Source organism: Nicotiana tabacum, chromosome 15 (genome assembly GCF_000715075.1).
Source record: "Nicotiana tabacum cultivar K326 chromosome 15, ASM71507v2, whole genome shotgun sequence".
Lineage (NCBI taxonomy): Eukaryota > Viridiplantae > Streptophyta > Magnoliopsida > Solanales > Solanaceae > Nicotiana > Nicotiana tabacum.
The window spans coordinates 33,461,624-33,533,712 of record NC_134094.1 but is presented as its reverse complement, the minus strand read 5'-3'; the positions used below and the strand labels follow the sequence as shown (position 1 = coordinate 33,533,712).

The window sequence follows — 72,089 nt, the reverse complement described above, 5'->3', positions numbered from 1 at the left end:
CAGACCTTCGCGAACGCGACCTCCACCTCGCGAACGCGTAGAACAAGGACCCGGGGGGTCCCCAATAGCCTCACTCCTCTTTGATGCTGTACCTCTCACGCGTTCGCGATGCACACACAGACCATACCTTCACGTTCGCGTCCTCCTCTTCGCGGACGCAAAGAACAAAACCTCACACTCAGAAAACACTCTTCGCGAATGCGAGGGCCCACTCGCGAACGCGAACGAGAAAATCAAAAAAATGTAGCAGCGGATATCAGCAATCTCACCAAGGCCAAAAATGATCCGTTAACAATCCAAAACTCACCCGAACCCCTCGGGACCTCAACCAAATATACCAACAAGTCCTAAAACATCATACGGACTTAGTCGAACCCTCAAATTACCTCAAACAACGCTAAAACCATGAATTACACCCCAATTCAAGCCTAATGAACTTTGAAAATTCTAGTTTCTACAAACGACTCCGGAACCTATCAATTCACATCCGATTGACCTCAAATTTTGCACACAAGTCATAAATGTCATAACAAAAGGTATTCAAATTTTCAGAATCGGATTTCGACCCCGATATCAAAAAGTCAACCCCCCGGTCAAACTTTCCAAAAATTCAACTTTCGGCATTTCAAGCCTAATTCCACTACGGACCTCCAAATAATAATTCGGACACGCTCCCAAGCCCAAAATCACCATGCGGAGCTATTGGAATCATCAGAATTAAATTCCGAGATCGTTTACACATAAGTCAATATCCGGTCATTATTTTAACTTAAGGTTTAAACCTTGGAACTAAGTGTTCCAATTCATTTCAAAACCTCACCGGACCCGAACCAATTACCCCGGCAATTCACACAACTGTAAAGTAATATTTGAGCAGTAAATGGGGAAATGGGGTTGTAATACTCAAAACGATCGGTCGGATCATTACATTCTCCCCCACTTAAACATACGTTCGTCCTCAAACGCGCCTAGAGTTGTTTCCAAACCATCAAATCATTGTTACATCTTACCAAACATGTACTCGGGGGTGAATCCACGTCACCCTATTCCATATGAGCTTGACAACACAATACAACTGAAATCATTGATTTAACCTTTTCTCAAAAACCTTGGAATTCGATTCCCAACCTTCAGAATTTTTTTTTCAAGACACGAATCTTACATTTACACGTTGTATGAGTATGAACAAGATACATCGAGCCATAACTATAATCACGGATATAATTTACCCATAATATTAGACAACTCGCCCGCTCGTAGCACCATTCCTAACACAATAACTACTTCAAACCAACCAAGTACTAGCATTAAACCTCATATCGAACAAAACCTCATCCCAACACCTTCGTACGTTGTTAATAATAAAAGAAATACGCGGAAATCTCATGACCCCTTATCAGATCAACAAGTCATGGAGCTCCCTCACCCCAACTATAATCATAATCCTCTCCTAAGCTGACTTTCAATATTATCCTCCCGAATATACCATAATCAAGCCCGATAGTACCCATTCTAGGTCCAATGACTTTATATTATTAAACACAACTATCCCACAGACACGCCACATCAATATAACTCAAGCCACAATGGCACAATCTGTGTACCCAAATGTGGGAGATATCTCAAGGAAGAGAACCGTATTGCAAGTTCAACAAGCACCACCACAACCGCAATGTTACAACTAACTCCTCAAAATTCGTGAAGAGGATAACCGTAGGTGCATATACACAATTCCTCAAATACGCTGCTCATGAAATTTTTATCTTAGAGGAAGGGAAGCAATGAAATTCGATAAATCATCACAGAAGTAAAATTCCCACACACGGCACGGACAACTCACGTGCCAGTAATATGAATCGCCCGGCATGGTCACAGGCCTCCAGTCCCAGCATATCATACATGAGCAATTAAACAAGTACACTTGTATATGATAATGAAATAAGATTCTCATGCTCCTGGACTGGTAGAAATAGCACGCCATAGTGTAATCATGTGCAAAGTCTGCTATCACACTTTAAATCGATAATATTTTTTAACACAAAATTAGTAACTACCCCGTTTATTTAGGGAATCATTTCTTTGCAACCTCATGTATAATCCAGATAGTTCTCAACAAAGGTACGAATACGGGAAACGTTATAACTTTACGCATAACAGTCAACTCTAGGCATATAATAGCCTAAGCATTCTTCCGAGTATGAATACTTGCTCTAATGACCGCACATGGGCTCAAATCTCACATATATGCGTACTCATAGCGCATAGCTATCATAAATAATTAACGCAACTAGTGTCTCCACCGAGTTTTAAATAAAATAGTCACCTCAAATAGGTCGCAACCCCGAAACAATATACTTCTGAGAACTTCCAGTCTCCAAATTCATCGAACACATGAATTACCGTAACTGATCCCAACTCCAGCACTAAAATGACTAACACATCTTCCATTCACGATAATCCCATGAGGAATACTTTCATAATTCTTCCGTGCCACATAGCAATAATTTGAATATCAGCAGTCTATCAACCAGGTGAGTACCGCAATACCAATGAACATTTGTAAGTCAAAACACATTGCAGCATTCTGAAATGCGCAACCTTATCAGGAATTACTGAGCAGTTATAACATTCATCGAAATATTTGAAACTGACCATGATGCCCAATATTCGTTACCTTCTCTTAAAGACTGAATTGTCAACTTGTACATGTAAATCCTAATCCCGCACAACACACCACATCTATTATGCCATCATGTGACAAGCACAAGAATCCCATTATCAACTCTGAATCACCAGCAAATTACATACCTTGTTAGTTAGAAACCTTCCTCTTGCTTCCTTCCAGGAGGAAATCACAATACACAATACGTTTCCCACACCAGTAGATAATATCCGGTTCAATCCATGGTAGAAACCATCAAGAACACTTTGAAATCCATTTTCACATAACCAATCTATTAGAACTAAATTCTTCTAACTCGACCAAACCACGTAGGTCACCAAACCCAAGAATATTGCCACCAAAACATCTGTAGAGTCTCACCACATCGTAATTACCTCTATAAATACCACAACCGATAACACCCACTCTGAAAATACCTTATTTGAGTCTAAGGCCGTTTCATTCACCTTTCTGATACCGAAATATAAAATCCATAATGATATACAAAAATGCCACAAGTCTCGACACCATCCAACTTAAATCTCAGATTTTAGCCATAAACAAATTCGCCAAAAATCCTCAATTGTTACATATTAATCTCGAATCCATTAGAACTTTCTCGAGAGTCACCCCCTTTGTTCAAATCCACATTACACCGCCCAAATAGGCCAAAAGACATGTGCATCATTAGCACAACAACACTCAAAGAAGTAACTATACTTTAATACCACCTATCAAATTCATACTCCGTGCGCACTAAATCATTCACAAATAACAACTCACTCATCCCACGATTTTCATATACTCATAAGCGCAATATAACCCGTATCCAGGAATTTCCTTATTCGAGTCATCCTCGATCTCAACTTCTGCAAGTCATAACTAACCCACCAGTATGCCTCAACCCAAAACTAAACCTTTACATATAACCATAAAATTTAATTATCAATAGCAGGCTCCCCCACTTGGCTCAAATCCATAGATTAAAATATTCCATAACTCATAATACCAATACTCTATTACTGTCACAATGACACAGTCAGTTCAACGAAATTCTTCTCAAACTCATGCAACACCAACCATAGAAATATCCCAAATCATCCGCTAAGCTCGCAATCATTCTCTTGACACTCAAGTCAACTTTCTCAGCCAGATTCAAATTCAAATCTCCACACATACACCATGCTGGCAGAAAAGAAACTCTCTATTCACATATAAGGAACATACCTACGTATATTACTCCGCAGGGGATAACCCACCTGCTTAACCTCAAATTGGTATCTTGTTATACCCTTTCGCAGTCACAATTACTACGCAATCACTTAATCTTTCCAAGTCCAAACTTATTAACAAGACATGAGAATTTAGTTTGTCCCAAAATTTAACAATGTAAAAGATCCTTCAAAACATTCACACTAGAGATTGTACGTCACATAAAACGAAAATCAAGCACCCAATGGCCTTCTTTTACATTTCAAGGAAACACTTCTTGTCACATTCAAATCGTCTTAACATATCCCGCAGTTACATCATACTCATCACAAAGCCATTTCACCACTCATCGAGCCACAAATTCCACTGTGGGGTCATTACCGGACATATGAGTCCAAATGTACAGGTTACAACTGAAGCTACCGAGCTCAAGCTACGGTCTAACCATGGTCTCAAGTCCTCCAGACTGGCCCATCACTAAAACACAAAATACTCACCTCGAACCTTGTTCATAGAATCACAAGCCAACAATGCACCGCTAATATAGAGCGCTCATATGTGCATACGAATACGTGGAAGGAATTCAAAGAGTTATGTCCCAAGCTGAATCAATCCCGCATGATAAGGAAAGAAAGATGGGAAGACTCTACTAGACACTTGCTCATGACTTGTAGAACCTATGAACCTAGAGCTTTGGTACCACCTTGTCACGACCCAAAAGCCAACTAGTCGTGATGGCACCTAACCCAACCCGCTAGGTAAGCCAACTTTCTACTAGCCAATTCCAATAACAATTATTAAAGTAATTTAAGTAAATAATTATCTTAACCGTATACATTCCCCAAGAACTGGTAGTACAAATCATGAGCTTCTAAGAATAGAGTATACAAAGCGAAAATAAAATAAATACATAGTCTGTTTGAATAATACATAAACAAAGCTTTTATAAATCTAAGGCTACCACGAACAAGAGGCAGCTACAACAGGAACGCAGGTACATCTTCAAATCCCACAAACATCGAGCACAACAACAACAACAACAGCCAATATCTACTCGCAATGTGCAGAAGTGTAGTATCAGTAAAACCGACCCCATGTACTGAGTAAGTAACAAACCTAGCCTTAGGTTGAAAGTAGTGACGAGCTTCTACCAAGGTCGGGTCCAAAACCACTAGTCCACAACAGTCTATAACAACATAAAGCAAATAATACCAGAAGTAACTCAGAGATAAAATGCTCAGCCAAATCATGATTTCAAAAATAATAGTTCTTCCTTTCAAGTACATCAGTGAAAAACCCAAATCGTTTACCGAAATTTCCAAAAACAAATATGAATAAGTTTGAAAGCAATAATTTTCCCAAAATCCTTTCAATAATAAATGATATGTTTCATTTTTATTCTAGATAACCTGTGTAAACCGAATGCATCACTATGCCCATCTGTCAACATGTATGAGAAATCATGAATAATGTGATACCGTACAGCATGAGGAAAACACATCTCTATGCATATATGTCATGTGTGCATGTCAATGTAATGTATCTCAGAGATTGTACTCATGTACTCACACTCTCAGAGTACTCAATCTCACTGTGTCGCATTCTCTCTCACTATGCTCAGCACACTCAATCACTTAGCGCTACACAATACCTACTGCGGCGTACAGCTCGATCCCTGTTTAAAGTCGACTGCACTCACTGGGGGTGTGTGCAGACTCATGAGGGGCTCCTACAGCCCAAGCACTATAAGTGTAGACAACTCACGTGCTATAATATCATATCTGGATCCGCACGGATAACTCACGTGCTGCACGGACAACTCACGTGCTATACTAATATCTCGATCTGCACGGCTAACTCACGTGCTGCACGGCCAACTCACGTGCAATAGTATAATATATATAAAGCCAACATGGCCTGCTGCAGCGTGCAGCCTGATCCCAAAAAATATCTTCACAATCAGGCCCTCGGCCTCCCTCAGTCATCAATCTCTCCAGTCTCTCTCTCATGGGATCACAATGTCATGAGAATAGCCCAAAATAATGATATGATGTATCAATAAATAACAACAGAGACTGAGATATGATATGCAATGAAATGAATATGACTGAGTATGAATTTTCAACTTAAAATAAATATTTCACAACAATATGACCTCTGTGGTCCCAATAATTCTGGCACATAGCATCAACATGATTTTTAATATGCTTTTCAACTCAATTTCTTTAACGCATAAAACCGCATGGAAAATGTCAAGTTTATTTAACTACAAAATTCCACATAAATAATTATGCCACAATTTCTATAGTGCACGCCCACACACCCGTCACCTAGCATGTGCGTCACCTCCCAACAATTCACGAAATACATATATTCAGGGTTCATACCCTCAACTCCAAGATTAGAAGAGTTATTTACCTCGAACAAGCCAAATCCAATGTGGAGCAAGCTAAGCAATGCTCCAGAGATTCCACTCTGTGCGTATCAACTTTAAAATGGCTCGAATCTAAACACAATTAATTTGATTCAGCTCACAAAAATTATAGCAATTAATTCCATATCAAAATACTAATATTTTCCAAAATAAATCCGAAATTACGCCCCATAAATCACTCGTGGGGCCCACATCTCAGAATCCGATAAAACTCACAATCCGAACCTCCATTCAACCACGAGTCCAACCATACCAAAATTACTCAAATTCGACCACAACTCGGCCTTCAAATCCTCAATTTAAACTAAGAGGGTTTTCAAACTTTTCCAACTTAATTCACCAATTAAATGATAAAAACAACCATGGATTTGGGTAATTTAACCAATATTGAGTTAAGAACACTTACCTGTTGAAAAACTCCAGAAAATCGCCTCTTCCCGAGCTCAAATCCATCAAAAACTGAAAATGGGACGAACTTAAGCTCTTTGTTCAGACCTCTCTTCTTCGCGAACGTGACAGGTCCCTCGCATTCGCGAAGCACAACTCGACTGCCCACAAATTTAACCCTTCGCGAATACGACCGTGGCTTTGCGAACGCGAAGCTTTGCAAACCATACCATTTGCGAACGCGACCACGGCTTCGCGAATGCAAAGCTTTACCAGCTCAGACCTTCGCGAACGCGAAGCTTTACCAGCTCAGACAATCGCGAACGCGACTTCCACCTCGCGAACGCGTAGAACAAGGACCCGGGTGTCCCCAATAGCCTCACTCCTCTTCGCAAACGCGACACCTCTCACGCTTTCGCGATGCACACACAGACCATACCTTCGCGTTCGAGTTCTCCCCTTTGCGGACGCGAAGAACAAAATCACACACTCAGAAAACACTCTTCGCAAACGCGAGGACCCACTCGCGAACGCGAAAGAGAAAATCAGAAAAATGCAGCAATATATATCAGCAATCTTACCAAGGCCAAAAATGATCCGTTAACCATCCAAAACTCACCCGAGCCCCTCGGCACCTCAGCCAAATATACCAACAAGTCCTAAAATATCATACGGACTTAGTCGAACCCTCAAATCACCTCAAACAACGCTAAAACCATGAATTACACCACAATTCAAGCCTAATGAACTTTGAAATTTTTAGTTTCTACAAACGACTCTGGAACCTATCAATTCACGTCCGATTGACCTCAAATTTTGCACACAAGTCATAAATGACATAACGGAGGTATTCAAATTTTCAGAATCGGATTTCGACTATGATATTAAAAAGTCAACCCCCTCCCCTCCCGGTCAAACTTCTCAAAAATTTAACTTTCTGCATTTCAAGACTAATTCCACTACGGACCTCCAAATAATATTTCGGACACGCTTCTAAGCCTAAAATCACCTTACGGAGTTATTGGAATCATCAGAATTAAATTCCGAGGTCGTTTACACATAAGTCTATATCCGGATATTATTTTAACTTAAGTTTTAAACCTTGGAACTAAGTGTTCCAATTCATTCCAAAACCTCACCGGACCCTAACCAATTACCCCGACAATTCACACAACAACTGTAAAGTACAATTTGAATAGTAAATGGGGAAACAGGGTTGTAATACTTAAAACGACAGTCGGGTTGTTACATAAAGCCACCATGCACATTATCATAACCCCCAAACGTCACTCCAATATGGCCGTTGAAATCTCCTCCAATGAAAAGCTTCTTAGTGTGCGGTATATCATGCACCATCTCATCCAAATCCTCCCAGAAACGTCTTTTGACTTTCTCATCCAAGCCTGCTTGGGGTGCATACGCAGTGATTATGTTCAAAGTATTCAAAAGTAAATCCACCAACAACTAGCTTAATATTCATCAGCATGTCGTTCTGTCTCCTAACCTCCACCACTAATTCTCGGAGGTCCTTATCAACCAAAATACCAACCCCGTTCTTGCCCCCCACGCTCCCAGAATACCATAGTTTAAACCCGTCTACATCCCGCGCCTTAGCTCTTACCCATCTAATCTATTGGACACAAAAAGTCCTAATACCTCACCGAAACCTATCCAATGGGTCAAAACACCGTAATTAATATCAAAATCATGAATTGTCGACCAAGATCAATCTCTTAAGTTCAAAAACTTCCAACTTCAAACCAAGCATCTGATTCAAGCCTAACCAATCCAGAATGAACTCAAAATTTTCAAACAAGTTTCAAATGACAAAATAGATCTATCTCAAGTCCCGGAACAATAATCCGAACCTGATAGCCTCAAAGTCAACCTCCCGTCCAACTTATGGACCTTCCAAACCTTCAAATTACCAGCTTCCGGCAAATAGAGTCAAATCATCCTAGGAACCTCCAAATCCAAAATCGAACATATGCCTAAGTCAAAACCACTATACGAACCTATTGAAACTATTAGATCATGAATCTGAGGCGTCTACAACAAAGTCAAACTATGGTCAACTCTTACAACTTAAGCTTTCAAAACTAGACAAAGTGTCTCAATTCACTCCAAAACCTTTCTGAAACTAATCCCAATCATCTTCGCAAATTAGCAAACATCAAATACCCATACGGGGAACATCAAATAGGGAAACGGGGCTAATAATACACAAAGCGACCGGTCGGGTCGTTACATATAATTATCACTAAGATCGGATACTTAAAAACTTAAAACCTCCAAATCTTTGATTAAAAACTTTCTCATGGTGATTTTATGTCATGCATTCTTACTGTTACAAAGGCATAATACAAGATGGGCCATGCCCACGTATTCGTAACGTTGCTAAGCAGAACATTAAGCCAACTGAAAACCATTCGTGGGGCTCACTCTTAAGCCGCTTCTTATTTCTTCTTGTAGCTTTCACAAAATCCGACAAATTTGAAAGTTGGTTTACCCCCTTTTTGTGCTAGAACTCACATAGCTCCTTACTTCTTGAGGCGCTGAGCTTAACACTTGCCACATCTGAGTTAATCGTCGATATATGACTTATTTCATAACCATTACTATAGTAGCAATGACGTCGTTTTGAACTTTAAACTTGAGAGTTGTCATCACAGGCATAGTCCATGACATGTGCTCATTTACTTACTCTGCGACACATCTTCACAATATGCTCTCAAGCACTCATCATTTTTACCAACTTCTTGATCCAATCGAAGTGTTGGTGCCATTTTTCTTATAGGATTGGGATGTGCTCTTGTTCATATCCACCACTTATCACATGTGGCAGCATTTCAATCTGTGTCCCAATGCATGATTCAGGGAATTAAATCTCAAACAATTCATATACTCGTACGCCAATGTTGGTGTAACTCGCATGTGCTAATGTATATATTATACAAATTAGCATTGTCCTAACATCAATCTAAACGTGTGCATGCAATTTTACACGTGGTCTAGGAAATGCCAACACATCAAGACTTGAATAATCTTTTTTTTGCACGTACCTTGTGTCCTATGGTACCAACATGAGGTTCTCAAGGACTATACCTTAAACCTTGGGGATCTGTTGCGGGGGTTCTACACTTAGGAAATAGGAATAAATATTAATCCATGTTTCTTCCATTTTGACTTCGTTCTATGTGCGCCCGACACCTTCAGCTTTACGTACTTGTTCAACTCTCATGGACTTGAGATGTCATTAGATATATCCTTAGGGATATGTAAAGCCTCGTTAAAATTTTCTAATGATTTAATATTTTAAAGTGCGATAACGGTATTCGGGAATAACGTATTCGGGTATCAAAGAAGACTTATGGGGTGGAACTGCATTATTTTGACATCAAAAGTGTTTCAACGACGTTGTTCCTTCGCGTATATGTGGTATCACATTAAGCAAACAATCTCCAAATTGAGTTTTGATTGAAGTATTAGATCCGTATTGAAATTACGAAACCATAGCAAAAAGAATCATTGAATTCGGACATCGTATGAGAGAGTTATACCCATTTTCGGGCGAAATAGAAAAGATTTCTCATCGCCAGCATCCAGGGTAGCGTGGGGCGCTAGCCCTGGTGCTGGAATTTTTGAGGTTCTGGAAATTGGGCCACAGGTAGCGCCCCACGCTGCCTGTGACGTCCAAAATGCTATATACTCATTCGGGGCTCATTTTACCCCATTTTTCTTCACCGAACTTTGGGGTTTTCCTCCACTCTCTCAAGACCTCCAACTCCCCCCATCTTCAAGGTGAGTAATCCCTAATAATTTGGTATTTCATTTTATCAATTCCACCCTAAAACTAATCCAATCCTCCATAAAATACATAGATCTTCAAGAAATTTCTTCAAGAACTTAAAGGTGGGTTTTGCAAGATTTCTTCCAAAAGGTAATCCTACACCCTTAGACTTACATGTATGGATATAATATGAGAATATGAATATGAATTAAGTATTGGAACTTATGGTATAGTGATTGAAAGCCATAAGTTTTCAATTTAAATACATAACCATTGTAGAGATTGAAAAGTGATTATTTGATGGAATTTTGTTAGTTGAGGGTGGATGGATGGTCTTGTATGTGATGTTTGGAGTTATGGATTATTCAAGAATGATGATGGGATAAATTATTGGTAAATGGTAGTAATTGAATGAACTAATTTAATGAGTAAGAGATGTAGAGATTCATGCCTACTAGGTGTTTGATAAAATGCATAAATGGCCTAAACTATGGAATTTGTTACTAATATTGATTCCATTTGATGTTGTCATTGTAGATTGAAGTTGTTTAGTATAGTAGATCGTTGTAGTATCATTAAGAGAAGGATTGAGGTATGTATGGCTAAACCCCCTTCTTCTTAGAATCGAATTCCACGGTGTTCATTTAATTGAAGTAAGACCTTGATCATTATTGAATTGGTTATTCGTAATATGGTTGTGTCGAAGGATATATGTTCAATATTTATTCTAAATGTTTTTATCATGTCATCTTTCCATTTGAGGATATGTTCAAAATGTGGAATATGTGTTAGAAATGTTATGACTTCATGTCAAGATCGAAATAAAGGTTGTTATGTCAAATTGTATGAAAAGCCTCTGTGTGCCTAAGATTCCCAAATTGTTGTGTTATGTGAACTTACTGTCTTGAATGGGAAGCCTTATTGTTGTTGATAATGATTATGATAATGATATTTAAATGTGAAAAAGGGAACTGAAATTATGAAATACGGCCAAGTGCCAAGAATGATTTTGTAATTGAAATCACTAGTGCCAATGAATTGAAAGTATCTGAAAGAAGTACAATGTGAAATGATTGACAGAAAATGGTTGACGTCTCAAGTGAGATGGCCTAGCCGATCGGGCAGAGATTGGACACCGTATAAGAACACGGTGGTATTGTGGATTAAATTATAAAAATAGTTGATGTCTCAAGTGAGATGGCTTAGCCGATCAGGCCGAGATCGGATTCCGTGTAAGAACACGGTGGTATTGTAGATGAAACTGTGGATTGTGGCACTATGCTGGAAATGATAATTGAGATTGTGAATGAAATTGTAGATTTTGGCACTATGCTGGAAATGATAATTGAGATTGTGGATATGGTTGATGTCTCAAATGAGATGACCTAGCCGATCGGGTCGAGATCGGACTCCGTGTAAGAACATGGTGGTATTATGGATTGTGACACTGTGTTGGAAATGATAATTAAAATTATGGATAGGGTTGATGTCTCAAATGAGATGACATAGCCGGTCGGGTTGAGATTAGACTCCATGTAAGAACATGGTGGTATTGTGGATTGTGGCATATGGCACTAAAGATTACCCAACCTAATAAGATGGAAATTAACGTGAGAAACTATGTGATCCTTACTTGATGTTTTAGTATTATTATTTTTAGCTCTTATTGAACTCATGACTATTTCCTCCATGTATTATTGTCCATTCTATTGAGATGGTGTTTTAGCTTTATATACTAGTACTATTCGACGGTACTAACGTCCCTTTTGCTAGGGGCGCTGTATCTTTAAATGGATGCAGGTGGTTACATAGTAGACAATGTTGATCGCAGTTAGTGGTACATCATCATTTTCTCAGCAGACTCGGTGAGTCCCATTTCATTCCGGGGTCATGTATTGTACCTTTTGTTTATATTGTGGTCACTTTTGAGGTATAGCCGGGGCCTTATTGCCGGCAGTATCATTGTACTCTTCTTATCCATAGAGGCTCCGTAGACATAGTGTGGGTTGTGTATTGGTATTGGGAAAGTAAAAATATGTTATGTTGTGGTTGTATTATTTGTCCATTTGAGACTTTAAAAAAATGATTAAACTATTGGTAATAAATGGGTATTGTAGACATAAATACCTTTTTTTCTAATTAATAAAAATATATATTATCTCCATTCGTGGATGAGTTTGAGTAGAATAAAATCTAACAGGCTTGCTCGGTCGGGTTCACTCGATTGAGCGTCAGTCGCGCATCTCGGTTTTGGGGCATGACAAACTTGGTATCAGAACCTAAGGTTTTAAAGTATCCTAGGATGTCTCAGAGCCGTGTCTAGTAGAGTCCTTATTATCGGTGTGTTGTCGACCACATCTATAATTAGGATGCTACATGGGCATTTAGGAATAATACCCTTCTTTGATATTCTGAATCGTGTGATGAAACTGATTGGGAAATTGTTCTTTCTCTAACTCGTGCGTTGAAGTTCAAGGTAAGTTTAAATGCTCTTTTGGTTTATTCCAAGTAATATTGTCATGTGACATGACAAATGGGTAAAGGCCTGGATATTAAATAGATGGCACATGTATCATGTTGAATGAATGGTATAGCCATATGAGACAAGTATATAGTACCATGAGCATACTTTATATGAGAAGAGTGCTAGAAGTAATTACCCACCTCCAAAGAGGCATTGACGTGATAAATGAGACCTAAGCTTAACTAGTACAAGTGGATAGGGTGGGAACCATGTGTATGATTCTAAGATGTAAATTTATTACATAGGCACGTGATATATGAAAGGCATGGTCTGGAGAGTAATGATAAATGTGTAGGTCTCTCACGAGAGACAAAAAGTTACGAAATGAGAGTCAATTGAACCCACAATGAGAAGACCCTAGCACTATGAATGTTATAAGAAAATCCCAAGAATGTGTGAAGTGATGTTACACTCCAAAAAGGATATTGACACGAGGGATTTGGATCCCAAGCCTATGTGGCTGAATAAGAGTAGAGGACTTATGAGGTTAATACCATGGGGACTTAAATCTCCCTAATAGTCAATCATATACGGGAGGACTAGAGATGTGGGACTTGTGTTCCTCAAATTGCTAAATTCAAAAGTTGTGTCAAAATGTGAAACATTTACCCCAAGTGGGGAGGGAAGGGCCATGGTGAGGCTACTTAAGTTCAATAAAACGAGAGTTGGGTCATGTAACTATGATGTTTGGATATTTAGTTGAAGACATGTGTAGTATGATTCTCTGAGAGGATATGCAGATGATAAACCACTAGTACGAAAATAATGTGGAAGGTTAAGAAATATAAATTCTTCGTACGTGACAATAGACATGACATGGTCAACAATACTAGAAACTAAGAATAAGGTTTGCAAAAAGGTTTTTATATTTGTTAGAAAGTCAGGACAATGGAACCCAAGGAAGAACTACAGGTCAAATGTGAAAGGCTTGCGAGTTCTTAGAATGAGTTAATCACAGATTTGCGATTTAGCTAAAGTTCCAAGGCTTTAAGAAAGACAGAACGAGTGGGAGAGATAAATGTGATGTTATAATAACCCAAGAGTGTATCGGGACTTGATGGAGAGTCTCTTAAGAATCTTACAAGAAAGGAAGTGTTAAGTGATACAGATGAACACACTTTCCCATGGATATCCCAACAAGTATTGAGAGACGAGCAGGATAAATTCCCAACTAAGGGAAAAGACCATGTAATGTATGGAAGAACACATGGCTATTCACTAACTAGGAAGAATAAGGCGAGAAGAATTGGAAGAAAAATCTATAAATTTAGATGACCATGGTTATCTCAAAATAGTTCATATCAGAATGGTGGACTCGCCTAGAGCACAAGTGTTAATAGAAGATATAAAGGATCAACTATAATGCATCCGACTTGAGTGGCACTGAGTATCGACTAAAAGATATAGAGGGAGTTCATGTCTACATATTATATTGGAAAGTGAGACTACTGGTGATGAAGTGGTGGTGTGATAAACTCAACAACCAGGCACAATGATACTACGAGTTCATGGGAGGCAGACAAGTGTTTGGCACAATAAGGCTGTCAACTATGAATTAAGGGCAAAATAGGATGGGAACGAATGCTCCAGTCACAAAGGAAATATAGTACCAACATATTGTCTAGAACAAAGAGGAAATGTTTGAAACAGATTAAGAGAGGATGAACACTTGTTACGAACCAAGCATGTTTAACATGATAACTCTTAGGCTGTAATACCAGGAAACACTAATGGTGACTACAATATGGGGAATAAGGTGGACTAAGTCCTACACTTATAAGGAAAACAAGAAGTCGTGGTTGAAGAATTTGGGAGGATCGCAAGTTTCAGAAAAGGCCTTGTTCGGGCCAATGACTTTTGTTGAAGTGAATATATATGAAGGGTGTTGATATGTGTTTTGGGAAGTGTTAAGCAGTAAAGAGGAATCGTGAGAATGTACACCAGGGAAGTAAAGTGGTTTCTTAAAATCCTATAAGACTTATAATGAGGAAAAAGGATGACTTAGAAAGGTCTGAGCACGATGTTACTTCACATATTGAGGCAATGCCATGCAGGTTGATGTTATCAGGGTGTGCGCACAAGCTAGTAGATGCAATTCATTTGAAACAGATGGTCCCATAAGAAAACTGACCTAGTAATGTCTTTTGTTGAGCAATTTGAAAAAAAAAACAAGTTGCAAGTACTAATAAGATTGTAATTGTATCAAGGAAATTTTTGTAGAACTCAATTCCTATGAGGTTATATGTAAGAGAAATGTGATATAGATGTTCCACTAATGATGAAATATGGAAAGATAATCATTTATGCCTCTAGGCAACTCAAGAATCATGAGAAAAACAATCCAACACATGACTTAGGACTTGCGGCTGTGATTTTTACATTAAAGGTTTGGCGTCGTTAATTGTATGAGGTCCAGGTGGACATATTCACGGACCAAAATATCCTTCGATATATTTGCAAATATAAGAATTGAATCTAAGGTAGAGAAGATGGCTTGAGTTATGAAAGGGTTACGACATCAATATTCTATGTCATCAGGGGAAGCCAATGTTGTGGCGGATACTCTTAGTCGGAAATCTATGGGTAGTTTGGCTCACTTGGAGGCATATCCAAGGCCGTTGGCCAAGGAAGTTCATCGATTGGCTAGTTTGGGAGTTCGTGAAGAAGGGGTAATTGTACAAAATAGGGCTGAATCATCGCCTGTTGTGGAAGTCAAAGAAAAGCAATACAACGATCCATTTTTGGTGTAATTGAAGGAGAGGATTCAAAAACATAAAACTATAGATTTTCTCTTGGCCTGGATGATGGTACACTAAAGTACCAAGGGCGACTATGTTTTCCAAACGTGGATGGTCTCCGTGAAAGAATTATGACTGAAGCTCACACATCTAGGTATTTCGTGCACCCAGGTTCTACGAAAATGTATCATGATCTTAAGAAAGTCTATTGGTAGAATGATATGAAGAGGAAAATAGCAAACTTTGTGGCAAGACGTCCAAATTGTCAGCAAGTGAAGGTCAAACACCAAAGGCCCGATGGTTTGGCACAAAACATAGAAATTCCAATGTGGAAGTGGGAAATGATTAATATGGACTTCATGATAGGATTACCTCGTACTCCTCGTAAGTTTGACTCAATTTGGGTGATTGTGGATCGACTCACGAAATCAGCACACTTCTTACCCGTTAAGGCTACCAATACTGCGGAACAATATGCTCAGTTGTATATCAAAGAAATAGTCAGGCTGCATGGTACTCCGGATTCCATCATTTCTGATCGTGGAGCACAATTCACTGCTAAATTTTGGAAGAAATTTCAGCAAGGTTTAGGTACTCAGATGAATCTTAGTATAACTTTTCACCCGCAGACTGACGGGCGGGCAGAGCGGACTATTCAGATGCTTGGGGATATGTTGCGTGCTTGCGTTCTAGACTTCAAAGGTAGCTGGGATGATCATTTACCACTCATAGAATTTTCCTATAACAATAGTTATAATGCTAGCATTCAGATGGTACCGTTTGAGACTTTATATAGAAGGAGATGTAGATCTCCCATTGGGTGGTTCGAAATTGGGGAAGCAGAGTTGATAGGGCCAGACCTTGTACATCATACTATGGAAAAAGTTAAAATCATTAGGGAGTGGTTGAAGACTGCTCAAAGTTGTCATAAGTCCTATTCAGATGTTCGTCGTAGGGATTTAGAATTCAAAGAAGATGATTGGGTATTCTTGAAGGTTTTTCCTATGAAAGATGTAATGCGATTTGGTAAGAAAAGGGAAACTGAGTCCAAGGTATGTCGAACAGTACAAAATCATTCAGAGGATTGGTGAGGTGGCGTACAAGCTTGAGCAACCATCTGAGATGTCGTTAGTGCACCCGGTATTTCATGTGTCAATGTTAAAAAAAGTTGTTGGAAACCCAACACTCATTGTTCCGGTAGATACTATTAAGGTCAATGAGGAATTGACTTATGAAGAGATTCCAGTTTCTATTATTGATCGGCAAGTCCAAAAGTTGATAAATAAAGAAATTGCCTCCGTGAAAGTGTTATGGCGAAACCAGCAGGTTGAAGAAGCCACATGAGAGGCCGAGGAAGAAATCAAGAAGAAGTACCCTTATTTGTTTGAATAGCTATGTAATCGTTCTATGAAATTGTTCCCTGTGAATTACATATCATTTGTACAGCTTATGCTAAGGGTGTTCCTTTTCTGGTAATATATTTTTCTTATGAAGCCACGGTTGGTGTAGTTTTCATGTTATATTGCGTCATCGGATTATGTTTATGTTGTAGGATTGGTTTTTGAGATTCTCTGACAGGTGGATAGGCTTAGTCACAGGGGAGACTTTGGATAAATTTTTGGAGTAAGTAAAATTGAAAACTATTGGAGTGTGGATGAGGATTTAAGTCACATTGGGTGTCTATGGCGAATTCTAACCCTCATTCGAGGACGAATGATACTTAAGCGGGGGAGAATGTAAGGCTCCGTTAAAATTTTTTAATAATTTAAAATTTTAAAGTGCGACAACGGTATTCGGGAATAACGTATTCGAGTATCAAAGGAGACCTATGGGGTGGAACCGCATTATTTTGACATCAAAAGTGTTTCAATGACGTCACTCATTCAAGTATATGTGGTATCACATTAAGCAAACGATCTCCAAATTACGTTTTGATTGAAGCATTAGATCCGTATTGAAATTACGGAACCATAGCAAAAAGAATCGTTGAATTCGCACATCGTATGAGAGAGTTATGCCCATTTTCGGGCGAAATAGAAAATATTTTCCATCGCCAGCGCTCAGGGTAGCGTGGGGCGCTAGCCCTGGCGCTGGGATTTTTGAGGTTCTGGAAATTGGGCCACAGGTCGCGCCCCACGCTGCCTGTGACGCCCGAAATGCTATATACTCATTCTGAGCTCATTTTATCCCATTTTTCTTGACCGAACTTTGGAGTTTTTCTCCACTCTCTCAAGACCTCCAACTCTCCCATATTTAAGGTGAGTAATCCCTACTAATTTGGTGCTTCATTCCATCAATTTTACCCTAAAACTAACCCAATCCTCCATAAAATATATAGATCTTCAAAAAATTTCTTCAAGAACTCAAAGGAGGGTTTTGCAAGATTTCTTCCAAAAGCTAATCCTATACCCTTAGACTTACATGTATGGATATATTATGAGAATATGAGTATGAATTAAGTATTAAAACTTATGATATGGTGATTGAAAGCCATAAGTTCCCAATTTAAATACATAACCATTGTAGAGATTGAAAGGTGATTATTTGATGGAATTTTATTAGTTGTGGATAGGGTTGATGTCTCAAATGAGATGACATAGCCGGTCGGGTCGAGATCGGACTCCGTGTAAGAACACAGTGATATTGTCGATTGTGGCATATGGCACTAAAGATTACCCAACCTAATAAGATGAAAATTAACTTGAGAAATTATGCGATCCTTACTTGATGTTTTAGTATTTTTTTTTAGCTCTTATTGAACTCATGACTGTTTCCTCCTTGTATTATTGTCCATTCTATTGAGATGGTGTTTTAGCTTTACATACTAGTACTATTCGATGGTACTAACATCCCTTTTGATGGGGGCGCTGCATCTTTAGATGGATGCAGGTGGTTACATAGCAGGCAATGTTGATCGCAGTTAGTGGTACATCATCATTTTCTCAGCAGACTCGGTGAGCCCCATTTTATTCCGGGTCATGTATTGTACCTTTTATTTATATTGTGGTCACTTTTGAGGTATAGTCGGGGCATTGTTGCCGGCAGTATCATTGTACTCTTCTTTATCCATAGAGGCTTCGTAGACATAGTGTGGGTTATGTATTGATGTTGGGAAAGTCAAAATATGTTATGTTGTGGTTGTATTATTTGTCCATTTGAGATTTTTAAAAACAAATGATGAAACTATTGGTAATGAATGGGTATTGTAGACATAAACATCTTTTTGTCTAATTAATGAAAACATGTATTATCTCCATTCGTGGATGAGTTTGGGTAGAATGAAATCTAACATGCTTGCTCGGTCGGGTTCACTCAGTTGAACGCCGGTCGTGCTCCTCGGTTTTGGGGCGTGACAGGTTACTGTACTGTTAAGTTTTTCATTAATAGTTGTGCCTTCTCGTCACTGACTGAAGAGCACGACCGGCGTTCAACTGAGTGAACCCGACCGAGCAAGCATGTTAGATTTCATTCTACTTTACACTTTCTGTTAAAATAGATGCTCCGGTCAAGTCACTCGTGTCTTCAAACCCTTTTGCACATTTGTATTACCGGAGTAACTAATTGGCAATCTTCCGGTAGTGGTTGTTTATATCCTCATCACACACTATGACGTCTTTATCACGGTTACTTAAAATAATTCTCTAGACTTGGTACAAGCTCCTTTGGGGTTGTTTGAAGAAGAACCTATTTGGCGATGAGCTTCATTGTTATCCATTTGCTCTTATCTAGTTGAGAGATTAAAGTTAAATTGTTTTCAAATTTAGTAAGGAGTCATTCTTTTGCAAACGAACTAAAAAAGAAATAGATTCATATAAACTAAAACAGATCGAGTATTTTATTATCATGATACAATATTTATTCATGTGATTCTAATTTTACTATGTTATTTCCAGGGTTAGGGATTATCTTAAGAAGACACTAGTAAGTTTTTCATATTTTTTCATATTCTCTCTTTTAATTTTCGTAATAAAAGTTTTCCCTCTTTTGATTTTCCTATTCTCTGCTAATTGATTTCTTGCAACAGGATAATGTTCGGTAGATAGACTACACAGTCTCTTTTTGGAGTCACCACATCGTTGATTTTGATGTTACTTTACTTTTAGAGTCACAAATGTTAGCAGCCATCTTTTTCATCGTATTTTAGAACTGATAATGATGTTAACGTATATGTATATGGTCGAAATAGATTTCGGTCTTTCTATGTTCGATCGAGTTCAAGTGGTAAGAAATCGGAGTGGGATTTTGGGAGTGAGCTCCGAAGACAGTACAAACGAGCCTCGAGTCCGAAGGCTGCTCGAGGAGTCGGCTCGGTAATCTTATCGAGCCTGTGACCAAATCGATCCGCAAGGCATTGCTTCGAGGTCGAAAATGTACGACGCCCATCCCGAAGGTCAAACTTAAGCCAAGACCGAAGGGCTCGACCCAGTAACGAGTTCGAGCCAGTATCGGGCTCACAGACAAGAGCCGTTACAACCGCACCAAGAGAGAGAATCTTGGCGGGAATCGAAGAAGAGACAAATCATCATGGGTCCTCCACTATATGCTTTATTTTATTATTTTTTATAAATAAAGTAGCGACCCTCTACTATAAAAGATGGAATCTTTGTAAGCTATGGATATACTGAATACACTGGAACAAAAGATATCTCATTGTGCTTGTTTTACTTCATTTTACTCGTTCTTTCTGTTCATTATTCATACTCTCATAGTCAAGAATATTCGTATTGCTATCTCTCTACACGATTTATATCAAAGGGTATCACGTATCCTTAGAACCATACATAAATTTAACGTTATCTAATTTTTCGGGTAAACAGTTTGGCGCCCACCATGGGGCTAAGGATAACAGTGATTGTTTGAAATAAATCTGCAGTACACACCAGTTTACAACTTCAAATCAGCAATGGCTTTACCTATCGACCACGAAGCCGGCCTTCAAGATGAAACCAACAACTTGGCACCCGGGGGCGGAAGGCCACTTGACGATGGCACTGAGGCTCAAATCGAAGTACCCGAAATTCGAGCCGAAGTATCATTGGATGTCAATTCACAAATAGCTCTGAAGGCGAATCAGCGTTCCGAACCGGAAAAAAGCATTCTAGGCGGTACTCGATCCGTAGATTGAGACACCCATAACACGGGGGAAATCGGAGCCAGCTTACGTATGATCTTCGAGATGCTACATGACTAACAAGTAGCGATAGCCCAGTTACAAAGCCAAACTCATATACAAAGCAGGTCGGATCCCAATCCACTTAGAGAAATCACCCCCAGAACGGAGCCCGCCATAGTGAAATCAAACGAGCAAGAATCGGGGACCACTGCCGAAATTACTAAATTGCTCGAGGAACTCACAAAATGAGTCAAAGCCAATGACAAGAGAGTGGAAACATACAATACCAGGGTCGATCAAATCCCGGGAGCTCCACCAATGATAAAAGGGCTTGATTCGAAAAATTTCATACAAAAGCCTTTTCCTTCAAGTGCGGCCCCAAAACCAATCCCCAAAAATTCTGTATGCCCGAAATTCCCATATATAACGGTACGACCGATCCTAACGAACATGTCACCTCTTACACATGTGCCATCAAAGGTAACGATTTGGAGGACGATGAGATCGAATCCGTGTTGTTGAAAAAGTTCGGGGAGACCCTCTCGAAGGGAGCAATGATCTGGTATCACAATTTACCGCCAAATTTCATCGATTCGTTTTTCATGTTAGCAGATTCATTCGTAAAGGCACATGCTGGTGCCATAAAGGTTGCAACAAGGAAATCAGACATCTTCAAAGTAAAGCAAAGGGGTAATGAAATATTGAGGGAATTCGTATCCCGATTTCAAATGGAACGCATGGAATTGCCACCGGTCACAGACGATTGGGCCATACAAGCTTTCACCCAAGGATTGAACGAGCTAAGTTCGACAACATCACGTCGGCTGAAGCAAAATTTGATCGAGTATCCAGCAATAACTTGGGCAGATATACACAACCGATATCAATCGAAAATTAGGGTCAAAGATGACCAGTTGGGAGCTCTGTATGGACCCGTGCATCAGAACAGGACAGCTACTAAAAACCAAAGGGAGATCAACAGAGAACAAAGGTTGAACAGAGACCGATATCAACCGTACGTCGCAGATCGGATAAACAACGGTTCAACACGCAATACAATTTGAAACAATCGAAGGATTGATCGAGGGCAAAATTCTCGGGGACTTATGAGCAAGAGCGGCTTTGATAAATATGCTGATCCTATAGAAGCACCTCGGTTATCAGAGTATAACTTCAGCATTGGTGCATCCTCCATCGTGTCAGCTATCGGACGCATCAAAGACACTAAATGCCTCGACCCATGCAGGTCGATCCTGCCCAAAGGAATCCCAATCAAATGTGTGAATATCATGGCACCCATAGCCACAGAATGGAAGATTGCAAGCAACTAAGAGAGGAAGTAGCCCGCTTATTTAACAAAGGGCACCTTCGGGAATTTCTGAGTGATAGGGCGAAGAACCATTTTTAAAACAAGGATTTCGGCAAGCAAAACGAGCAAGAAGAACCGCAGCACGTCATTCACATGATCATCGGCGGGGCCGATACCCCTCAGCGACCAATGCTTAAACACACTAAAACAATAATTGTGATGGAAAAGCGATCTCGGATTCAAGATTACGTACCCATAGGGACTTTGTCCTTCGATAAGGAAGATGCAGAAGTAGTCATCCAACCTCATAACGATGCACTGGTAATATCCGTACTTATGAATAAAACTAAAATTAAGCGTGCGTTAATCGATCCAGGTAGCTCGGCCAACATCATCAGATTGAAGGGCGTAGAACAGCTCGGCCTACAGGACCAGATCGTACCCGCAACTCTGGTTCTAAACGGACTCAATATGGAATGTGAAACCACTAAAGGCGAGATAATCCTACGAATAAACATGGCCGGAACCATCCAGGAAACAAAGTTTCACGTGATCGAAGACGATATGAGATACAACGCCCTTTTCGGAAGGCCGTGGATCCACAACATGAGAGCTGTACCTTCGACCCTACACCAGGTCCTCAAATTCCCAACATCGAGAGGTGTCAAAACAGTGTACGGAGAACAACCGACCGCAAAAGAAACGTTCGCCGTCGAGGAAGTGAAATCAATATCCTCGCCTTCGCCAATAAAGTTATCGGGATCAGAAGGAGAACGGGACACCAAATAGCAATCACAGATGTCGGCTTCGACCCAGCCAGATAACCAGAAGATCGAAGAAGATGATGATCAAAGGGTCCCTCGATCTTTCATGATTCCCGATGATTCCGACGCCACTAAATCAACAATTGAGGAACTAGAGCAAGTCACACTAATCGAGCACTGGCCCGAGCGAAAGGTATACTTGGGAACGGCGTTGAGCCCCGAACTCAGGAAGAAACTTGTTCAATTTCTAATCGATAACATTGATTATTTTGCCTGGTCCTATTTAGATATAACAGGGATCCCACCGGACATAACAACGCATCGGCTAAGCTTGGACCCTAGGTTCAGACCAATGAAGCAAAATAAAAGACCCCAGTCCAAGAAAAAGCACGCATTCATAAAGGACGAGGTAACCAAACATCTCAAGATAGGGTCCATTCGGGAGGTGAAATATCCCGAATGGTTAGCCAATGTAGTTGTAGTGCCTAAAAAAGGGAACAAACTTAGAATGTGTGTGGACTATAAGGATTTGAACAAAGCATGCCCCAAAGATTCCTTTCCGCTGCCCAACATCGATCGCATGATCGATGCCACGGCCGGCCACGAGATCCTCACTTTTCTCGATGCCTATTCCGGGTATAATCAAATCCAGATGAACCCGGAGGATTAGGAAAAGACTTCATTTGTCACCAAATATGGAACATATTGTTATAATTTGATGCCCTTCGGGCTAAAAAATGCGGGGGCTACTTACCAACGCCTAGTAAATAAAATGTTCGAAGAACAAATAGGTAAATCAATAGAAGTTTATATTGATGACATGCTAGTTAAGTCCCTACGCGCAGAGGATCATTTGACCCATTTGCAGGAAACGTTCGAGATTTTGAGGAAATACAACATGAAGCTCAACCCCGAAAAATGTGCTTTCGGAGTCGGTTCAGACAAATTCCTCGGCTTCATGGTGTCAAATCGGGGAATCGAGATTAACCCCGATAAAATCAAGGCCATCAAAGACATCACCATCATAGACAGCGTGAAAGCTGTACAAAGGCTAACGGGACGGATTGCAGCCTTAGGCCGATTCATTTCGAGATCATCAGATCGAAGTCACAAATTTTTCTCTCTGCTCAAAAAGAAGAACGATTTCGCTTGGACCCCGGAATGCCAACAAGCATTAGAGGAACTAAAACAATATCTATCGAGCCCACCACTACTTCACACTCCAAAAACAGACGAAAAACTTTGCTTGTACTTGGCAGTATCAGAAATTGCCGTAAGCGGTGTCCTAGTTCGAGAAGAGCAAGGTACGTAATTTCCCGTTTATTATATAAGTCGGACCTTAGGAGAAGCGGAAACTAGATATTCGCACCTAGAAAAATTGGCACTTGCACTGATAAGCGCCTCTAGAAAGTTAAGACCGTACTTTCAATATCACCCCATATGCGTATTAACCACGTACCCGCTTCGTAATATTTTGCACAAGCCCGAACTATCAGGCCGATTAGCCAAATGGGTCGTCGAACTCAGTGGGTACAATATCGAATATCAACCCCGTACGGCCATCAAGTCTCAAATTTTAGCAGACTTCGTGGCCGATTTCACGCCAACCCTCGTACCCGAAGTCGAAAAAGAACTCCTGTTGAAATTGGGTACATCATCAGGGGTATGGATCCTTTTTATGGATGGGGCTTCGAACGTGAAGGGGTCCGGGCTAGGCATAGTTTTTAAACCACCCACGGGTAACACTATTAGGAAATATATTAAAACTACCAGGTTGACTAACAACGAGGCCGAGTATGAAGCCATGATTGTAGGTCTCGAGCTAGCTAAAAACTTGGGAGCAGAAGTCATTGAAGCCAAATGTGACTCTTTGCTGGTGGTGAGTCAAGTAAACAAAACCTTCGAAGTTCGAGAAGGTAGAATGCAAAGATATTTAGACAAACTACTTGTCACTTTGCACTATTTCAAACAATGGACTTTATGTCATGTTCCACGAGAACAAAACAATGAAGTCGATGCACTTGCGAATTTGGGATCGTCGGTCGAGGAAGGTGACTTGAGCTCGAGGACTGTCGTCCAACTCTCGAGATAGATAATCGAAGGAGGTCACGCCGATATAAATTCTACAAGCTGAACCTGGGATTGGAGAAATAAGTATATTGAATACTTAAAGAGCGAAAAGATCCCATCGGACCCTAAATACTCTAGGGCCCTACGGACTAAAGCTGCTCGATTCACGTTGGCTTCGAATGGAACGCTATATCGAAGGACATTCGATAGACCGCTGGCAGTATGCTTATGTCCGGGAGGTACCGATATCCTACGGGAAGTGCACGAGGGCACTTATGGGAATCACTCCGGTGCCGATACATTAGTTCGAAAAATAATCAGAGCAGGTTATTATTGGACCGATATGGGCAAAGATGCGAAGGGATTTGTTCGTAAATGTGACAAATGTCAAAGGTTTGCGCCAATGATCCATCAACCCGGAAAGCAACTTCACTCAGTCATATCCCCATGGTCGTTCATGAAATAGGGAATGGATATCGTCGGCCCTTTGCCATCGACCCCAGGTAAAGCTAAATTCATTTTATTTATGACTGACTATTTTTCTAAATAGGTTGAAGCGCAGGCGTTCGAGAAAATAAGAGAGAAAGAAGTTATAGACTTTATTTGGGATCATATCGTATGTCAATTCGGGATACCCGCCGAAATAGTATGTGACAATAGGAAACAATTCGTTGGCAGCAAAGTAATAAAATTCTTAGAAGATCACAAAATAAGAAGGATACTATCAACACCATACCACCCCAGTGGGAACGGACAGGACGAATCAACGAACAAAACTAACATTCAAAACCTAAAGAAGAGGTTGAACGACGCTAAAGGAAAATGGAGAGAAATCCTGCCCGAAGTCCTTTGGGCATATCGGACAACGTCAAAATCCAGTACGGGGGCGACCCCATTCTCCTTAGTATATGGGTCCGAAGCATTAATACCAGTCGAAGTCGGTGAACCCAGTACCAGATTTTGATTTACGATGGAAGAATCAAATAACGAGGCTATGAATACCAGCCTCAAATTATCGGACAAAATCGATATCCCTATGGGGCGGCATGCCCTGAAAATCTGCTGGAAATACATCTGGGAATTCTCTCACTACTGGAATCGACTCAACGATAAATAAGCCTCACACCCCTTCTCAACCATCCGTTGAGCCTTAATAAATGACACAACTCTGCTAGGAACATAATCCAAAGTACCCTTCTACTCCAACCGTGGTAAACCTGCATAGCCAATGTCACCGTCTTGGTGTGACAATCCAGAATAGCATGATAGGGTGACAACCAGTCCATGCCCAAGATAACATCAAAGTCTACCATACGAAATAACAATAGACCAACTCTAGTCTCAAAACCACCAATAACAACTAAACACTCTCGATACACATGGTCCACAACAATATAATCTCCCACAAGTGTGGATACATAAATAGGAGAACTCAATGAATCACGGGATATATCCAAATACGGAGTAAAGTAAGATGACACATATGAATAAGTGGATCCCAGATCAAATAAGACTTATGCATATCTACGACAAACCAGAACCATACCTGTGATGACAACGTCTGAAGTGACTAACTCCGCCCTACCCAGAAAAGCATAGAATCTGGCCTAGCCTCCCCTTCTAGGGCAACCTCTACCCGCCCGTCCCCCACCCAAAGTTGGTTGTGCGGGTGGAGCAGCAACCACTGCCTGCGAAGTGTATGGACGTGACTGAATCCATGGAGCCTGAGTAGTCTGTGAAGGTGCACCCCTCCTGAGTCTGGGGTAGTCTCTCACCATATGATGGGTATCACCATACTCAAAGCAAGCTCTCAGTAGGCATGGATGCTAAGCCTGGTCGGTTGGACTGGCCGCTGAAGGCATCCCATGCAGGAGGTGCACTAGAAAGTGACTGAGCAAAGTGTGCAACCTGAGACCTCGGAATAACCGGAGCACCACTAGAAGCTGGAAGTGCTGAGTGAACTAGACAGCTCACATAGCCTCTACCATGACGAGTCGTAGCTGCAGCGTGGCAACCACTAAATTCACCAGTAACTCGAGGCCTTTTGGCCTCCTTATTCTTTCTCTCTCTCTCACAGCCTGTATACCCTCCAACCTCTGTGCAATCTCTACCACCTGTTGATATAGGGTATATGTGTCCAACTCTCGAGCCATGCTGGACCTAATACCATAGTTGAGCCATTCAATGAATCGGCGGACTCGCTCCCTAACTGTAGAAACCAAAGTTGGTGCATGTCTGGATAAGTCACCAAATCTAACAGCATACTCTGACACTGACATAGTACCCTAGCACAGTTGCTCAAACTCCATGCGCCATGCATCTCGAAGGGTCTAGGGAACCAAGAACATCTCTTAAAACTGAGTCCATGTAAGTGAAGTTGCATCGGCTGGGTTAGCCTCCTCGTAAACCCACCACCAGTGATATACTTCTCCTAACATCTGGAATGTAGTGAAAGTAACTCCGCTCGTCTCCATAATACCAATGGTGCGGAGAATACGGTGGCACTTCTCTAGAAAATCCCATGCATCCTCTAAAGCTAAGCCACTAAAAGTAGGAGGATAATACTTCTTGAACCTCTCAAGTCTAAGATGTTCCTCCTTAGATGCCAGTGCCCTAACCTCGAGCTGAACCGGGATAACAGGTTGTACAAGCATAACCTCTAGGACCTGATCAACATGGACCTGCTGCTCTGTAGTACGGGCCGCGGGAGTCTGAGCTCCTCCCCCAGCCTGAGATGTGGCTGGTGCAAGTGGAATCAACCCCGCCTAAGCTAAGGTACCGAACATGCTTAAGAATTGGCGAGGGTCTCCTAAAGTGCAGGGGTGGCAACATGTGCCTCGAGTTCCTATCCCCCAATTGGAGCTACTGGTGGCTCTTCTATCGCAGCTCGGGCAGGTGCTCTAGCTGCACCACGTGCCCTTCCTCAGCCTTTGCCCCGGCCCCTCGCAAATCTATCAAGGGGAACGAGTGTCTGATCATCGGATCCAGCAGTGCGTGTCCTCACCATCGTGAGAGAATAGAAAGTTAAAGATTTTAGATTTCGAGAACGACCAATTCGCACGATAAGGAATCAAAGAAGTAGAGTTTTTCCAACAGTTCTGTAGCCTCTCGAAGATAAGTACAGACGTCTCCGTACCAATCTACAAGCCTCTACTAAACTTGCTTATGACTTGTAACACCTACAAACCTAGAGCTCTGATACCAACTTGTCACGACCCCAATTTTCCCTCTTTAGGATGTCATGAGGGCACTAGTCTCTAAGACTAGGTAAGCCTAATATCAATAATACATTAATAGAAATAAATCAACAGAAATACTAAAGCAAGACTGATAAGCTCAAATAAACTTCCAAATATGATCACAACCATAACTCTCCCAAAACCGGTGGAACTGAGTCATAAGCTCTATAAAATAAACTAGAATGTCTACTACAATACTGTCTGAATGAGAAACACAACAAAGAAGAAAGATAAGGAAAGGTGACTCCGAGGCCTGCGGATAAGGGTGTTCAAAACCGAATCGAAACCTTAAACTGAACCGCAAAAGTGGCTTAATGGTTTATTGGTATCGGGTTATCGGATTACCGGGTGGTGAACGGATTGAAATTTTATTAGTAACGAGTTATCGGTTTGGGGGCAGATTATTCAATTTTCTTATCGGATAAACCGTTAACCCGTTAAGAATTTTTATATTATATATTTTTATCCATATGTATATAAAATATCCCTTCCGCTTATCCACTATTAGAATTTAGAAATCCTAAAATTAAAATTCCTAATTTCTAATAACTATTCCATCGTTCTTTTAGGATGTCCAGACAAATACTATCATTACTGTTGATGTTTGGGTGGAATACTTTGGTTTTGGAGGCAACCTACAAAATGCACAAGCCAAAATAAAGTAATGTAGAAAATCCAATACTGGAGCCACGTGCCTTGAGACAACTAAAAAATGACAAAATACGCAAGTAAACTAGCTTTTTGCTGGTATTTACTTGTAACACGAAGGACCAAAATAGGCCTCTATAATACAGATTCAAATAGGCTGATAAACCACCGGATAACCACCCAATAATAGCTAAACTGATACCAATCCGCCTTATATCTTATCGGGTGTCTAGTGGATTAATAAATTTAAAAGCCGATAACCGATAAGCCGAACAATTAAGAGTAAATAACCGCTCGATCCACCCGATAAGCAGCTCTACTTGCGGATGCCGAGTAGGAATATCTTGAAGTCTCTAGATAACAGCTGCAATTAAACACTAACGTCCAGCACGAGCAGACGTACCTGGATCTGCACAAAAATAATATGCAGAAGCGTAGTATGAGTACACCACAATGGTACCCAGTAAGTATCAAGTCTAACCTCAGTAGAGTAGTGACAAGGCCATGTCAAGACACCTACAATAACAACAACAACAACAACAACAACAACAACAACAACAACAACAACAAACCCAGTATGTTCCTAACAGGTGGGGTCTGGGGAGAGTAGTTTGTACGCAGACTTTACCCCTACCTAATGCAGGTAGAGAGGTTGTTTCCAATAGACCCTTAGCTCAGTAAGGGTAAGAAGAAAAAGAGGAAAGCAAGGAAGGAAGAAAGAAGGAAGAGAAAAGAAAAATTGAGAGATAAAGGATAAGTAGTACCAAATAATAGCAATAGGAAATACAATATCTGAGGCGAACAAAACCACATAACATAATAAAAATCTAAGAATATGAAGGGACATGCGTGATACTAAGACTATCGATGAACAACTAAAAACTACCCACTAACCTTCTACCTTAATCATCGACCTCCACACCCTCCTATCAAGGGTCATGTCCTCAGTGAGCTGAAGCAGCGCCATGTCCTGTCTAATCACCTCTCCCCAGTACTTCTTAGGCCTACCTCGACCTCTTCTCAAACTCTCCATGGCCAACTTCTCGCACCTCTTAACAGGAGCATCAATGCTTCTCCTCTTAACATGTCCGAACCATCCCATCCTCGACTCCCGCATCTTGTCCTCCACGGAGGTTACTTCCACTCTGTCCCGGATAGCTTCATTCTTAATCTTATCTCTCCTGGTACACCCACACATCCATCTCAACATCCTCATCTCTGCTACTTTCATCTTCTGCACGTGGGAGTTCTTGACTGGCCAACACTCAGCCCCATACAGCATAGCCGGTCGAACCACCACTCTATCAAACTTATCCTTAAGTCTTGGCGGCATATTCTTATCACATAAAACACCGGAAGAGAGCCTCCACTTCATCCATCCCGCTCCGATGCAATGTGCGACATCTTCTTCAATCTCCCCATTACCTTGGATAGTAGGCCCGAGATACTTAAAACTCGCTCTCTTGGCAATAACTTGAGCATCAAGCGTTACCTCTACGTCTGCTTCATGGGTCTCGTCACTGAATTTGCACTCCAAGTATTCTGTTTTGGTTATACTCAGTTTGAAACCGTTAGACTCCAAGGTCTGTCTCCAAACCTCCAACCTCGCATTAACTCTGCTTCGTGTCTCGTCAATCAACACTATATCATTGGCAAATAGTATGCACCAAGACACCTCCCCTTGGATGTGTCGCGATAGTACATCCATCGCCAAGGCAAATAAAAACGGGCTAAGAGCCGATCCTTAGTGCAACCCCATCACCACAGGGAAATGCTCTGAGTCACCACCCACAGTCCTCACCCGAGTCTTAGCATCATCATAAATATCCTTAATCACCCTAATGTATGCTACCGGAACGCCGCTAACCTCCAAACACCTCTACAGGACCTCCCTCGGGACTTTATCGTACACTTTCTCAAGGTCAATAAACATCATATGCAAGTCCTTCTTTCTCTCCCTGTACTGCTCCACTAATCTCCTTACCAGATGAATCGCTTCCGTAGTCGAATGCCCCGACATGAATCCAAACTGATTCTCGGAAATAGACATGCACCTCCTCACCCTGGCCTCCACCACCCTCTCCCAAACCTTCATAGTGTGACTCAACAGCTTGATACCCTTATAATTGTTGTAATTTATTATGTCTTAGTAGGTCAAGACACTTACTAGGACATAATAAACAGAATGAAAATATTATAATGTGAAGTAATAGAAAGCGCAGAAATAAATGATACGAACAAGTAAATAACATAGACTAATGACATAATTGTAAGCATATGGATAACATAAAGGAAGCAAATAAAGAGAACCACAATAGTCAACTCAGACAAAACTGATAAGACAAGGAAGAATAACATAACAAGAAGTGTTTTACAAATAACTCTTTTCAACATGAGATGCACAATAAGAATTATACCAATGAACCGCCTCGTATACAACAAGAATCACAACTGAGGTACCGCCTCATATACAACAAGAATCATAAACGAGGTACCCTCGTATTCATATTTCTCAATTTCAATCATAATTTTTTCTTATACCGACGCGTGAGCCTTACATTTAAATAGTTTTGAAAATATTTTTCTTGAAATAACTACACGCACTTTAGCCCCACTTTATGACGTCGCGTGGTTTCAAGTAATTTCCCTTACTAGCAACATGCATATAAGTCCTACCTTATGATGCCGCATGCATATTAACCCCTATCCTTATACCGCCGCATGCGCATCGATATCACATCACAATAACAACTCACGCCACAAGTGCCCATATGCCACAACTTGCCAATAATCAATAATATCAATATGTTCACAACAATAGCCCATGGCTCAACCACAATGTGTACAAGAATATCAACAATAACAATGAATGTAAATTTCTCAACAAGGAAGATATCTCAACAATTAACAATTTCGCCTAAATGTGATAACGGCTTTCACAACCTCAACACCAATAACTCAACAATGAGTGAGATAATCTGTAACCACGATATCAAATAAGAATAAATTTCAATAGGAGAGATAATATGCAACAAGGACTTCAAACAAGGATAAGTCAATAATGGAAGAGATAACACGTAACAATGACTTCAAGTGAGGATAAATCAACAATAAAAGAGATAACATGTTGCAATAACTTCAAATAAGCAGAAGCCAACAATGGAAGAGATAACATGTAACAATGAAAGAGGAACCAACTTCAACTAAAGCATAAGAGCAATGTACCAAGGAAGATGTAGAACAAGTGTTAACAAAGTCAAATAAGGCATGTAAGGTTATACTAACACAAGTAAGAGTAGATTGACTATGAGAATTTAAAACATGATATGACATTTCAATTAAGGCATGAAAAGAGTCTAATCAGCCTAAACCAGTCAAATACCACATACAACAGTATACCTACTCGTCATCTTGCGTACACGGCTTTCAAATAGCACAAATAACACAATCAATCCCAAATCCTAAGGGGTAGTTCTCACACACAAAGTTAGGTAAGATACTTACCTCAACTAGGCCAACTCAACCCTTGGAAATAGCTTTTCCCCTAAAATTCGCCTTCACACGGCTCAAATCTAACCAAAATTGACTTGATATCATCAAACAATGCAAGGGAAAACAATTACAATAGACAAAGCTAAGATCTTTACACTTTTTCCAAAAAGTCAACAAGAGTCAACTTAGGGCCCGCCAGGTCAAAACTCGGATCCAAGGATAGATTTCGACTACCCATAACCCCACGAGTCTATATGTGTGATTAGTTTTAAAATCAGAGTCCAAATCGACTCTTAAAACTCAAATTCTTATTTTTTTTCAAAAACTTGACAAAGTTTCACAAATTTTCACTTTGATTCATATGCTTTTGATGTTAAATCTAAGATATATTGATGAAATATAGTTAAAAATTATTTAGGATCACTTACCCAAAGATGGACATCTTCGCAAAAGCGACTGTTCGCAAAATCGACCCAAGCCCCAAGCCTGCTAACTTCGCAATTGCGAAGGGGCCAGTCGCAATTGCGACATCAGAGACCCCCTATCACCTTCGCAGTTGCGAGGCTGGTGCTCGCAATTGCGATAACAGAGCACCAACAACACTAGCAATTCTATTTTCAGTTCAAATCATTCCGAAAATATGTCCAAAACTTATCCGAGCCCTCGGTGCTCCAAACCAAATATTCATACAAGTCTAAAAACATCATATGAACTTGCTAGCACAAAAATAACATCTAGAACTACGAATCGAACACTAAAACGTATGAATTTCAAAGTAAAGTTCAAGAACTACAACAATTGCAACTAAGTGTCCAAATCCTATCAATTCAACTCCAAATGATACCAAATTTTGCAGACAAGTCTAAAATCATGATATGAAGCTATTAGAGCCATCAAAATACCATACCGGGGTCGTTTTCACAATAGTCAAAATTTGGTCAATATTTCTAACTTAGGCTTCTAAGCCAAGAATCAAAGGGTCTAAATCAACCCGAAATCTTTCCGAAATGAAACTAATCAACCCCGTAAGTCATAAAACCATAAACACGTGTGAAGCATCAAAAGAGAAAACGAGGCACAATTGCACAAAATGACCGGTCGGATCGTTACAACACCCTTTGGTGTTCCAATGTATGCATATAAATAAATATATTGAGAATCATGTTGTAGACACTTGAAAGAAATAAGAAAACTTTCTCCCTTGTCTCTCTGCATTTCTTGCTTTTATTTTTTGTATTATTACCTTTTAAGCGTAATTTCTTATTTAATTACTAATTAATAATTATTATATAGATTTATAGTAATCGTACCTTATAAGTGACCTGATTGTGTAAATAATTTATACACCATCACTACATCAAACTTTAATTCAAACAAAAAAAGACGGCAGGTTCAATTATCAGATCTTCACTAGGAATGAAAAAGAACAAAGAGAACTTGAGAATCCCTCCTAGCATTATGTTTGTTTTGTGTTAAGCACTTTAACTACTTCTAAAAAAAATAATATTCCAAAAAAAAAAAAGAAAAAAAGAAAAGAAAAAAAAAAGAGAACGTGAGAATCCCTCCTACTCCTAGCATTTTCCTTGATCCATCATCCATCCAATTTCTTTATTACTCTCTCAACTTTTACTACCTATAAATCTTACCCCTACTCTTTCTTCTTTCTGCTGGTGCTGATATTTAGCTTGACCAATACAGAACCCTAATCATCCGCTTCTATCATTTTCTTCTTTGCTTAATCAAATTTCATCTCTGATTTGATCGAATATACAATAGCAGCAGCAGCAGCAAAAAATGGATGAAGAATATGATGTGATTGTGCTCGGCACAGGTCTAAAGGAATGCATCCTTAGCGGTCTTCTATCCGTCGATGGTCTTAAGGTATTAGTTATTGAATTTTTGCCAGATCGGTATTCCTTTTATTAGATCTTCGAATTTATTTCTTAATCCCTTAGTTGCTTTTTTGGTTCGTAATTTGTTGTTGTAACTTCTGTATAGGATCTGATAACTCTGACATTTTATGATGCAAAGTTTGATTTGTATTATACCTGGTTTGACCCTTTTCTCAATGATCTTCATTGTCAAGATAAATTAATTGTAAGGATTTAAGTTTTATACACTGATAGTGTAGAAATGTAATTTAACCTGTAATAGTAGGATAGTTACCATTTTTATAAGGTTACCAGTTAGTGTATATTATAATTATTTGGGTGCAATTCTGTTATGAGATCTGATTATATAAGTATCTTTTGCACTGCATATAGAACTTAAACTCTTAAACTAAAGACAATCATTTCACTTGGTAATATGCCATATGAGGTATTATTAGATAACACTATCATTTTAAAAGCTACCTTCGCCTACTAAGTCATGAGTACTAAATATTTGAGTTAACTAGCGCGTGTAAATTGGAGATGAACGCTATTATGCACACAAGCTTCCTGTCCTAAAATCTATGCACATATGTCGTTGCGGGTTTAATCTTTTGAGTTTATGTACGTACAAATGCAAGAGAGTAATCAACTTTAGCCCCAAGGCTTTGGTATAGTGGTAAGAGGGCAACACATGATGTGTGGGTTAGGCGTACGCCATGGGTAGGAATCGTATTGGGGACAAAAGCCTAGTATTTAAGTGGAGAAGGTAGAGGGGCAGGCCCATTACATTTCGAGTTTCAAACCGTGTAATTTCTCTCTTATAAGAAAAGAGAGTGATCAACTTTACCTGTGGATTGGGTGGTAGAACTTTGATCAAGTCAATTTTTGGTTGAAAGAAAAGAAAAAAGGAAAGAATATGTTCTTGGTATAAGGGCCTTGGAATATGTATTTCAACTTAAACATGCTTAACATTCTTTTTTTTATTTACTTCAGTTGTCCAGTGATTGAGTAAGGCTTATGTCATGTTAATAGGTTCTGCACATGGACAGAAATGACTACTATGGAGGAGAGTCAACTTCCCTCAATCTTGTCCAGGTAATTTTCTGCAAATCTCGAGCTTGATTTATTTGTTCTATGTGTTTCTCCTATTTGTCTGATAAAGAGTTATTATGTCTCAGCTTTGGAAGAGGTTTAGAGGAAGCGACAAGCCTCCAGCTGAACTGGGTTCTAGCAGGGATTTTAATGTTGACATGATCCCCAAGGTTTTCCCCTTTTTCTTTTGACTATCTACTTCATGGAAACAAAACCTTCCATTATTTGTGATGTTCTAAATCGTTCTTTGGAGCAGTTTATTATGGCAAATGGTGCTCTTGTGCGGGTGCTAATTCATACCGATGTTACGAAATATTTATACTTTAAAGCAGTTGATGGCAGCTTTGTGTATAACAAAGGAAAGGTATAGTTGTTTTTCATGGATATAGTCTTTCACCTGTGTGGTGCAATTGCGACATGTTGAATTTTAGAAAAATTTTGGACAACTTTGTTCTAACCTAGAATATTGTTACACCTGATGAAATAGGTCCACAAGGTGCCAGCTACTGATATGGAGGCACTTAAATCTCCTCTGATGGGCATTTTTGAGAAGCGGCGTGCTCGGAAATTCTTTATTTATGTTCAAGATTATAATGAAAGTGATCCTAAAACACATGAAGGGATGGATCTAACTAGAGTTACAACAAGAGAGCTTATTGCGTATGCTCTTAATTTTTTGCTTTCTATTTGGTGTTCAGTTTCATTGGTTAATTTAGATGCATTTTCGTATAATATAAGTTCCTGGTCTGATTTTTTTTGTGTGCCTATTGTCATACTTATTAAGATGTTCAATTGATGGGCATCTGCAAAAGAATTAGTCTTGCTTATAGTTATGTGATAATTTTACAGAAAATACGGTCTTGATGACAACACTGTGGACTTCATTGGTCATGCATTGGCACTGCACAGAGATGACCGCTACTTAGATGAACCAGCACAGGATACTGTGAAAAGAATGAAGGTGAAACACATTCTTTTGCTTTTGAATTCTCCTACTAATGTTTAAGGTTTCTGTGTGGATATGTGAAGTTTTTGTTCTCTATAATATAACAGCTATATGCTGAGTCTCTTGCTCGCTTCCAAGGAGGATCACCATATATTTATCCTTTGTATGGATTAGGAGAGCTCCCCCAGGTACTACTTTGAGTTCATGATTAGATTTCTTGTCTTCTTTTAGTGATTTTTTAGTTTCCCTCATGTTAATACTTGTACTTTCCAACTTCTTTTTCTTGAATATTACTGTTGTTAATATCTGTTCTGCTAACTTAGGCATTCGCTCGACTGAGTGCTGTGTATGGTGGGACCTACATGTTGAATAAACCTGAATGCAAGGTAGTATCTCCGCTCTGTATCTTATATATATATATCTGTGTGATTATGAGTCCTCTGAAGATAATATACACACACACACACACACACATATATATATATATAGATTATAAGTCCTCTGAAGATGCTATCTTAAAATGCTAGGTAGAGTTTGATGAAGAAGGAAAGGTCTGTGGTGTTACTTCAGAAGGGGAAACTGCAAAATGCAAGAAAGTTGTATGCGATCCTTCCTACTTGCCCAACAAGGTAAGTGTTTTACTACCTGTTCACTTAAATGCTCCGTTGCCAATAATTAAATAGGTTTCTGGATCTGTAATAGCCAGCATGATCTTTCTTGAGTGTAAATAAGGATAGATCATTGATACATGATATACAATGTTTCGTAGAAATCTGGATTTTACTTGGTTATAAGTGAAAGTAGAAAATTACTCGTTGTGAGGATAAGTGACCTGTTTATTTAAGTGGTCGGATGAGTTACTAAATCCAAGGCATGCTGCTCATTGCAGGTGAGGAAGGTTGGCAAAGTTGCAAGAGCAATCGCGATTATGAGCCACCCAATTCCAAATACCAATGACTCTCACTCTGTGCAGATTATCCTACCTCAGAAGCAGTTGGGTCGCAAATCAGACATGTAAGTATCCTAGTATGTTAGATATAAAAATTTTACTTATATTCTCGGGGTTGAGCTGGAAATTCCAAATCATTTGCAAATAGAGTGTGTTGGCCTTTGAAAGCCTGCTCATTTATTCAATTAAGCATGCATATGTGACAACTTGATTCTTACTTGAGTAGTGAAAGTATTTCATCGTGAAAGCCTGTTCAATGGCGTTATGTTCATTTGATAAAAGATTATTTGTTTCACAATTTGCACAAATAGAACTATCTTTTTATATTTCATTTAATTATTTTTCCTTATTTTGCGAAATCTCACATTTTCAAAAATGCCCCTCCCTCGTTCAAGATTTGCTTGGAGGCAGCAAAAATTCCACATTTAGCATTATTAGGTGTCTGCACTACCTCTGATTCTGTTGGTGGAGGCAGCGGGTGTTGTTGTGGCACTTGACATGTGTTTTTAAATAAGTTCAAGCTGTGTTTCAGTCTTTTAGATGGGTTGGTTTCAGAATTGGCTAACTTTTCGGATGGAGTATGCCTATCGGACTGTTATTTGAAGACGTTGACCTAGTTGATTAATTTTTTACTGGGTCCTGAAGACTGGATGCTTTCCTTGAAAGGCTTGGTCGAACCTGTCGCTAGATTCAGACTTGTTTTGCCGAAAACTCTTAGAATTTAGAACTAAAGTCTCTTACTTATGCTTGAACATTTGGTTCTTCAGGTACCTGTTCTGCTGTTCTTACACTCATAATGTTGCTCCAAAGGGGAAATTCATCGCATTTGTCTCAACAGAGGCAGAAACTGATAACCCAGAGAGTGAACTGAAGCAGGGCGTCAATCTTCTAGGGCCAGTGGATGAGATCTTCTATGAAACTTATGACAGATCTGAACCTGTCAATGAGCCCTCCTTGGACAATTGTTTTATTTCAACTGTGAGTCTTAAATTTTAGTTTGAAAATCATACTTATTCAGAAAGATAATCTATCATCAATTTACTTTATTCTCTATTTTGAACAGAGCTATGATGCCACAACTCACTTTGAGTCGACTGTAGATGATGTGCTCAATTTGTACACCAAAATAACTGGAAAGGTATGAGTTAGTATTTACCTCAGTTTGGTCTTTCCACTACATACTCTAGAGATTACTAGGGCAGATCTTATTGTCATTGCGACAGCTTCTATTTTGCCTATGAACCCTTGAAACTTTGAATTTCCAAAATACTAGTTTATACTTGTGAAAAGTGGCTTAAACATTTTACCATTTTACTGCCTGAACATGCACTGTCTAAGAAGTATGTTTTGCTATCATTAGATGTTACATTGCAAACTTTTACTTCCTTCAACCATTTTTTTGTGATATTACATTTAGTTTTTTCTGAGTTTGCTGTTCTCTCTAAGAGCCTTGAGGTACCTCTGAGTAAGTCCTTTTACTGTTAAAAAGAAAACCTTTAGGAGGAGTAAATGGAAAGAAGAAAAGAATACTATTTTCATAAAGTAGACACTCATTTGGCACGTTCAGACAAGGAACAAGTTGCTCTGTCCCAAAAACCCTTGTGCTTGAATCTTTGAGACAGAGGGAGAGGACGGAGGCTACAGTTTAGTTTCTGGTGTGGCTTTGGTTGTTTGGCACTTGTTTAATCAAGGAAAGAGACCAAAGTTGAATCAGTTGGGCAAGTTTTGTAGAATATCTGTGTTCTTCATTCTCCGTGTGTTGGAAATTTAAAGGTATGGATGAAAATTGACATTAAATCCCTCTTCTTGGTGATAGAGGGGTATATTCCACAAACAGCTGATAAGTGAAGGGCCTTATAAGGACATAACTTAACTATTTAAATAACATCAAAATGTCGTTTTCTTTCTTTTTCTTTATCAATGAGCAAAGTACTTGCTTTGATGTTGGTGTATGATAATCACTTTAGTTTAAAAAAGTACATTTGATGCTCTACTAATTTGTCATAGTATCTACATTTTTGTTGCAAGAGTCTTCTTGTGTCCTCCAGTTTTAGTGTGGGAGAGGGGGGCACGGGAGTGTAGGTATATGGGTTGCTGTACCAGTGCCCACAGAGCTTTTGTGCTGAAACTATCCTGGTCAAAATGTTCTCAAATTGTAGATGTACCATTATTTTATCAAATGGTGATTTTCCTTCGCAGTAGCTACTCTCTTCCTGCCACCAGAAGTTAAAAAAGAATTGGGGGAGAGTTGGGAGGGTAATATGGGGCCAGAGAGAAAAAAGGACTCACAGCGTATTTCTAGTCACTAGATATCGTTTGGAAAGTGGTATAATTTGTAATAACTGTATTGAATTTTGAAGGACATAACTTAGTTGACTCAATTGCATATCTTTTTCAGGTTCTTGACCTCAATGTGGATCTAAGTGCTGCTAGTGCCGCCGAAGAATGAGAAATTCCTTACTGCTGTACTTGCACACTATGTGATGCTGAATCCTTTGTGTCAACGAGATTCTCATGCTTTTGCTGTAGAAGTGGATTAATTTATAATGGGTTCTCTGTTATAACTATTGTTAAAATGTTTGTTTCTTCTATTGAACAAGCTTATGTAATGTTGAAATTAGTCACGGTTCTTCAACTTGGAGGTGCACGTAGAGTTCAGATGTTTAAAGTTGTTATTGACTTCTGGCTCCTTGAAGTTATGGAATTTCTCTCGAGTTGCTATGGTTTTCTGATTCAATTGCACCTTTTTACTTTTCGTGTTGCCCACAACAGATTGAACTAAAAGTTATAAACCCAAAAATGTAAACGAGAGTGAAATTGTCCCTTTTCCACTGTTAATGCTGTCAGTCGCTTTCTTGCGGTTGATATAACGGTATTTGTTCATACAATAGATTAATTAGAGGCTAAAAGTTTAGTGTCTAAAGCTTTAGACGTAAAAATAGCACGGGCTAGCTAGCTTTCGGGCCGGTCATTCAAAGCATTGAACCATGCATCAAATAATTCAATTGAATCAGATTAGGGAAGTTGTTCAATACGTTTCTGACCATTCTTTTCTCTTTCTTGGGTTGGTATATGTTTACCCTCTACTGTAAAAGTGAATGTTCCTCACTTTTACAAGGCTTCTTTACAGTTTAACAGCTTTGAAAGATGGGGGAAATGTTGTTGGCTTAATTTAATTTTGAGTTGAGTTGGTTGGCTGCGGGCCTAATTTCGCCGGCATTGCCCTCTTCCATTGCAGATTCTTGTATTTCTACTTGTGATAACTGCACAGCCATAGTAGAAGGGGATGATTCTTTATGTCCAACTTGGCTGGAGCCATTGACAGCTCTTCTTTTAGCCTTCTTAGCCCAAAAAACAAGCCCGTCTTGTATATGTTCGTCGAATATTTCTTTCTTGAAGGAACTTCCCATCTTCATTCATGCATCAATAGTACATTAGGAGAAGTTATAAGTAAAACATTTCAGACAAACCAAATAGTAAATATATGGTCGAGGATCGATCACCTGTGTGACTATTGCATACAGCGGCAGAGTACTATAACTGCAAAGGAATTGAGCAAACACCCTGCAGAAGCACACTATTAGATATGTCAATCTTTACTTCTAAATGCTGCATAGCTATTAGCTAGTGTTTGGAGGTTAGTCTTTAAATTGATGTTAAATCATCACTTCATTTTAATCAATAAAAAAAAATACGAGAAATTCATATTTTTAGCCGCTCCGAAAAATATATATTTATTGTATATATGCGTTTTATATACCTATAATATACAAAATTTATATACTGTTTGGCTAGCAAATGCAATTAGTTTACGCCGACCGGCCAATTAGTTTGTATTGCCCAATAACTATAGCGTAGTTGGTCTGGATGCTTTAATGGTAAGACATCTTGGACTCAGATAGATGTGAATGGTAAGCCCGGTGTTTGCACCAAACAAATGAATAAAGGACATCATATTAGAGTTTTTTCACTTAACGCTTAGATGACGTGTTGTCTCTTTATTTTTGTGACCCCCATGGTTAAATTTTCCTCTGCTAGAGGAGAAAGAAGGAGGAACTTACCCTATGACAAGTCTTGGGATGATATAACCAACTTGTCCCATAATGCAGGAGTTAAAATGATATTGAGCCTGTCAATGAAAAGAAACCCCTAAAGCAATTGTTACGTTAAGAGTTTAATGTTATGTTGTTAAGATCTACGTTGTGCAGACTCTCCAAAATGTAGCCATACCCGTGTCGGATCCTTCAAAAATGCACTACTTTTGGAGGATCCAACACGTATCCGGCCACATTTTCGGAGAGTTTGAGCAACATAGGTTAAGATTACCCAAATCCAGAAGAAAAATGCAATCTCAAAGGAGTTCTGGAAAAGGATGATATGAATGAGGAGTAGGACGATTCACGGCCTATGAAACCAGAAGTGGTCATCTGATGGCTTCACAACCAAATCTCCTTCAACTGCTACATGCTTTGCTGCAACCTCTCCAGCAAGTTGAGTTATCACATGCTCTAGTTTAGTTCCCACAGCTAGCAAAAGCTGCATATATAATACACAATCTTTCTTTTAGAATTTTCAGAGGGAAGCTAAGGATGTAGAAAACAGCATCTTTTGAACAATTGAATCTGAAGGACTATTCATATTCTAAAGGGGAGCCTAGGCGTAACTGGTAAAGTTGCTGTCATGTGACCAGGAGGTCACGGATTCGAGCCGTGGAAACAGCCTCTTGCAGAAATGCAGGGTAAGGCTGCGTACGATAGACCCTTGTGGTCCGGCCCTTCCCGGACCTATGTTGATCGGACACTCCGAAAATGTTGCCGGGTACGTGTCGGATCCTCCAAAAGTAGTATATTTTTAGAGGATCCAATATGGGTACGGCAGCATTTTGAAGAGTCCGCGCAATATAGCCCCGGACCCCGCGCATAGTGGGAGCTTAGTGCACCGGACTGCCCTTTGACTATTCATATTCTAAGAATGGTGACTAGCAACTATGTTCTGATTTCTAAAGCTATATATATTGCCATGAGGTACAAGCAGAGTTCTAATATATGTTCAATACTAAGGAGTCTATCTTACAAAATTTCTTGTCCTTCTATTAACACTTGAACATTGAACAGATGAAACAAATGGATCCATTTTTGATCTAGTATAATTATCCGAAGCATCAAGAAATAAGTTTGGACCATAATACTGCTAGTAGCTCAAAGGGACAAAGATTAGTAGTTTTTAATACTACTACTAATTACTTACACCAAAGGGAACAAATGCTATCCAAAAGTATGTGTGCCAGCCTACAAATAGAAATTGAGAGAGAAATAAGAAACATATAGATGGGAGAAAAAAGAGGGGGTGATGAATCAAAAATAAGTTGTTACTCTAGGCTCAAGATCAAATACATTTATGTTATATGTTGCACGGACTCTTTAAATTGCTGCTGCACCTGTGTCGGATCCTCTAAAAATGCGTTACTTTGGAGGATCCGACATGTATCCGGCGACATTTTCAGGGTGTTCGAGCAACATAGCTTATGATAATAAAGAAAAAGGGATGAAACAGTAAATGACATAGCTCACCATGAACATTAAGCAATAGGAACAAGACCACAAATACCCAAAGATACCAGCTGCACAAGTAAATGTAAAATTTCAGCAGGTTGAAACCTAAACAGGAACTAATTGCCCGTTTGGCTTAGCCGACTAGAAGTAATTGATAAGCATCAAGTACTGAAATGTAATTTTAAGTGCCGAAGCTGATTATATAAAGAATCTGTTACGTGTTTGAATAAAAATGTTAAACTGAAAATACGTTACATTAGGAAACTGAGGATGTTGGTCATAGAGGAAAAAACACGGGTAACCTCAAAGCATTGGCGGATCTACATGGAACTATACCCATTGTCTTTGAACGTGCTTAGTAGATTTACATAGACAGTATCGAAAATTTTAGATAAGTATTGAGAGAGCACCCATCACTAAATTCGTTTTTCCTTTTCTTTCGGAACTTTTATCAGCGAGCACCCATGACTTTGAAATCTTGGATCCGCCACTGCCTCAAAGAGGAGCTTCCAAGTTGTTAGTACAAAAGATGGGAAAACTTTTACTTTAATTAGGGAAATATTTTTATGTTGATAAAAATTTCAAAATCTATGAACAATCTAATACATGATTCCTTGTTTTTTTTCCATTTTGTTCACTTGGTAATCATTGTTCAACTCACCTAATCCCAACAACTTTCTTGAAATCCGCTTCAAGTACACGTATCATATACTTGTGAAAATTGAACTTCGGATTCCCTTTGTAATGAGTCTAAGGTAAGATTAGCAAAAGTTGAGCTTCATCAGATAACTAAATATATTAAACGACTATAACGTGTGCTCAGTGGCGGAGCCACATACACCAAAGGGGTGTCAAACCGACGCCCATTCGCCGGAAAATTTCATTATATAGCTAGGTACTTTCTTTAAAAATATGTTTATATACTATATAATGACACCCTTTGATTTCTTGATGAGCTTATTTCTTTATGTTTTGACTTCCCTTAATGAAAATCTTGGCTCTGCCACTGCGTGTGCTTAATGTAAATGTACCATAATGAAGCCGAGCCTCAACGTTGTATAGTCTGATTTTGTGACAGATCCAAAAAATTGCTTGACGAAAGAATGCTGAGAATCAAGAACAAAAATAGAGATTTGTAAATGCATAGAAGCAGAATCTGAAATATGCAACTTGCTGAAATACACAACTGGTCATTCTCCTGAATTGGTGATATACTAAAGAAATTGTACTTACATATACCGACAGTATAAAAAACTTAAGACAATCGCTGTAATGAACCTGCTGTAAAAAAGTAAGAACTTTGTTTTTGCTTCATACCAACTAGTAAAGCATGGTCTTAGTTTAACTACCATACTTGAGTAATAAGACATCGAATATACACACAGACATATACACATCATCAACGCATATATATAAAATTGAAAATAAGCATTAAAGAATGGAAGGGGAGCCTTGGAGAAACGGTTAAGTTGTCTCCGTGTGACTTATAGGTCACAGGTTCGAGCCGTGTAATCAATCACCGATGCTTGCATCAGAATAGGCCGCCTACATAATATCCCTTTGGGGTGCGGCCCTTTCCCGGACCTTACGTGAACGAGTAATGTTTTGTGCACCGGGCTGCGCTTTTTAAGCATAAAAGGATGCTTAAGAAAGAAGACTTCTCCACTTACCAGCCAACTTAATAAAGTTGAACTTTTGCCAAAACCTAGAAACCGGCCCTTGACAAAATCATGGTCTTGGACATGTGTAACTTTGGAACGAATTACTGCAGTCACAATATATCCTCATTAGAATGATGTAAAAGAGAAATTACTCTAGGCTGATATCGTTTCATTCTGATGAATACACTATCAATGCAATTTAACTAGTCGTAAAAAATCATTATTATATTTTCTTGGTTATCGTATCAAGTTTGGTACGAATAATTAAATATTGTTATGTCAATTTAACATGATGATGTTAAAAATCAATACACTATCAATACACAGAACTTAAACTCGTGAGTTGTGAGTACTTATGCAAACTTCCTATCGAGAGTAGTGCAAAGGGAACTATACTAATAAGAAATATACGTAAAAACTCAGCAGCCAATAGACATTACCTTCTTCTGGATCATATTCCTCTTTCTGGATAGAATCCTCCCAAGATTTCCACTGACGTATCTGTGTAAATAGAGCAAGTTCATTTTTATAAGTAACTAAGCTGCATAATGAATTCAGAAAAATAAATCAAGATGATTAAGAACTTACCTTTATACCTCCAAATAAAATTGTGAGAGCTGAGAAAGTAACATGTGAAACTGTCATGACCCGGAATTCCCCATCGACAGGACCGTAATGATGCCTAACATTTCACTTGCTAGGCAAGCCAACGTTAGAGAATGCGGAGTGTCCGTAATGTAAGATAAGAAGCTTATGTTCTTTTTAGGCCAAATACCTAGACAGCCCGTTCAATCACAATTTTCATGTTGACACTCTATCTCAATCTTATTATATTTTGGCCTTCCAACCCTATTTCTTATGTTTCACTTTAACAAAAAAGCTGACTAGTCACATAGTGTGCGTTGCCTCACAAAAGATCTCGGGACGCTGTAATCATCTTCATCGTTCGCTCTGTGCTCCTTCTGTTTTTTCGGCTCGGTTGAGGCCGGTATCATTGATTGCTATTTAGTTTCCCTTTCTTTGGTCGGTTCCCTACTTTTTTATGTTGAAACCACAAGCACCGTACTTCATCGACAACATACATTTCCTTTGCAGTCGGTTGTTCACCGTAGACTGCTTTGACTCCTCCCGGAGTGGGAAATTTCAGCGCTTGATGTAAGGTCGAAGGCACCACTCTCATGTTGTGAACCCATGGCCCCTTCCGAACAAGGTGTTGTACCTCATGTCCTCTTCGATCATGTAGAACTTTATTTTTTTGGTCCCGGCAGTATTTACCGGTAAAGTTATCTCGCCCTTCGTGGTCTCGCATGCCATATTAAATCCGTTTAATACCTGGACTGCCGGTACGCTTTGATCCTGCAACTCAGGTTGTTCTGGCCGAGCTACCTGGATCAATCAACACACGTTTAACCCGAGATTTATTAACAAGTACGGATATTACCAGTGCATCGTTGTGAGGCTGGACGATGCCTTCGACTTCTTCATCACTGAACGAGATGGCTCATTCCGGGACGTAATATCGGGTGCATGTTTTCTCTCGTGATAGAAACTTTGGTGTGTTTTATCATTGGCCCTTGCGAAAGGTATTTTCGGGATCGGTTGGTAGATTGATATTGATGGCAACCTGTGAGTTAGCATCGACCGGGTCGGCGACTGGGACACAATTAGGGGTGGCAAAATGGTTAAAAGAACATAGTTAACCACCCATATTATCCATTAAAAAATGGGTTGGGTAAATTCCCACAAGTGCAGCAGGGCATTTTCGAGACCTTCAACTATGTCTTCAATATATTTCATTTTCCCTTCTCTGATAAGAGGCAATACAATTTCTAAAACCTTTGAGTATTGAGGTAAGTAGTCGAAGTAAAGGAATCCTTTAATTCGGACACGCTTATAAATAATTTCCATCAAATTTTTAACCCCTTCTGGATTTTCTAAATTGTATTGGGAGATCATTCCACACACAGCAATTCGACCAAAATTTCTCATGTTTAGAAGCACAGCATCCATCAGTTTTCAACCAATATTTTCAAAGTAGATATCAATCCCTTCAGGAAAGTATCTGTGACAATTAATAATACGAGAAATGGTCAAAAAACTTTTCTTGTACTATATGAAATAGAACAATTTTACTCTGCGTTAAAAGTTGGTATCAAAATTGCCCCCGGCGTGACCAAAATAGGTCGCTTATGCCCCTTTCGACTAACCGACTCATTTTTTCAGAATTGTTAAATTCCAATCATATTCTTAATCCTATTTAAAATGCTACATGTCCTAATCACCCTCCCCATCCCCCCTCCGCCTTCCTTTTCTTACTAGACCCCTTACTCGCCCTTACTTTTATACCCCACCCGGCCTATTATTTTAACTAGTATTTACTCGCACGTTGCGCGAAGAATATTAAATATAATTTTTCATAGAAAAAATATTACTTACTTGAAAACTACTATGTAAAGAAGCATGTAAATAATATTATTTTATGAATATGTAAATACACTGGATATTTATACATTCAAGTCTATCTAAATTCCACTATTTTTCTTGCATTATAATTTTGTTATTTAAGTATTTGAAGAAATTAAAAACAATTCAAGGTAAATTTGTATTTAAAAATATTTATCATCTTTGTTTTCTTCATGAAATAGTAGATATAATTATTATATAAATCCGTCAACTGATTAATATTGGTGCAATAATATAAAAATAGACGAGTAGTAATATAATTAATAGGTTAAAAAGTTATCTGATTCGATAGATATATATCCCTTGGAGAACATTTTGGCCGACTAAAAAATCTTGCTATGGTACACAATTTCATTTATATATTGTTCGTAATATTCATCACCGTTTGTGAGAATGCTGAAATCTGTTGGCATAGTTGGATCAAATAGAAATTTTGAGAATAATAAATTTTTAATTAAGAAGATATTGGTGATGGAGTTAGGTTTTTATTTTTATTTTTGTAAATACATGGGTTTTGGAGTTAGGTGTTTTCTAGGATTTGTCTAAATTTATCAATAAATGTTTTGAGTGATATTATTTAAATTAGTTTTTCAATTAATTCAAATTATAAATAGCCTAACATTATAGTTTTTTCTATTGCTATATTTGATTAGTTTTTCCATTTAGTAATTTACTTATAATTTTTTAAATATCTTTATTTTTTATTAAATTATAATTTTGAATCCTTAATATTATAAAGAGAGAATCTTTTTATTATTTTGTTCAAAAGTCTAAAGAGAGAAACCTTCTATTATTCATATTCTTCAATTTTTCTAAATTTATAAATAATGCTTCTATATATTATTTACTGACTTTATAATTGTATCTTGATTATTTTTTGGGGGGTTTTAAATTTTTTCATGAATAACTATAAAATTTATAAGTTGCTTTGTAGTATCTTAACACTTGGCTTAATCTTATGAATAATATTTTTTAATCATAAAATTATCAAGTGGCTTTTGAATATACTTTTGTTGGCTTAATATGGTGTCTTTGCCTCTCCTTTTATTATGTATGGATAATATATATATATATATATATATATATATATATATATATATATATATAATACATAGTGATACCTCCTTTAATATAACATAGATAATATAGATTTCTTACTTCATCAAAATTATATGTTCATTTATAGTTTTGTATAAAATGTATTAATATTTTTGATTTTTTTCTTTATTAATTAGATTTTTCTATTTTATTTTCAATATAATGTTTTGGTTTTTATATATTTTACTTCGTCCAAAATATATGTTCTTTTATTATTTTGTATAAAATGTATCAATATTTGTAGAATTTATTTTTTTACATATATGGAATAAGTAATTAGACTTTTCTTCTATGTTATTTTTAATATAAAATTTTGATTTTTATATTTTTAACTATGTTTCTTGTAATAAGAAGAGAAATAAGAAATAAAAACAAAATAAAATAAGGGGCTGGGTGGGGTATAAAGTAAGGGGCAGGGGGGCCTGTAAAAAAAGGGGGCGGAGGGTGATTAGGACATTTTAAACACGATGAAGAAAGAAATTGGGATTTAAAATTTCTAAAAAATGAGCGAGCCATTCTGGTCATGACAGAGGTACATTTGATACTGTATACGGTCGAAATAGATTTCGGCCTTAGCACGTCCGATCGAGTTCGAACGATGATTTATCGAAGTAAGATCCCGAAGGTGGAACGAACTAACCTCGAATCCGGGAGGCCGATCCGTGTCGAGTTCGATATCATTATCGAGCTCGAATCAAAATCGAACCATGATGCAGAGTAGATCTATCGTTCTGATAATCCAGAGACCAACCAACATCGACCTCGAATCAATTTAAGGGCTCGAGCCAGGATCAGGCTCGAACCAAGGTCACGAGTTCGAGCCGAAATCAAGCTCAAACCAAAATCGAGGGTTCTAAGCAAGATCGAGCTCGCAAACAAAAGCCGTTGCAATCCCACTAGAGAAAATCTTGGCAGAAATTATGGAAAAGCTGACTTATCATGGGTCGCCCACTGAATGTTTATTTTATTATGCTTAGAGCCAAATCCCTCCACTATAAAAGGGCTTGGTTACTATTTCTGTAGAATAAGTTTTTCTCAGGCTTACATTATAATAAAAGTGCTATATTCTTCTACAGTAAAGAATTATTTTCTTTCAAATTTCTTAGATTGATTCTATTTGTTGAATTCTAAGATTCATTGTTCCTAATAACCTTATCTATTTTGCATTCTCCGCAATCTATATTTATATTTTTCTTTATCCTTGCATTTTGTGTTAAGTTAGCCACATATCCTCGGAACTGCATATAAATTCAACTCTATCCATTTTTCGGGTAAACAGTTTGGCGCCCACCGTAGGGCCGAGGATAACAGTGGTCATTTGATACAAATCTAAAAAAATACGCCATTGTGTTTTGCACTTATTTCCGAAAATATCTTGAATTTCGGATCAGCTACGAATTACCACCAATCAAATGGCTTCACCGATCGATTACGAAGCCAGCCTTCAAGATGAAACCAACAACTTGGCACCCGGGGCCGGAAGGCCAATTAACGATAGCTTGGCAACCGAGGCTCGAATCGAAGTACCCAAAATTCGAGCCGAAATACCATTGGATGTCAATTCACAAATAGCTCTGGAGGCGAACCAACGTTCCGAACCTGAAAGAAGCATTCAGGGCGGTACTCGATCCATAGCCCGAGACACCCAAAATGCGAAAAAAATCGGGGCCAGCTTACGTATGATCATTGAGATGCTACAAGTCCAACAAGTAGCGATAGCTCAGCTATAGAGCCAAACTCACGCGCAAAGCAGGCCGGATTCCAATCCACTTTGAGAAGTCACCCCCAGATTAGAGCCCGCCATAGTGAAATCTAACGAGCAAGAATCGGGGACTACTCTCGGAATTACTAAATTGCTCGAGAAACTCACAAAACAAGTCGAAGCCAACGACAAGAGGGTGGAAACATACAATGCCAGGATCGATCAAATCCCGGGGGCTCCACCAATGATAAAGGGGCTTGATTCGAAAATATTCATACAAAAGCCTTTTCCGTCCAGTGCGGCACCGAAGCCAATCCCCAAAAAATTATGTATGCCCGAAATTCCCAAATATAACGGTACGACCGATCCTAACGAAGATGTCACCTCTTACACATATGCTATAAAAGACAACGATTTGGAGGACGATGAGATCGAATCTGTGTTATTGAAAAAGTTCGGGGAGACCCTCTCGAAGGGAGCGATGATCTGGTACCACAATTTACCGCCGAATTCCATCGATTCTTTTGCCATGTTAGTAGATTCGTTCGTAAAGGCACATGCTGGTGCCATAAAGGTTGCAACAAGGAAATCAGACCTCTTCAAAGTAAAGCAAAGGCAGAATGAAATGCTGAGGGAATTCGTATCCCGATTTCAAATGGAACGCATGGAATTACCCCCGGTCACGGATGATTGGGCCGTACAATCTTTCACCCAAGGGTTGAACGAGCTAAGTTCAAAAGCATCACATCGGCTGAAACAAAATTTGATCGAGTATCCAGTGATAACTTGGGCAGATGTACACAACCGATATTAATCAAAAATTACGGTCGAGGATGATCAGTTGGGAGCTCCGTACGGACCCGTTCATCAGAACATGACAGTTACTAAAAACCAAAAGGAGATCGACACAGAACAAAGGTTGAACAGAGACCGATATCGACCGTACATCGCAGATGGTTCAGCACGCAATGCAGTTCATAACAATCGAAGGATTGATCGAGGACAAAATTCTCGGGGGCTTATGAGTAAGAGCGGCTTCGATAAATATGACAATCCTATAGAAGCACCTCAATTATCGGAATATAACTTCAGCGTTAGTGCATCCGCTCTCGTGTCAGCCATCGGACGCATCAAAGACACTAAATGGCCTCGACCCATGCAGACCGATCCTGCCCGAAGAAATCCCAATCAAACGTGCGATTATCATGGTACCCATAGCCACAGAACAGAAGATTGCAAGCAACTAAGAGAGGAAATAGCTCGCTTGTTTAACAAAGGGCACCTTCGGGAATTTCTGAGTGATAGGGCGAAGAACCATTTTAAAAGCAGGGATTTCAGCAAGAAAACGAGCAAGAAGAACCGTAGCACGTCATCCATATGATCATCGGCGGCATCGATACCCCTTAGGGACCAGTACTTAAACGCACTAAAACATCGATGGTGAGGGAAAAGCGATCTCGGACTCAAGATTACGCGCCCATGGGGACTTTGTCCTTTGATGATGAAGATGCAGAGGGGGTCATCCAACCTCATAACGACGCACTGGTAATATCCATACTCATGAATAAAACTAAAATTAAGCGTGTGTTAATCGATCCAGGTAGCTCGTCCAACATCATCCGATTGAAGGTAGTAGAGCAGCTCGGCCTATAGGATCAGATCGTACCCGCAACTCTGGTCCTGAACGGGTTCAACATGGCATGCGAAACCACCAAGGGTGAGATAATCCTACCAATAAACGTGGCCAGGACCATCCAGGAAACAAAGTTTCACGTGATTGAAGGCGATATGAGATATAACGCCCTTTTCAGAAGGCCATGGATCCACAACATGAGAGCTGTGCCTTCGACCCTACACCAGGCCCTCAAATTCCCGACATCGGGAGGTGTCAAAATGGTGTACGGAGAACAGCCAGTCGCAAAGGAAATGTTCGCCGTCGACGAAGCTAAACCAATGTCCTCACTTTCGCCGATAAAAGGATCGGGCCCGGAAGGAGAACGGGACACCAAATAGCAATCACAGACATCGGCTTCGACCCAGCCAGACAACCAAAAAATCGAAGAGGATAATGATCAAAGGGTCTCTCGATCTTTCGTGATTCCCGATGACTCTAACGCCACCAAATCAACAATCGAAGAGCTAGAGCAAGTCATATTGATCGAGCACTGGCCCGAGCGAAAAGTATACTTAGGAACGGGGTTGAGCCCCGAACTCAGGAAGAAACTCGTTCAATTTCTTATCGATAACATCGATTGTTTTGCATGGTCCCATTTAGATATAACAGGGATCCCGCCGGACATAATGACGCATCGGCTAAGTTTGGACCCCAGGTTCAGACGATGAAGCAAAAGAGAAGACCCCAGTCCGAGAGAAAGCACACATTCATAAAGGACGAGGTAACCAAGCTTCTCAAAGTAGGGTCCATTCGGGAGGTGAAATATCCCGAATGGCTAGCCAACGTAGTTGTAGTCCCTAAAAAAGGGAACAAACTTAGAATGTGTGTGGACTACAAGGATTTGAACAAAGCATGCCCCAAAGATTCCTTTCCGCTGCCTAACATCGATTGCATGATCGATGCCATGGCCGGCCACGAGATCCTCACTTTTCTCGATGCCTATTCCGGGTATAATCAAATCCAGATGAACCCGGAGGACAAGAAAAAGACTTCATTTGTCACCAAATATGGAACGTATTGTTATAATTTGATGCCCTTCGGGCTAAAAAACGCAGGGGCTACTTACCAACAACTAGTAAATAAAATGTTCGAAGAACAAATAGGAAAATCAATGGAAGTTTATATTGATGACATGTTAGTTAAGTCCCTGCACGCAGAGGACCATTTGACCCATTAGCAGGAAACGTTCGAGATTTTAAGGAAATACAACATGAAGCTCAACCCCGAGAAATATGCTTTCGGGATCGGTTCGGGCAAGTTCCTCGGCTTCATGGTATCACATCGGGGAATAGAGATTAACCCCGATAAAATCAAGGCCATCGAAGACATCGTCGTTGTGGACAGCGTGAAGGTCGTACAAAGGCTAACAGGTCGGATTGCAACCTTAAGCCGGTTCATCTCAAGATCATCTGACCGAAGTCACAAATGTTTCTCTCTACTCAAAAAGAAGAACGATTTTGCTTGGAACCCGAAGTGCCAACAAGCATTAGAGGAACTAAAGTGATATCTATCAAGCCCACCACTACTTCGCACTCCAAAAACAGACGAAAAACTTTGTTTGTACTTGGCAGTATCGGAAGTCGCCGTAAGCGGTATCCTAGTTTGAGAAGAGCAAGGTACACAATTCCCCATTTATTATACGAGTCGAACCTTAGGAGAAGTGAAAACTAGATATCCGCTCCTGGAAAAATTGGCACTTGCACTGATAAGCGCCTCAAGAAAGTTAAGGTCATACTTTCAATGTCATCCCATATGTGTGTTAACCACTTACTCGCTTCGTAATATTTTGCACAAACCCGAGTTATCAGGCCGACTGGCCAAATGGGCCGTCGAACTCAGTGGGTACGATATCGAATATTAACCCCGCACGACTATCAAGTCTCAAATTTTAGCAGACTTCGTGGCCGATTTCACGCCAACCCTCGTACCCGAAGTCGAAAATGAACTGTTGAAATCAGGTACATCATCGGGTGTATGGATCCTTTTTACGGACGGGGCTTCGAACGTAAAAGGGTCCGGGCTGGGCATAGTTTTGAAACCACCCACGGGTAGCACTATTAGGCAATCTAATAAAACTATCAGGTTGACTAACAACGAGGCCGAGTATGAAGCCATGATTGCAGGTCTCGTGCTAGCTAGAAACTTGGGAGCAAAAGTCATTGAAGCCAATTGCGACTCCTAGCTGGTGGTGAGTCAAGTAAACAAAACCTTCGAAGTTCGAGAAGGTAGAATGCAAAGGTATTTAGATAAACTGCTTGTCACTTTGCACCATTTTAAACAATGGACTTTACGGCATGTACCACGGGAACAGAATAATGAGGCCGATGCGCTTGCGAATTTGGGGTCGTCGGTCGTGGTAGATGATTCGGGGAATGTTGTTCAACTTTCGAGATTGACAATCGAAGAAGGTCACGCCGAAATAAATTCTACAAGCTTAACCTGGCATTGGAGAAACAAGTATATTGAATACTTGAAGAGCAGAAAACTCCAATCAGACCCTAAGGATTCCAGAACCCTACGGACTAAAGCTGCTCGATTCACTTTGGCTGCGGACGGAACGCTATACCGAAGAACGTTCGATGGGCCGTTGGCAGTATGCTTGGGTCCAGGAGATACCGATTATATCTTACGGGAAGTGCACGAGGGTACTTGCAGGAATCATTTTGGAGCCGATACGTTAGTTCAAAAAATAATCAGAGTAGGGTATTATTGGATCGATATGGGCAAAGATGCGAAGGAATTTGTTCGTAAATGTGACAAATGTCAAAGGTTCGCACCGATGATCCACCAACCCGGAGAACAACTCTACTCGGTCCTATCTCCATGGCCATTCATGAAATGGGGAATGGATATCGTTGGCCCTCTGCCATCGACCCCAGGTAAAGCCAAATTCATTTTATTTATGACTGACTATTTTTCTAAATGGGTTGAAGCGCATGTGTTCGAGAAAATAAGAGAGAAATAAGTTATAGACTTTATTTGGGATCATATCATATGCCGATTCGGGATTCCTGCCGAAATAGTATGTGACAATGGAAAATAATTTGTTGGCAGCAAAGTAACAAGATTCCTCGAAGACTACAAGATAAGAAGGATACTATTGACACCATACCACCCCAGTGGGAATGGGCAGGCCGAATCAACAAACAAAACTGTTATTCAAAACTTAAAGAAGAGGTTGAATGACGCTAAAGGGAGATGGAGAGAAATCCTGCCCGAAGTCCTTTGGGCATATCGGACAACGTTAAAATCCAGTACGGGGGCGACCCCATTCTCCTTAGTATATGGGTCTGAAGCATTGATACTAGTCGAAGTTGGTGAACCCAGTGCCAGATTTCGATTCGCGATGGAAGAATCAAATAACGAGGCTATGAATACAAGCCTCGAACTATCGGACAAAAGACGAGAAGCTACTCTCGTCCAATTGGCCGCCCAAAAGCAGCGAATCGAAAGATATTATAATCGAAGAACCAAGCTCCGCCATTTCAAGTCTGGGGACTTAGTGTTGTGAAAAATTACCATCAATACCCGAAATCCGAACGAAGGGAAACTAGGACCGAATTAGGAAGGACCATATCAGGTGCTCGAGAACATCGGAAAGGGATTATACAGGCTCGGCATTATAAACGGCAAACAACTATCAAGCAGCTGGAATGTATCACATCTAAAACGGTACTACTGCTAAGGTACAACCTTTCCATATTCGTTTATATCTCAAAACCAACTCCTGTAGAAGTCCGAACAAGGGCTAAGACGGATCTCTTGCTTGAAAGCACGCGTTGCACTCTTTTTCCCTTAGACCGGTTTTATCCCAAATGGGTTTTTCGGCAAAGTTTTTAATGAGGCAACCATTGATCGTACAGCATTTACAACAATATCCGAGGTCTCGCAAGAAAGTTATTTCACAACAACAGGGTTCCAATAGGAAAAGTTGTAAGAGCCAAATGGTCGAAGCGAACCATGCTCATATAGATTGGCCCGAACCCAGGCGTGTAATAACGTGCGAAGAAAGTTCTCTTCTTTATCGGCATCTTATATCCAAGGAAAATTCCTCTATTTTGAGATTTATTATGCAATCAAAATTAAGATAAACTCGACGACTAAGCCTACGGGCTATTTTTATTTTCGAGTTCGAGCAAACACTCAATCGACCATTACGCCTACGGGCTACACTACTTCGAGTTCGAATCATTCACTCGACTAAGCCTACGGGCTATTTTTATTTCGAGTTCGAGCAAACACTCACTCGACCATTACGCCTACGGGCTACATTACTTCGTGTTCAAGCTAACACTCACTCGACCATTACGCCTACGGGCTATATTTCTTCGAGTTCGAATCATTCACTCGACTAAGCCTACGGGCTATTTTTATTTCGAGTTCGAGCAAACACTCACTCGACCATTATGCCTACGGGCTACATTACTTCGAGTTCGAGCTAACACTCACTCGACCATTACGCCTACGGGCTACATTACTTCGAGTTCGAATCATTCACTCGACTAAGCCTACGAGCAATTTTTATTTCGAGTTCGAGCAAACACTCACTCGACCATTATGCCTACGGGCTATTTTTATTTCGATTTCGAGAAAACACTCACTCGACCGTTACGCCTACGGGCTACATTACTTCGAGTTCGAATCATTCACTCGACTAAGCCTACGGGCTATTTTTATTTCGAGTTCGAGCTAACACTCACTATTTTTATTTCAAGTTCGAGCAAACACTCACTCGACCATTACACCTACGGGCTATATTTCTTCAAGATCGAATCATTGACAACTAATAAGCCTAAAGGGCTACATTGCCCCAAGTAAGCGCTCGCTCAGTTATAGAGGCTACGAAGTCCAAATTTGATTAAGTTGTTTAAATCATTTGTGAAAACATTCATAAGGCGTAAATAAAGTCCTCGTAAGAGGGGAAACAAAAACAGAAGCAAGTCGGCAAAAAGGGAGATATGTCTATATACAAATTTATCTGCATGGGTGATTACAACGTAAAAAACTAAGAACTAAACTTCTCGACCAGGAGCGGTCTCTTCTTTATCAGACTCCCCCCCATTTTCGGATCCGCTCTTGCTCCCATCATTATCGTCATCGCCATCAGAAACCAGAACTTCAGCATCGGCTTTGAGTTCTTTGGCCCTTTTTATCTCTTCAGCGAGATCGAAGCCACGAGCATGAATCTCCTCGAGAGTTTCCCTTCTAGATCGGCACTTAGCAAGTTCGGCGACCCAATGCACTCGAATATCGGCGGACTCGGCTGCCTCTCTTGCCTAGACTTGGGCAGCTTCAGCGTCGGCCCGATAGACGGCCACGAGCGCATCCGCATCGGCCTTTGCCTTTTCGGCATCAGATTCGACCTTGGCATGTATAAAGGCCAACCGAGCCTCAAGCTCCTCAATTCTTCTTGCTTGAACAAGGCCTTTTTCCTTCATTTTCTGAAGTTGGGTTTCAGAGGATGATAACTGGGCTCGAGCAATCTTTTTTTCTGTAGCAAAGCGGTCCATACCATCTTTCCACCACAAGGACTCCATTTTTATCACGTCGACCTCCTCACGAAGCTTCCCGATCATCTCGATTTTTTGCTATAGCTGTGAGACCGAAATGTTAGGTATCATTCCGGTATCAATCCCATAGGCTTTCAAAAGCATCATTACCTGCTCAGACAAATCAGTCTGATCTCGATAAGCCTTGGCCAGCTCAGCTCGGAGGTCTTTTATTTCCTCCTCTCTCTGCCCTAAGGAAAGTCTAAGGGATTTCCTCTCGTCAGTAGCCCGTTGTAGGTCGGCCGCGTATCGATGCAGCTCATTCTGGGATCGAGAACATTGTTCTCGATGAACTGCCGCTGCCTACAAAGATACAAGAAGTGAAGTTAACGAAAAACGAACATAAAGATAGTACCAACAAAATAATTTTAAAAGCTCACCTGATTCAAAGCCTGCCGCAATCCGTGAAAAAGATCCGATTCATCACCGGCAACGTCCTCAATGCCGGTAAACAGGTCACGAAAGGCATCTTCTTCATCATGAGGCCCGTATAGATCGAGGGCTCCCAGAGCTTGAGCTTCCCGAATCACCCCTGCGGAAAAAGCGGGAAAGGTAGGCGAATCCTCGATCGCTGCTGCCCCAAATGACTCGCTTGGAGCGTTCCCCTCGGTTCGAAGGGGTTCGAGGGGCTCTTCGATCATATCCCCTGCCGGTTGACTCCGATGAGATGCATCTTCGATATCCGATAGTTTGGGGACTCTACCCGAATCTTTCTCCGGTATATCTTCAGTTCGAGGCGGAGCCTCATAGAGCATCATCGATCCAGCCGGCGATGAGGCATCGATGGTTCTCTTCGTTCGGACTGCCAGCGCGGACTCATCGTTCTCTTCTTCTTCTTCTTCTTCTTCTTCTTCATCTTCATCTTCATCCCTTAGACGCAGAATAGATTCCACGGTCAAAGGAATGACATTCTTGTTCGACTTACGAGCCGTCCTCTTCTTCGGTTTTGAATATTCGGGAACCGAAGCTCTCTTTCTTTTATTTTCCTTCACCGGCTTTGGGACAGAGGCCGAAATTTCCTCCTCATTGGACAAGGGCCTCAAGACCGCGTCTTTACCCAAACCTGTATATGGGAAACCTTATAAAAAATATTTTGAAAACTGCCTCGTTCGGATCATCAGAGTCCGAAAAATGAGCTTACCGTGATTTTTGGCCTCCCACCGACCCTTTGACAAATCACGCCATGAGTGCTCGGCATATGTGGAGGTCGAAACTAGGGCTCGTACCCAGTACTTGAGATCGGGAACTGCTCCGGGCATCTAGGGAACCGCTACATCACAAAAAAAAATGAAAGAATTAGGTCTGAGGAGTGTCGATAAGAGAATAAATGAAAGAACAAAATAGAAGCAACAGCAAGATCACACTTACGTTTCATATTCCACTCCTCGGGAAAGGGCATCTTTTCAGTCGGAATCAGGTCCGAAGTCCTTACTCGAATGAACCTGCCCATCCAACCCCGGTCCCTGTCCTCGTCAATACTCGAGAACAGAGCCTTGGTAGCCCGACGCTGGAGTTTTATTAACCCTCCTCGAAAAGGTCGAGGACGGTACAATCGGATAAGATGATCGAGGGTGAACGGCATCCCCTCGATTTTGCTCAAAAAATATCGGATCAGGATAACGATCCGCCACAAAGAAGGATGGACCTAGCCTAGGGTTACCTGATATTGTCGACAGAAGTCAATAATGACGGAATCGAGGGGACCCAAAGTGAAAGGGTAAGTATACACATTCAAAAACCCTTTCACATAAGAAGTGATATCTTCGTCAGGGGTATGAATTATTATTTCTTTTTCACCCCAATTGCAATATTTCTTTAGTTGATCGAGGTGCTTCTCGGTTATCGAACACATGTACCTCGATACCGGCTCACACCGGCCAGGGACCGATGAACCTTTATCGACCTTAAAATCTGAAGTAAGGACACATGCCCCGGGAACACACTCCTCAGGCCGTAGTTCTGCCAGTGTCTCGTCGGTGGCGCCTTCTCTTTCTGAGGAATGGTTTGCGATGTTTTCACCATTTTCGAATTCAAAGGTGAGGAATAGAAGAAAGTAACAAAGATTTGGCAGAATTGAAGAGGGGTTTTTTGCGGAAAGAAATCGCAGATTTACTGGTAAGTTGGAAAGTACGAAGAAGAACTTGGGAAATTTGGAAGATAGATGTAAAAGTGGTAAAAGATAAAAGAAAGGATTATTTATAGGTTCAAGCAATGGCGGTTCAGTATCAGCAGTGGCCGACCACCGCCTGACATGCATTAAATGCCTTGAAAGACTAAACCTACGGGACAGCTACCAGATGCGTCATGATCGAACCCAATGGAAACGATAGGATATAATCCGATCGAGCTGTGAAAAAAAAATCATATCGTTTCTCGCCACATTCTTTCCGAGAAACGAGCGGACTATCTGTATACGGTCGAAATAGATTTTGGCCTTAGCACGTCCGATCGAGTTCGAACGATGATTTATCGAAGTAAGATCCCGAAGGTGGAACGAACTAACCTTGAACCCGGGAGGCCGATCCGTGTCGAGTTTGATATCATTATCGAGCTCGAATCAAAATCGAACCATGATACAGAGTAGATCTATCGTTTTGATAATCCAGAGACCAACCAATATCGAGCTCGAATCAATTCAAGGTCTCGAGCCAGGATCGGGCTCGAACCAAGGTCACGAGTTCGAGCCGAAATCAAGCTCAAACCAAAATCGAGGGTTCTAAGCAAGATCGAGCTCGCAGACAAAAGCCGTTGCAATCCCACTAGAGAGAATCTTGGCAGAAATTATGAAAAAGCTGACTTATCATGGGTCTCCCACTGAATGTTTATTTTATTATGCTTAAAGCCAAATCCCTCCACTATAAAAGGACTTGGTTACCATTTCTGTAGAACAAATTTTTTCTGAGGCTTACATTGTAATAATAGTGTTATATTCTTCTACAGTAAAGAATCGTTTTCTTTCAAATTTCTTAGATTGATTCTATTTGTTGAATCCTAAGATTCATTGTTCCTGATAACCTTATCTATTTTGCATTCTCCGCAATCTATATTTACATTTTTATTTATCCTTACATTTTGTGTTAAGTTACGTCACATATCCTCGGAACTGTGTATAAATTCAACTCTATCCATTTTTCAGGTAAACAGATACCAAATTTTAATGGAGGAGAAAATTAATTTATTTTGTATAGTATAAAAGCAGTTCCAATCCTTTTTGGTTGATAATAAAAAGAAATATCAAAATCTTGGCTTGACTAATTAATTACTCAGTATTAGTGTTACGAACTAATACAATAAAATTTTAGTACGTCACATTTACGATACCTATTCAATGCAGCATCTAGATCATGCTCTTCTTTGTAATTGAAAGCATTATCATATCCAAACTTGTGCTTTAATAGATCAACCTTGTCAAGAAACATGAAAACAAAATGAGTCCAGATGAACACATAAGACTATGTACATTTCATTTGTGATAAAGCCAAAAAAAGTGATTGGAGAAGGGTTCATCTTCTTCGATAATGATACCAAGAATAAGACATTCAAGGGTTATTTCGATCATCCAAACTTTACTTTATTGTACAAGAATCATAATACTTACTTTTCAAATGCAGACTAACTCAATTGTGCCTATTTATCATATAGAATAAAAAATGCTCGAAAATGTTGATTCCACTCCTAGAAACACAAGTAGGCTGCCACACTTCATGGAAGAGTCCGTTATTTTAATGCTCACAAATTATCAAGGACTTCTCAACAAAATTTATGATGTAAAGCTAAATTTTAATAAGTGACATCTTTTTTATTTATTTATAGTGTAGTTATCTTACAAAATATAGTATTAATATTTATGTTTGTTTCTTTTCTTCGTTCTTGATGTCTATAGTGTAGTTATCTTATAAAGATTTGAGTATCTTAATTCAAAATTTTAAAATATTTCTATTGTTAAAAATTGAAAGTAATTCTTTTTACTTTTATAAGGATTTTTTTATTTTTTTCTATAAGCTTCAATATTATCTAAGCGAAAATAAGATAAAAAATCCACAACTAAAAATATTTTTGGGGCCCCAAAATTTAGGGGCCTGAAGCTAAGGCTTTACTAGCCTCCCTCACCCTTGAGCCGCCCCTTCTAATTATTCGAAATTATTTAGTAAAATTATATTTATTTTATTTATAACAGAAAAGTCAATTAACTATGCCTATAATATATAGAAGATCATTTAACCATATTTCTCACACTTTCGGTAGCCAAATACCTATTTTACCCAATTATCAACCATTATTTTTTTTTGCTTTTTCAATATTATGTTTTTTTCCTCTTTTTACTATAGCATGGATTTACCATAGAGCAAATAAATTTTATTATAAAGTAAAAAAGTAAAATATTATTTACTAGCATATATAATATTGGAATATCTGGAAACAATCTCTCTACTCTTCTGGAGTAGGGGTAAGGTCTGCGTACACACTACCCTTCCCAAACCCCACTTGTGAGATTTCACTAGGTGGTTGTTGTTGTTGTTGTTGTTGTACTTTATAAATAAGATTTATTTGTTCTATACGTAAGTTCATAATATAGATTAAAAAGAGAAAAAAAATATCATAATATTTAAAAAATAAATAATGATAAAAGTTTGACAATTTAAAGGGTAAAATAAGTATTTGGCCATCGAAAAGTTTGAGAAATCTGGTTGAGTGACCAACTAAGTGCTATAAGCATGATTATGCGACTTTTCTCTATTAAAAAAGACTTTACTAGGTAATTGCGGATAATTGAGTGACCATATGAGTAATGAATTCTCTTATATAATATCCACGTTGCACCATATTTTTATAAAAAAAATTAAAAGCGCATTTCCCAATTCACACAAAATACCACCATAATATGACGGTGAAATATGTTTGAGTATCAAGTGCGATGTCTAAATTTTATGCATTAATAGTGTGAAAAATATTTACACCGCCAAGCATATAGAGTTGACTTATTGTTCGTTGCAAAAATCAATTTTATGAATTTGGTGCTATAAAATAAAAGCTAGATAAAATAATCAACAATGACTTACTTTGACAGTACTACCAGCACATCCAACAACATAGCAACCCATCAATTTAGCAAATTGACCAACAAGCTGCCCAACTGCACCAGATGCCGCCGATACAAATACTTTCTCTCCTTTCTTTGCTTTAGCAACTTCATGAAATCCAGCATAAGCCGTTATACCAGTCATCCCTAATTAAGGTACACAAAAATCAAACTTTCACAATTCATTATTTCAAAATCTTGGATTCTCAACTAAGCAATTCTGGCAGATGAAGAGAGAATTTCACAAACTATTAATATAAAAATTATTCCTTCAATAGAAAAAGTTGAAACTTTACCAAGGATTCCTGTATAGTAGGAAAGAGGTACATCAGTATGTTCAATTTTGAAAAGAGCACTAGCAGGTTCTTTTATGAAAGTGTATTCTTCCCAGCCAGTTGTTCCCCATACTAAGTCACCCTTCTTTAAGTTTGGATCCCTTGAGTCAATCACTTTAGCTACTCCAAATCCTGTAATTGGCTGTTTCCAGAAAAAACTTGTTCACAATTTTTTTTAAATAACAGAATAAACAAACACACTGCAAACTTTTCAGTAAAAAGAAATTTGCTAAAGAAATTCCACGGGTTCGAGTCATGGAATGAGCCATTGATACTTGCATTAGACACGTAATGCTTCGTATACCGGATTGCCCTTCTATGCACATGCACGTTAAATATTTACTGTTTTTCCTTTAATTTGTGTATATATCAAAGCGCCACTATCACCAACATCCGCCAATAAATGTTGATGGCAAAATCAACAATCATACAAAAATTTGCATGTATGGTAAATCCTTTTTAAATAGACTAAGGGTGACTGTTGGATAAAACTTCAGTTGTTAAAGAGAAGACGATTTTGATTATATTAATACTATAATGTTTCACATGTCCCCTCGTGTGTGGGTCTGATTTTTCACGTGAAAATAATTCTTGATTGATAATGCTTAATGATCCCAAGAACTTTTATTTGCTCTCATTATATATCCCATCGAAAAGCTTATATGACACGGAGAAATTAAAAAATAATCAAATTTAGAAGTGGTAATTGAAAAATAGTCATCGTTTCAAAAGTAATCGAAATTTAGCCATTTTTCATGTAAAGATAAATCTTAACGAAAACATTATTCAAAATCCGAAAAATATTAACTCCAACATAATATACTGGAGTTCCAGTATAATATACCGGTCCAGCATAATATGCTGGAAGTTCATACACAGATGCTCCAATCTCCAGTATATTATGCTGCAGCTTTCCGCGTGTTGGGGCTCCAGCATAATATGCTGAAAGTTCATATACAGGTGAACTAATCTCCAGTATATTATGCTGGACCGGTCCGTGTTGCAGCAAAATAGTGATTATTTTTTAATAACTTTGCAAACGTTGACTATTTTTGAATTACCAATTCGAAAACTGGCTAGCCCGTACTCTTTTTACTATATGATAGGGTCACACACTTCAAAGGATAAGCTAAAGATTAATAATAAAACATGAGTACATCGAACACCTCGGAGGTCTTTTATTTACTCCCTCTATTCCATTTTATGTATCACTAATTTCTTATTAGTTTATTCCAAAATGAATGATATATTTATATATTTGAAAATAATTTAATTTTAAATTTTCTATTTTCGCTTAATGATATTCATGCATACTTTTATAGTAATGAAATCTCGTGACATTTTTAATACCACATATTTTAGAAGTCTTTTCTTTCTCTTTAGACTTCGTGTCCTCTCAAATACATTAGTAATACTCCTACTAAAGAATTAAGATTGAAAAAGCACACAAAAATAGAAGGAAATGTGAATACATACAGAACCAGGGGAGTAAGAACTGAAGAAGCCATCAATCTCAGATTTGTTCATGAGGTTGCGCATGTAAGGATCACAAGATAAGTAGAGATTCTTAACAACAACTCCCTTTGTTCCTTCTGGGACTTTTAAACTTATTGTTTTCTCTGTAGTTATACACATATCTGATTCTTTAGGGAAACCTCTCACGTAATCTTTAAATAACACCTGCTTGTTCTAAACATCTACAACTCTCTCGGCTGCCATTTTCAGTTAAATTACCACTAAAACTTATAATATTTTCTCTGTTTATGGTTATGGCTATGGCTATGGCTATGGCTATGCATTACACGGCAAAATTATAGAGAGCAATTGTGATAGGCCAAAGTTAAATTGATTCTTGGCCCCGACTTTGTCGAACAAATCTGATTAAACAATTTCCTCACTATAAAATGGAAAAATAGAAGAGGATGTAATCCAAGATGAGTCCTACTCTTAACAAAGTACTATACATTAGAAAACTAAGTTTGAGGGTGTATTTAGAGGCTTATCTTAGCTTGTAACACGTGGATTCACGTGACTAGCTCTAGTTTTTATCAAAACTCTATATACATATTATGAAATTTACTAAATATATACAAATATTCATCTATGAACCAATTTTAATTACTATATATTAACTTGAATATGTTATACAAATTCACAAACTTCACAAAATTGGTGACGTGTCATTTTTCAGTGCAAGAAATTTGACTTTTCAGTGAATTGTATTTTTTTGAAAAACAAAGTATAGTTTAGTAATTCTAGTGAGACAAACTAATTTTATGACTTTACTGGTATAACAGATGAAGTCTAGTGTTGTAATGTTGTATGTTAAATTATCACGTAAAAAAATTAATAAGAAATTCAAAGCTAGATTAAAAATTTGTATGAAAGGTGTGCTTAGTCGCGAATCCTAAATCATTGAACAATATATGAAGTATTAGTACATAAGCTGAAATGAAATCTATCCAAAATATATAAAAAGAGAATTGCTCGCGCACGAGGTAAACACCCTTAGGTGAATGACGTGTGCTAAATCATAACGGGACCCTCGTTGTAGCATTAGCTTGGACTTTTGCCTCATGATTATCTAGGGTGATTGAGTGTATCTTTTTTATTTATTTATTAATTAATTATTATTTGAGTCTATCTTGCATCAGTGGGTAAAAAAACTTTATCGTTTAAAACATGGATCGTATTCGTATGCTAAAAGAATATAACCTCTCAAGAAAAAATATGAATAAAATTATTATATAGGAGTAATAACTATAACAATAGTGTATATGCAATATTTATGTGAGGATAGATATATGTTTCCGGGAACAGAAGAGGGCCAAAAATACCATTCAACTAAGATAAATAGAGCAAATTTAATCTTGTTTTGAATTTGGTCTCAAACATATTCTTATCATTAGTGGATAGGTTCAGATTTGCGCCTCAATTATAGGAAATATAATAAATTTGCCCTCAGTTTAAATTCAAAACCAAATATGCCCTTATCAGAAGGAGACTAGCTCATATTTGTCCCTCAAAACTAACATATTTTATTTTTTTATTAATCTTTTTATTTTAGGGTAAAATTTTTATTTGACTTCTATTTCTGAAACACAAGAGAAAGGATAAAAGAAGGAAAAAAAGAAAAGAAAAAGCATGTTACAACCAATGTTTTCGTACATGAGAGTACGTCGTAAGTCAATTGATGTAAGCTCAGAAATGAGATCACCATTGAAGGTACATAAAGTGAGTCAATCATGTTACATTGGAGGTTACAAATATTTAAGATCATGAATAACAAGTACCAAGATGGTTGGAAGGCTTAGGAGCTAAACAAATTGAAGCAAATAAGTTTCGTCGAAAGTCGACAAGTTAGGAATGTTGTAACATGTACTTTTGTGGTTCTTAACGTTATAAGTTTCGTCGAAAGTCGACAAGTTACATTGGAGGTTACATTGAAGAAAATAAGTTTCATCGAAAGTCTAAGGTTCTTAACGTTATAATGAGGTTATGTTATGATTATTTTAGTCGTATGATAGTCGTGTTTTACGTTTTGAAGTCAAGTAAGTTGTGGAACAAAAGTTGGCAAAGGTCATCACAAGTTACATTCATAAATGTGATGAAAATTAGGTCAAATATATCTGAGCTTTTCTCCCAATACACTAGGAATTGTGTGATGATCCACCTATTAAATTGAAGATCTACGAGTGTAGTTTCGAACACATTAAACCGTTTATCTATATGACATCAAAGTAGAGAGATATTTGCATTTTCGCGAGACCGCGCAGAAAACCCTTATGGGGCCCACTTGGTCGGTGGGCAACCTTCACCTATTATTATCTCGTTTTTGGGGTAAGATTTGCTCATTTTTAGACCTCCTTCCATCCTCACACTCTCCAAACCCTCCCAAACAGCTCCTCCAAGGCTCCAAACAAATTCCAAAAAAAACATACACCATAATCCAACATCAAAGTTAGCTAAAGGCGAAGAATAACCTCTCTATGGCGTTATAATGTGAATAAGGATGCTAGTGAGATATGTTATAATTAAGTTTCGAATTTTATCTACTGCCTAAGGTATGTTTAAAATTTGTTTGATGGTGTTTAAGGTTAATTACATGTTAGTTGTGGTGTTGGAGTGAAATATTACAAGATAGCATTTGAAAGGGGAAGAGATGTTGTTATATTTTGTTTGGTTATTTTAAGGCTATATATAACTATATATATATATATATATATAACTATATATATATATATATATATATATATATATATATATATATATATATATATATATATATATATATATATATATATTGTTATGGGCTGTAAATTGGGGGAAATAACTTTATTATGATATGGTTTCTATTGTTATGCATGTATATATGTTTATCAAGTGAATTGATGAAAGAAACATATGAAACTTGAGACTGGAAGTGAAGATTAGCTTAAGTCACTTCTATGGTATTGTATTGCCGAGGGCTGTTGTAAGTGCTATATATAACTTGAATTTCAACTTGAAGCTATTTTAGTAGGTAAGTATATTGTGTTCCTGCATGCGCTTAAGGTTATCTTGATGATTAAGTTAAATGGATGGACTAGACATAAACTAGTGAATAAAGTTGCTAATTGAGGATAATTGGAGTAGTTGATGGTATAAGGTTGTAATCATTGATGAATAACTTCATTATCATGTTAATGATACTGTTAAGTTAAAGTAAGAAATCTATAAGGGGTGACATGGGGTATACGGGTTCCAATCGGAGCTTGCCGCTCGTCGTGAAGTAGTTGTGACTTGTTGTTGTTATATCGTATCTTGTTATTGATACTTATATGTCGTCGGATTGCTCTGGTTTTTGTTTTTGGTATATGGTATTGGAGGAGGCTCTTGTTACGGGGGAGATGCTGCCAAATTTACGTAAATGAGCTACTAGCTTAAGTTACAGACTTAGCCTTTACTCATCACTGATTTTGAATCTCCTTATGCTATGGTAGAATGAGTTGAGTTGTTTGAAGAGTTGCTTGGAAGGTATTGATAGTAGTCTATAATTACGTATTTTAGTTGCTTATCGCACTCTAATCTACTGTACTTTAATTGAGTTTGAGCTTTAATTGCTAGTGTTTTGTACTAATTGTGTGTTTTATGCCTTGTAAGAGCGATTTCGAGTTACGATGAGGTTGTGGAGCTAATTTGAGCTATTTTGGGGCTTTGAAGTCTGAGTAAAAGTCGAAGGATTAAGTTGGAATCATGTTCGGGGATCAACGAATAATAGTGCACTGAACGAGAGAAACGAATTATTGAGTAGGAGGCTAATTGTGGTTTTACTCTCTGTTAATTGCCCGAATTCATTGAATGAGTTATTTATCGAATTGCAAGGCTAATTGTGGTTTTACTTTAATCGAAAGAGAAGTGTTGTTGTAATTCACATTGTTCCATATTGTTTGGGTTGATTTTACGCCTCTCATAGGTAATCGAAAGAGCTTAGAGAGTTATCAATTAACCCAGTTTAGAAGAATAGTCGAGAGGCATTCTTCGAAAGATCATTCAATCACTGCATTTGTGCATATGTTCATACGACCCGTTATTAGGTTGATTAGAGGAACCCTCCTTCATTCGGAAGAAGAATTTGAATCCCTAAGGTAGCCTAATCATCTGTTGAAATCGGAAGAGTCAATATAAGTTAAGAGTGAACTTAACACAGAGTTACCAGGAATAATAGTTGATCACATATCTTGTCACAACCCTTACTTCTTACCTTGACATCCAATTGTTGCTACTTAGTCATTAGATTGCCATTAGGTTTTTACAATTAATAATCTTAGTTTTATTAGTAGTCGATAATAACCTAAATCAAAGATTGATTATCCTGGATAGTGTTGAGCTGAAGATTTATTAGAACATTATTTAAACCAATCCTTGTGGAGACAATTTAATACTATACTATCTTTGACTAGCGAGCCTTAGTTTTATACGCCGGTTTTGCGCTCGTCAAATTTTGGCATCATTGTCAGGGATTGGTGATTAATAGTGTTTGAATTAATTTTTGGTGCTAATTCAGGAGCAAAATTTTGTTTTATTTTCTTTTTTGTACGCTCCTCTTTTATCTGTGTGCAGGAAACAAGTTAAGTTCAATGGTGTATGAATCTATCCTCTTCCAAGGAATTGGTGCCATACAATCCAAAACTAAACAAGCATTTGCGGTAGTTGAGAAGGGAGAAAGGATCGAGCGGATTGCTGTTGGGTCAGCCTTCTACTCAGAATACAATGGTGAATGACGAAGAGGAGGTGAACCTAGCTGCGAGAGAGGCAGCTCAGCGACAAGAAGCACAGTTAGAAGCTGAAGCAGCCCGTAGAGTTGCAGATGAAATAGTCAATGGGGATCGAAGGTTCAATCCAAACCGAAACATGATCGAATATGAATTTGAAAATGCAGCTCCTATGCTTGGGATGTCGCTAGGAGATTATGCCAGACCGGTGTACAACCAATAACAGTCTAGTGTGAGGCCCCCACCCATTGATGCCAATAATTTTGAGCTTAAACAGGGAGTCATCCAGACCATTCAGAACAATTGCATATTCAGAGGGAAACCCAATAAAACCCCCAATAATCATCGGATGGACTTCGGCGAAATTATGAACACATTTCTCTACAATGGAGAATCATATGATGCCATCTACCTTAGAACCTTCCCATTCTCACTTAAGGATGATGCCAAGCAGTGGTTGAGAAGTCTGGCCACAGGGTCAATCCGTACGTGGGAGGAGATGACTACCAAGTTCTTAGAAAATTATTTCTCTGCTGCTAAGACTGGACGGATGAGAAAAGAGATTCACAATTTCAACAAAGGGGAAGGAGAGACAGTGTTCGAGGCATGTGAAAGATTTAAGGAGCTATTGGGAAGGTGCCCTCCTGACGGAATAGAGCAATGGATGCAACTCCAAGACTTTAGGGACGGGTTAAACCCGTCATCTGGGAGATTGCTGAATAGTGTAGTAGCAGGTCCTTTGATGGAGAAAACTCCTGAAGATATTGTCACTCTTCTGAATGAACTATCCAAAGAGGCAGAACAATGGTCCACTGACCAAGGGGATCGAAGAAGATCAGTGGGGGTGCACCAAATAGAATCGTCAGTAGCATTGCATGCTCAAATTGCAACCATGGCTAAGGACATCAAGCAACTAACAATAGCTAAGGTGCAAAATTAAACACATGTGGAATGTGACATCTATGGATTGGGACACCTTACACATGAGTGTCAAGCTTCAGTTGAGGAAGTCAACGCTGTAGGAAACTTTAATAGAGGAAACTACCAAGGTGGGAACAACTACAATGCTATGGGTCAACTACTTACATGTTTTTCGTGGAGTTCACCTAATGGGAGCTTGAAGTCATGGCAGCAAAACAATCTCAGACCCCAGGGTCAAGGATCACCAGGTTTTCAGAACCAGCAGAGGCAGTAATACCAGCCACCACAGCCAATTCAATCAAGTATGGAAGATCTCATGAAGGCATTCATCAACAAAACAGATGAAAAATTTGAGACTCAAGGCATGACTATTCGGAATTTAGAAAGACAAATGGGACATATTGTGAATTTGTTATCTAAGAGGGCTCCTGGGACTCTTCCATATGACACTGAAAAGAACCCAAAGGAAACAATCAAAGTTGTATCATTGAGAAGATGTAAAGCATTGACTAACCCAGTGGTGAAAGCTCGACCTGAGGTACCTAACAAGCAGATTGAGACACAAACAGAGAAAGAGGGTGAAGATCAAAAGAGCCAGAGTAGCGGGGAACAAAAGGAGATTGAAGAAAGTAGACATATGCCAGCTCTACCATTCCCTCAAAATATGAAGTGGGAGAAACTTGACAAATATTTTGGGCAATTCCTCGAGAAGCTAACGCAACTTTATGTGAACATTTCTTTCACAGAGGTACTCACTCAGATGCCCGCTTATGCCAAATTCTTAAAGAAAATCCTGTCCAACAAGAGAAAATTAGAGGAAACAATAGTGGTCAAGCTAAATGCCCATTGCAGTGCCATCTTGCAAAATAAGATTCCCCAAAAGTGTGGGGACCTAGGAAGATTCACAATACCATGCTCGTTGGGGAGTGAAAAATTTGACAAGGCCCTCTATGATTCTGGTGTGTCTATAAATCTAATGCCTTTTTCTGTACTCAGGAAACTTGTAAGTCCCTGTAATATTTAGCAAAGGAATTTAAGGTTTCATGGTGCCGAAGTAGGCTTACGTGTCTGTGGATTGTAGAAATTCTTTGCGGCAAGCTTGCTAGCCGCGGCTCAGAATATTTGGGTTGAATAGTGCGTTGGAAAGTAAAGGAAATATTTGGGCAGAAAAATGCATTTCTGTGGCCCACTGCGGTCGCAGAATCACTTTGCAGACCATATAGTGGCCGCAAAGTGAGGCAGGGATGTGCTATTTTGGAGGTCAGGTTTGCGGCGCATTATGCGACTGCATACTAGTTCTGCGGTGCATTATGCGAATGGAGAACAGGTCTGCGGGCTGTATAATGACCGCATACTAAGTCAGTCATGTCCAGGTTTTGTGGCCAAATTATGCGGCCTATTCTGCAGACCGCATATCAATTATGAGATCACAGATCCCATTCCGGGGCTTCATTTTTGGGTTTTTATAACTCTACCCTACTTCGTTAAATAGATTCTTTGTACCATTTTTGAACAAAAATCTGATATATTTAGAGTGAGAGAGTACTCTAGAGTGAGAAAGTGTTTTTCAACAATTTGTTCTTTAGTTCGAATCTTGGAAGATTAACAAGAAAAACTCACTAGGTCTTCATCCTAGAGGTAAGATTCTATACCCTAGCCCTTAATTTTGAAATTTAACTAAAACATGGATAATTAGAAAGATAATTTTGGGCATGAGAGTTGTTTATTTTATATTAATGTGTTATCAAGGGGTGTAGGAAGATTGTTGAACTAAACATGGTAGAGAATGGGTTGTGGGATGATGGAATCCTCCATAAAAGGACCTTGAAATCTTAATGCACACCTAGAGTTTGATAAAATGCTCAAATGTGCTAGAACCCTGATCATCTTCCTAATTTTGGTTCAATTTGTTACATTATTAAAATAGATTGAAGTTGCTAAGAGTTCCGGAATATTTTAGAGTTTAAGAAAACTCAAGTGAGGTATGTTGGCTAAACTCTTTTATTCAAATTGAATCCCACGATATTCATGTAATTTATGTAAGTCCCGAGTGGTTCATTATAAAATTGGATATTCCGAATAAGTTTGTGTTGAAAGCTATATGTTCAATATGTATACCAAACGCTATTATCATGTTATGTATCATTTGAGATTGGGTTCAAGTATGGGCTGTGCATTAATAATGTTTCAACTTCAAGTCAAGGTCAAACGAAGGCTATAAATTGTAATTGCTCACATCTCTACTGCAAACCTTGAATTAAATTGTAATTCTTGTTGATAATGATGATGATGTTTGAAATTGGAAAAGTGAGCATGAAATACTAAATACAGCTAACGTGCCAAGAATGATTTTATAATTGTGGCCACTAGTTCCAATGAGATGAAAAGATGTGAAAGAAGTTTGAAATGCGATGATTGATATAAAAAGGTTGATGTCTTGAATAAGACAGCCTAGCCGATCGGGTCATGATCGGACACCATGCCACACACATGGTGGTGATTGTACTAGAAATTTTAATTGAAATTGTGATTGTGGTTGATGTTTCTAGTGAGATG

General features: G+C 39.0%; 1 protein-coding gene and 2 pseudogenes across 1 annotated transcript; 1 reads left to right on the top strand and 2 right to left on the bottom strand.

Moving 5' to 3' along the window:
- Positions 1–34,077: 34,077 nt before the first annotated feature.
- LOC107774472 (guanosine nucleotide diphosphate dissociation inhibitor 2-like) lies at positions 34,078–39,876 on the top strand (the record flags this gene model as incomplete). Its single annotated transcript, NM_001325182.1, is given in 13 exon segments — positions 34,078–34,263; positions 35,289–35,351; positions 35,435–35,518; positions 35,605–35,712; positions 35,836–36,008; positions 36,198–36,309; positions 36,402–36,482; positions 36,618–36,680; positions 36,822–36,923; positions 37,184–37,308; positions 38,011–38,221; positions 38,307–38,381; positions 39,642–39,876. Coding segments are annotated over 13 exon segments (1,335 nt in total). The 3' UTR covers positions 39,693–39,876.
- Positions 39,877–40,272: 396 nt separating this feature from the next.
- Positions 40,273–44,562, bottom strand: LOC107804763 (MLO-like protein 1; annotated as a pseudogene).
- A 320-nt stretch (positions 44,563–44,882) lies between these two features.
- LOC107816872 (2-alkenal reductase (NADP(+)-dependent)-like) lies at positions 44,883–64,077 on the bottom strand (annotated as a pseudogene).
- Between the last annotated feature and the right edge of the window lie 8,012 nt (positions 64,078–72,089).